Source organism: Pan paniscus, chromosome 18, assembly GCF_029289425.2.
Source record: "Pan paniscus chromosome 18, NHGRI_mPanPan1-v2.0_pri, whole genome shotgun sequence".
Classification (NCBI taxonomy): Eukaryota; Metazoa; Chordata; class Mammalia; order Primates; family Hominidae; genus Pan; species Pan paniscus.
Genome location: NC_073267.2, coordinates 38,482,790 through 38,554,527, shown reverse-complemented (window position 1 = coordinate 38,554,527; position 71,738 = coordinate 38,482,790). Strand labels below are relative to the sequence as shown.

Sequence of the window (71,738 nt, the reverse complement as noted above, 5' to 3'; positions counted from 1 at the left end):
TTAATGAAAATTTGTCTATGGTAAATATATTAAGAAAAAGAGCATAAAGACTTTTTAACATAATTTTCTAAGGCTGAAAATACGTACAAACAGTAAAATACCCAAATCTTAACTGTACAGCCCAATACTTTTTTTGTTTTTAAACAAACTTAGCCCTTCTGCCTATCCAGTACTCAAATCATGAAATTTTATATTATTACTTCTTCTAGACACTATTTCATAGGGTAGCTCCTATGGTAATTTGGAACATAACTGATTAGTTTTACAATTTTTAGTGAATTAGATCATAGAATATGTTCTGTATCTTGCTTCTTTCATTCAATGTTTAGTTTATAAGATTTGTCAATCTTTTTGCATATAGTTGTAATTTGTTAGTTCTCATTGCTATATACTACACCATTATACAAATATAATGTTCAATTCGTGGTTATTTTGAACGGTGCTTCTCTGAGCATTCATGTATTTGTCTTTTGGTAAATATTGCTGGGTATATGCTCAGGGTCATAGAATATGGTTAGATTTAGCACACATGGGAAATGGTGGTGTCCGTCCGTTTACATTTTCATCCACAATGGGAGAGAGTTCCAGTTGCTCCACATCTTTGCCAACACTTGGTATCATTTCTCTTTTTCATTTGAACTGTTCTGATGTGTATGTATCACTATTTCAATTGTGGTTATTTTGAACATTACAAAATTGGCAAAGAATAACTGATTTTATTAAATCACATTTCATTTGAAGTAATGTGTGTCTACTTTGCAGTATTTTCCCTTATTTACATGATTCATAAGAAGAGTGATTGTAAGATAGTCAACAATATAACAGCTTGGAATGAGATTTTTGATCAGCTATAATTCTAATGTATTTTATCTAAATATTATTTTACTGTATTAGTAACTGTGATCATTAAGAACAGAAACAAAAGGTAAGCAAGTCTTAGATTAACATGAAACAACATTCCTGCCTTTTGAAAGAAACTTTTCTGGCCTGTAAGTAAATGATGTAAATCAATTAATAGCTTAACTGAAATTAAGAGATGAGTCTCAGTTTTCATTGCCTATATTATATCTGTGTTTCTGCAGAAACAAAAAAACAGTATGACAAACCTACAGTCTGCTAGTTTCTTCTCACCCTGCCAACAACTGTTATATTACTGTTTAGCTGGTTATATGCAACCATTTGTTGAGGAGGATTGTTTTGTTTTGCTTAGTTTTACTTTTTAAGGCAGAGTCTTGCTCTGTTGCCCAGGCTTGAGGTCTATGAGTTTTATACTCATAGTCACATGGTCAATGAGATGTAATCACAGCTCACTGCAGCCTTAATCTCCTGGGCTCACATGATCCCCCTGCCTCTGCTTCCTGAGTAGCTGGGACTACAGGTGCATGCCACCAAACCCAGCTTGTTGAGGAGAGTTTTGATGAAAATCATTCATCCCTTCTTAACTACAACCAGTGAAGCCTTAGAAAATGTAATTAGAGAAAAAAATAACATTTTTGCACCAAGCTCATTGTATCTTTACCTTTTATTAGTTGGTTTCAGGATTGACACTTATTGATGGTTCTATTTTGGAGTGCGCTTTCCCTGGGTTTAACTCCTTGCAGCACACTTTATATACACTGTGTGGCCTTACTTGAGTAACTTATGTTACTTAACTTCTCCAGATCCCAGATTCTCAACCTGTAGAATGGAAGTAATTATAATACAGATATTATATGGTGGGTTAGTCCAGGTCCTCCAAGAGGTAGATGTTGAAAACGAGTTATACACAAGAGGATTTTATTAAGGGAAATCCCTGTGAGAGAAAATGGAGAGGAAGCTGAGTAAGCCTGGAAGAGCTCTCAACTATGAGGCAAGTCTGACCTAGAATGAAGGAAAGAGGAAAGGAAGGTTGAGTGGAAGCATTGGAGCGTAATGTGCAGTCTAAGGAAGGATACGAAAAGGCTTCAGGAATCCTGAGCCAAGACTGGTCCTCAGAGAAGCCCTGTGTCTCCTAAAGAGGGATGTGCATTAGCCACCTTGTGGCCCTCAGTCATTGACTGAGGGGCAGATGCAGAAACAGATTTTAGAGTGAAGCAGCAAGTGGCCGTAGGCAGTTAGGCTTCCCATACTTTGAGGTCTATGAGTTTATTTATTTATTTATTTATTTATTTAAATTATACTTTAAGCTCTGGGTTACATGTGCAGAACTTGCAGTTTTGTTACATAGGTATACACGTGCCATGGTGGTTTGCTGCACCCATCAACCCGACACCTACATTAGGTATTTCTCCTAATGTTATCCCTCCCCTACCCCCCACCCCCCACCCCCCACAGGCCCCAGTGTGTGATGATCCCCTCCCTGTGTCCATGTGTTCTCATTGTTCAACTCCCAATTATGAGTGAGAACATGCAGCCTTTAATTTTCTGATCTTGTGATAGTTTGCTGAAAATGATGGTTTCCAGCTTCATCCATGTCCCTGCAAAGGACATGAACTCATCCTTTTTATGGCTGCATAGTATTGCATGGTGTATATGTGCCACATTTTCTTAGTCCAGTCTATCACTGATGGGCATTTGGGTTGGTTCCAAGTCTTTGCTATTGTGAATAGTGCCACAATAAACATACGTGAGAATGTGTAGAATGATTTATAATCCTTTGGGTATATGCCCAGTAATGGGATTGCTGGGTCAAATGCTATTTCTAGTTCTAGATCCTTGAGGAATTGCCACACTGTCTTCCATACAATGGTTGAACTAATTTACACTCCCACCAGCAGTGTAAAAGCATTCCTATTTTACCACAACCTCTCCAGCATCTGTTGTTCCCTGACTTTTTAAGGATTGTCATTCTAACTGGAGTGAGATGGTATCTCATTGTGGTTTAGATTTGCATTTCTCTAATGAAGTTCTATGAGTTTCTTACTCACGGTCACTAAAAGATGTTTATCATGAATTGAAATCTCCAGATAGAGTAAAGCAATGCCTAAATCATAGTTATGCACTTATCAATTTATTTATTCATATTATTCATTATCATTATGAATATTCAACACATTAATAAAAGAGCCACATATGCAATCTACTTGGGGTATTGGGAGAGTAAAGAATAACATAGCAGTGCTACAGATAATTTAAGAAATGGTTTCTCTCTCTCTCTCTCTCTATATATATATATGTATATATATATATATGAGACACAGGTATAATTATTTTCCTTCTACTATTTGTTATTGATGTATACTGCCAAATCCCTAATGGAAACTGGAATAGTTAACTCTAAGCTCCCCCCATGCCTACAAAAAGAAGTGGGTTCAAAGTTATTTTTTAAATCGAAAGATTTATTAATATTATTTTTATCATGTCCAATTGATATTATGATTATCAAAAAGTTTAATCACTTATTATTACTTGAAGGACCTAGTTAGGAAATGTTCAATCCACTTTTTTTCTTTTTTTTTTTTTGAGACAGAGTCTCACTCTGTCACCCAGGCTGGAGTGCAGTGACGCGATCTCGGCTCACTGCAAGCTCCGCCTCCTGGGTTCACACCATTCTCCTGTCTCAGCCTCCCGAGTAGCTGGGACTACAGGCGCCTGCCACCACGCCCGGCTAAGTTTTTGTATTTTTAGTAGAGATGGGGTTTCACCATGTTAGCCAGGATGGTCTCGATCTCCTGACCTCGTGACCTGCCCGCCTCGGCCTCCCAAAGTGCTGGGATTATGGGCGTGAGCCACGGCTGCCGGCCTGTTCCACTTCTTAAAACTGGTCACTGGAAGTACATCGTCTTGGGAAGAACTGGATATTTCTTGAAACCCCTTTCATATAGCCATATTCTCAAACATAGAACCTTCTTTTATGTTTTTCAAAGATTTTTTCCATTACTGTAGAAAATTCAGAGGGTGTTTATGGATAGTGCAGTACTCTGTTCAAATATAGGGAATGAAAGTTACATTAAAATGATAATTTTTTGCTGAAAAGTATTATGATATTTAATGTAAGCAAACAAATTACTCAGATGATAGTGTTTTGTTTTAACTTTTTAAATGTCTTATTTCAATAGCTTTTGAAACACAAGTGGTTTAGGTAACGTGGATAATTTGTATAGTGGTGAAGTCTGAGATTTTATTGCACCTGTCACCTGAGTAGTGTGCATTGTACCAAACATGTAGCTTTTTTATCCCTCACCCGCCTGCCAACTTCCCCCTTACGAATCTCCAGAGCCCATTATACCACTCAGTGGAGAGTCTTCAACATTCACGGTGGAATCTTCAGGATGTGGCCCTCTATCCATTGCTTTCCACCGTTTGTACTCTCTGCTTTGTAAATAGAGGTCCGTTCTCCCTGTCTGCCTTGTTCACGTACCTTTGCCGTTTTCCTTGCTGGGATGACATCCTTTGCCCTGAAGTTCTCATTAACCATACCATAGATGTCCTCTTCTTACCTCAATACATCCAAGGCTACCTCAAGTTATAACTTCTCCTTTAGTTTTTCCCTAGTGTCTGAGTCCAAATGGACTTCTCTATATCCAGAATATCTACTACTTGTCTTATTTTTCCTCACACTTGGCACGTGCAGTTCCTTCCAGCTACTTTCATAATGTTGTATTTTAACGGTTCAGTTGTGTTTATATTTCACTATTCTGTCAGGCAAACAAGGGTATTCGCATGGCTGAAATCTATGGTATTTTTTAAATGTAATAAAGTGTAATGAATAAACATACAAATGAATGAGTTAATTAATATATTACATTCTTGGTTAAGTAATGAGCATTATGAGGACAAAAATTGAGTCTTACACCTTCTTATAATCCTAAAGACCTCGTACAGGACTTGGAATATAGCATGCACTTAAGACATCTTTGTGACTAATGAATTTAAATATTTTTATTAATTCTAAGTTGACATATGATTGTAATTTGGGGAAAGTAGTGAAATTTCAAATGGCTTTCACCACCTGTGAAATGACCCTTTTACATACCACATGATTTACCAGATCTTTGTTTAGGTGAACCTAGGTGAAAGCGGATTGTTTCCTCTACTTAGGAAATACTTTGCGTATTTTAGTTGCTTATAAATTTGATGATTTTAATTTGTACAGTTATAGTTTATGATATTGACTTGTACAGTTATATATATGTTTACATATTATATATTGCATATGGTTATACTATGTATAATTTTATTTTTCTAAAATAAAGAATATTATTACACATTAACAAAATAGATATAACTGTTTTCCTTCTACTATTTGTTATTGGTGTATACTGCCAAATCCCTGATGGATACTGAAATTCTTATCTCTAAGCCCCTCTATGCCTACAAAAAATGGGTTCAAGGTTATTTTAAAAATCAAAGAGTTTATTAATAATATTATTTTTTATCATGTCCAATTGATACTATCATTATTAAAAAGTTTAATCACTTATTTCTTGAAGGACTTAATTAGGAAATATATATAATGTGTGTGTATATATATATTCTCTCTCTATATATTCCATATATATATATACTCTCTCTATATATCCTATATATATATTCTCTCTATATGTATCCTATATATTCTCTCTATATATTCTATATATATATTCTCTATATATTCTATTTATGTATTCTCTATATATTCTATATATATTCTCTCTATATATTCTCTATGTATTCTCTATATATTCTCTCTATATATTCAATATATAATTCTATATATATTCTATATATGTATTCTATATATAATTCTATATATATTCTATATATGTATTCTATATCAATACACACACACACATATATAGTAGCCTAATATTTAAAAAATAAGATTGGGACTGCCTAAAATAAGCTGACCCAGACCACAGGGGTACAGACATAGGTATACTTCAGCAAGAACTGGTAACAAAGTGAGATATATGTTAACTCTTTGTAGCATATTGTTAAGTAGTATTAAAAAACAAGTAATTTTTGGTTGGGTCCATTGAGAGAATAACATTATTTTTAGAATGATCTAATGGCACGATAAGCATTTTAGCATTTTACCTGGAAAAACATTATAGCTGTGCCAGTTTCTGTTCCAAGAAAAAAATACATTGGTGTATTCTCTAAAGGAGGAAATTCTGACCTCAACTATGTTCAGATAGCTGTGGCAGATAATACTCTGATCAGGTACTAAGTCATATATCTTTCACATTTCCCTTTGCTAGTTATACTCAGCAAATGTGTGGTTGGAAATGGAATCAAAGCCCAGTCTGGAACTCCTGAAGTCAAAGTCAAAGGAACTGATCCTGTGATAAATCAGATTATTGATAAACTGAAGCATGTTATTCAGGTAAGTCCTGATCCTATATTTTTTGGTATAGCCAATAATAAATAATAAGTGGTTACTTTCTGTTATACTTGATAAATTTGTTAATCCTATCAGATAATCCTACCTAAAATATTGTAGCACATTATTTGCATCAGGACTTTTGGAAAGATTTAGTTTAATGATTTTTGTATGCAGTCAATATGCAGCGGTAATTTAATGTTGGACAATCTGTATATGTGAAAAGCAAGCCGCAGCCTCGGCCTTTCAATGATGAGAATCTCAGGACATGCGTTGTCCTCAGTGAATAACTTTGAACATGGGAATCACTGTGACCATTAAAGAAAACACATATAAGGCCATGGAAGATGCCAGAGTTATCTTTCAGGTAATTCTCTGAATGTTGCTCTAAGGTTTTTGCAGCATTTCAATACAAGTTAGGTCATAGATGAAGAATATGTGTTTCTAATATTGATTTACAATATCACCTTTCATATGTTATCTTATAATCTACCTAATGGTTGTTTATGAAATACTTCTGTCTTATCTTCAATAATATTTTTCATCAAGTGAATGTGTATTGCTGTTTTTAATACATGGCAAGTGAAGCATGAACATATTTATCAAAATAATATTTCATTGAAATAGTCTATTAATTAGAACCAAACATTATGTTGCATGTTGTAAATATTATCCTCCACTCTGCATCTATTGATGTTTGGGGAAAGGAAGGCTTTTCTTTTTAGTTAATGGTCATTTTATAAAAATTTATATTTGAATATACTTTCATTTTTCCTAAGCAAAACTTTGTATGGGTAGTTGATGCTTATTTCTAGTATCGTGGGTCAGAAACAACACCTAAATAGTACAGAGTTTTTATTGCATACAACATATTTCAGAGTCAGTGGTAGGCTTCTCATAATTGTCCTGCAAAGACGAAGCTTAAGTTTATGCAGAGCCAGTTCCTGGGTTTCCATTTTTCACAAGAGTCCCTATATCTCAAAGAGAGGATGTGTAAGAAGGACTTGGGGGTTGGTGTCGAATACCATAGACTTCTCCCTTCTGCGAGGTAACAATGCTTATTCTACCATTGATACCTATAGAGAACAGAGTTGTCACTCTGGCTGTCAAAACCAAAAATAAATTCTACTGGAAAAGTCTAAGAGAGAAGTGGTGTCATGACTACTGATGAGTCAAACCTCCCAGCCTCTGCTGAGCTGGTCCAGTTGGTACCTCAGAGTATCCTCCACTGTAGTATAGTATGTACAGCTAGATTATTTGAAAATTCAAGTGCATAATTGATAATAAAACCAAAAGAGCTTTAACATTAATCAGCTCCTCTCATTGAGGAGTGAGTACAATCTCACTGTGAGGACACGGTGAAATCTTAGGGGTTTCTTAAGTGGGGTAAGCACTCCACAGAGGGTGGAGGAAGAAAACCTATACCTTAAGTATATATTTATTCCATCTCATTCTTTTATATTTCTTTGGTTGTAGTAAGGTATATAAAATATGTAATATACTAGTGCAATAGCACATACATATAATTTATAAATACATAAATATACATATTAACTGGACATCTGTTCAGGTTGTTTTGCTAAGATATATACAAGATGAAAGCAGAACAGAAACCCTGTTGTGGATAATAAGGATGGAGCTGTTCCATAAGAAGTGCAGTTATAAGAAAACACATTCACAGAGGAACACGTAGATACCCAAGATAGAAAGGATTATAAAAACCCTTAGGAGGAGGGTTCACATATTTATTACCCATTCAGCAACTCCCCTCCCCATTTCTTGTTTTGTAGGTTTCAAAGCCTTTTCAAGGTGGCAGAGGGAAGTCATCCTGCCTTTCTTTTTTAGTTTCTGTGTGAACTTGAGTCCCATTCTTTCTTCTTTATGGAAGTGTGCAGATCTCCAATTATTCATGCTTAAGTTTCATTCTGGGGTTGCAAGAGAATATCAAATGCAACGCTGCCTTTGAGGTCTATCCTTTTAAGGTCTGCTAGAATTATATGATAGAAATTTAGATTTTTATAGAGGAGAGCAGAAAGTCCTATCTTGCACAGGTGTCACTGAAACATTCACCTTTAATGTGTAAGAGTATGCTCTTTCATAAACTGCTCTCCTGGAGATGAAGAGAAGTGTTTTACTTTGCCATTTTTTTTTTTTTTTTTTTTTTGAGATGGAGTTTCGCTCTTGTTGCCCAGGCTGGAGTGCAATGGCGCTATCTCAGCTCACTGCAACCTCTGCCTCCTGGATTCAAGCGATTCTCCTGCCTCAGCCTACAGAGCAGCTGGGATTACAGGCGTGTGCCACCATGGCCTGGCTAATTTTTTTTTTGTATTTTTAGTAGAGACGGGGTTTCTCCACATTCCTTAGGCTGGTCTCGAGCTCCCGACCTCAGGTGATCCACCTGCCTCGGCCTCCCCAAAATGCTGGGATTACAGGCGTGAGCCACCATGCCCGGCCTACTTTGCCAAACTTTTGACTACTGATAATGTACGCGTACCCTGGCAGGGATGGCCATTGTACTGTCAGTATCAAGGGATGGGTGACAGCACCCACCACAATGTCAGCTATGAAAGGATTCAGAAAATAGCCTTCTGTAAGTCAGAATTTATTAATTTAGGAGTAGGGCCATGGAAGATGTCAACATAGGAATAGGTTTCAGATTCTAAACTGTAGATTTAGATGATCACTTCTTAGTGTTTGTATAAAATTTACTTTATTTTTTATTATAATATTAAGTTCACTGTCCACCTTTATACTATGAAAAATGCCATCTCTCTCAATAGGGACATACCTGTATTGAAGTATATGGAAGGAAATCAGCCATAAAAGCAAAAATTGCCTGCATAGACTCACCCAAAAATGCCTTTCTCGGCCTGCCATTAATATGAACCTCATTTCTACCTAGAATTGTCGGCAATTAGAGTCATTAAGGAAGTAGAAAAAGATTTTTACTTGGAAAATGGCACTTTTTAATGTTTTAATAATTAATTCATTCAAAATACTCAACAAATGTTCATTGAGTTTCTAGTATGGTCCTGGTTCTGTACTGGCACTGAGGTTAAAGTTGTGAATAAAGCAGACACAACCCTGCTCTCATGGGCTTTCCATTGTAAGAAAAAGTAAATAAACAAACAAAACCAGTATTGTAGCTGACACCTGTTATAAACAAAACCAAACAGGATGAGGTAAGGAAAGATATTTAAGAAGAATGTCCTGGCGAAGGCCACTCAGGGGGAGATGTTTGGGTTGATGCTGAATAAGGAGAAGAAAAGAGTCATGGGAAAACCTGTGAGAACTGTTTCTGGGGCAGAAGGCAAAGTAGGTGTAAAGGTCCCGTTGCAGGAATAAGTTTGTTTTACTCAGAGAACAGAAGGTCAGTCGGCTAAAACAGAGTGAGCTAAAGGGAAGAGATAAACATACATCATGTTTTGGGAAGTCCAGTAGGCTCTGGTAAAGAGTTTATATTTTCTCCTAAGTAGACTAAGAAGTCATTTAAAAACTGTAAGCAGAGCTAGCTGGGCGCAGTGGCTCATGCCTATACTCTCCGCACTTTGGGAGGCTGAGGTGGGCAGATCACCTGAAGTCAGGGGTTTGAGACCAGCCTGGCCAACATGGTGAAACCTCGTCTCTACTAAAAATACAAAAATTAGCCGAGCTTGGTGGCACATGCCTGTAATCCCAGCTACTCGGGAGGCTGAGGAAGAAGAATCGCTTGAACCTAGGAGTCAGAGCTTGCAGTGAGCCAAGATCGCGCCACTGCACTCCAGCCTGGGTGACAGAGCAAGACTCTGTCTCAAAATAAATAAATAAATACAAATACATCACAAATTTAATAAATAAATGAAAACTGTAAGCAGAAGCTGATACAATTTAATCTATGTTTTATGAGGACTTCACTATGAAAAATGGTCCCTGCATGAAAGAATGAAAAAAGAAAGTAATACAGACAGAAGACCACATAATTGGAACTAGAATAATAAGAGTGGATAAGCTGAGAAGTGCATAGATTTAGACAAATATTGGAAGCAGGGTTATTGGGATTTGTTAATGGATTGGAAATTTGGGAGACAGAAGAAAGATGATAGCGAGGTTTGGTGGGATGATAGTGTCACTAAGTGAGAAAAGGAACTCTGAGAGAGGAGCAGGCCTGGCGGAGGGTCCCTGGGATTGATTAGAAATCAGTGGTTTTGTTAACTGTGAGATGCTTATTAGATACCCAAGAGGGATGGCAGAACTCAGGGAGACCACACAACTGAAAGTGTATGTTTGTAAGCACTAGCATGTGGATAGTACTTAAGCTCTGAGATTGTATAAGGCTGTCACCTTTCCTTTAGAGTATAAATTCACACCAAAACTATTAGTGGAGACTATAAGACAATGGAATCATAAAAAAAATTGTACTGCAAAAACCTATGAATGGATAAAACATTTTATTAACTGTATTTGGCACCTTGTATATACTTAGTTGATCTAGGACAGAGAAGATACTTAGTAACACTCATTTTTTCTTACTGTAAGAATAATGACCCAGGAGGCGGAGGCTGCAGTGAGCTGAGATCAGGTCACTGCACTCTAGCTCCAGGAGATAGAGCAAGACTCCGTCTCAAAAAATAAAAGAATAATGAATGCTCATCAGAGGGAATTGAATTTTATTATTCTAGGAAATCTGATGGAAAAAGTGAAAAGTAAATATTGATACATTTATAAAACAATGAAAAGACTTATAAGAGAAGCCATCTAGGCTCTTTTCTATACTTAATTATACATATAAATACATCAATACTTAAAAAAATGAGACCATAGGGCACGTTTGATTTTATGATCTGAACTGCTCACCTGACCACACAAAACAAATACTTTACCATGGCATTAAATATCCTGCTATCTGGTTGTTAGTGCTGGCATATTTTTCTATCATATGGAAAGATTACAGTTTTACTTCATCCAGTCACCTAAAGTTGGATATTTAGGTTGTGACCAGATTTTCATGATAATAAAGACTAATAGGAATATCAGCAGACATAAAATGTTTTTGGCATCTTTCTTTTTTCTTGTAATACATTCTACATATTGAAACTAATAATTGTATTTTGATACATATTGCCACGTTTTTCTCAAGGAAAATTATAGATAACAGAAAGTGTCAGCTTTCTCTGTGTTAAGGTTGTGGGTGGAAGCTTGGCAGTGACTCTCAGACATATTGGTATGGAACATCATTGGACTCTCTAGAGATCAAGGCAGCAGTCCTGTAGAAATGTTAGCCTGAGCTGTGTGTCACCTGGGAGTACTCCAAGGACGACCAAAAGAAATATTTTAGTAAGAAGACAATTTATAAGAAAAGTTTAGAGGCTTCCTAGAGAGGTCATAGCATATACAATTTTATTTCATCCTTTAGGACAAGCCCTATATGTATGTTCTGCGCACATCCCCTCCCGCACCCTCCTCAAAAAACAAACAACAACAACAAAAAAAAAGCTGAGATCTGATGTAAATAGATAACTGGATTATAGCTTTGTCCTTAAGGAATATCTCAGAAACTTCAATATTCCTTCACCCCCTCTGCAAATCCTTCTGAATTGAGAATGGGAACCTTGGCAACAGAGGGGAGTCATGCACCTCCCTTTTCCATCTGTGACTCTGACATCTTCCTCCGGGTCAGCCATTGTGCAAACTCTCACTTAATTTCTGGCAGTTTCCTGCATTCCAGACCTGTTTGTGAAATAGGCAATATTTGTCCCTTTGAAAATCACCTGTTTTAAATGTGGTATAGCCCATGGCCAGTGAAGATTTTCCTATGGGGAGACATATTCCTAAGTGTTAACATTAACGTTTCCAGATGTTTGAGTCAGACTCAATTGCCCTTTAATATTATAGATTGAAAACAACATTTGGTTGATCTTAGTATATTTGATTGAGGAAATATGAGACCCTTTTTAATTTAGATTTGCTCACCTAGCAAACTTACTTTGAAATTTCTTGGTCATATTATGTTTGCTTACGGCAAAGTTATCAGCAAAAAAGTCACAGTTATGCAGCAATTTATCTTTAAACACTAAATGACATCTGTCATTTTTCGAAGAAAATAATGTCAGCAGTTAAAATCCTAACTGCTTGAGCACTGTTAGTTGACAATTATATTGCCCCATTGCTTAGAAATTAATTGACCTACTTTCAATAAGAAACATAAAAAGTAATATCACAGCAATTTTCTGGATTTATTTTATTGCAAAACCAATAAATGTTACAGTGTCGTTAAAAGTAATAGATTTAAAAAACATTTTATTTTCTTAAACCTAACAATTCAAATAACAAAATAATATTACATTTCTATTAAGCATTCATTTTTATAGAGACCAAAACTTCTTTACAAAATGTCTTCATATATAATATAAATTAGATTTTTAGATGTGAGAAAAGCAATAATCATAATCATTGCCTAAATCCACAAAATAAGTAGATATTATATAATATGTATTTCAGTAATCACAATGTAGTGGATTCAGGCAGAGATGAGAGACACTCTGATTTTAGTAGAAAAAGACTGTGCTAAATTACCTCTTTGCCTTTTTTCACTCTGTTCCTAGGATACCAATATAATAAATAGTACCTTTAGAACTGTGATACACTGAGAAAAGTTCTAATTTAAATCTCAATAGATGATTACACAGGTAGTGTTTACACACACACACACACACACACACACAAATGACAGGAGTTTTTAAAGATATTAGTATCTCGGAATTTTTGTATTCTGAAAACTGTCCAAGCTTTTATCATTAAATCACTTGTTATGAAACACACTTTAGAAACACCCTTTCCTAGTTTTAATAGCCTATGATAGTCATACAGAATGAGTTAATCATAATTGATTGGTCAATTGCTAATTGCGAATTCTTTGACCATAGCACGTCAGCTGATTCTATGAACTTCTACAGACTCTTTCCTTTGGTCGGGGAATTGCCACAGCACTCTGACTCCTTTCCCCACAACTCCATTACATGACATTGTCACCTCCCCAGGCTTATGATACTAATATTCCAGAGAGATGAACAGTTCTTGATTTTGAATAGCAATGCAGTACTGACCAAAACAGATTTAGTTTTGGTTCAGAAGGAAGCGCTGGATATGCCCTCAATAACTTTCCATGGTCATCTAATTCAGCATTTAGTTTGTCTGAGTAAATTCAATGGAAGGCTGCTTTCTCGAATGGGTAGTGTAATGCACTGACTTCCCTATTAGACATTTCATTTAAAAACATCAATTGTCTGCATAAAACAACCATTTCCATCAGTGTACATTCAACTGGAAAGGAAAGCTTGAGGACTTTTTTTTGAAAGTAGTGGGATTGGGGTTGGCCATTGGTAATTTCTTTTTGATTAAAGCGTATGTAATTGTTTTGTGTTGGATACAAATTTATTTATGCGGATGCCTCTGATCTTATATGTTATCATTTCCCATTAAGACCTGAGCTGTTTATCTGCTGGGTTTTCTGGTCATAAAATGTTGAAAGGACGTTAAAATGTAGAACTTTTATATTTTTTATTTAGGTGACTAGGATAAAATCTGGTAATTTATAGGCTAAAACTTAAATGTATTTCTGCTTAAAATATTTTGAAATGTGGTTTATTTCACAAATGAGGTTCCAAACTATAACCAGCTCTCACTAAATTCATATTTATGTGTTTATGTATTTATTTATTTATTTTTGAGACAGAATCTCGCTCTGTCGCCCAGGCTGGAGTGCAGTGGCGTGATCTCAGCTCACTGCAAGCTCCGCCTCCCGTGTTCACGCCATTCTCCTGCCGCAGCCTCCCGAGTAGCTGGGACTACGGGCGCCGGCCACCACGCCCAGCTAATTTTTTGTATTTTTAGTAGAGATGGGGTTTCGCCATGTTAACCAGGATGGTTTCGATCTCCTGACCTCGTGATCCGCTCCCCTCGGCCTCCCAAAGTGCTGGGATTACAGGCTTGAGCCACGGCACTCGGCCAAAAGATCATTTTTAAATTATGCATCTGGGAATATATTATCAAACCAGGCCTGAAACTTATTAAAAAGATGGTAAAATCTAATTTAACTTCATTTAATACTCCTTTCCTCTTAGTCTTATCAAAGCAAATGAGCTTGGCTTTTAATTATGAAAATGTAATTTTAATTTATAAGACATATAACAAAGCAAGATAGCTGCTAAATTCACTTTATCCTAGTAACTTCCTATTGTATACATTCATTTTTAATGTAATAAGAAATCCTTCCAAAATTTTTAAAAGAATCACATTACCCAAGAAGAGGCTCAACATTTCTAGAAAATAAATATGTTCTTAAGACACTTAACAATTCTTGAAATGAAGACCTAACTCTCAGGGTTTTAAAATATTTGATGTGCACTCTTTACATATATAGTTTAAATTTAATAATTACCCTTCTCAAAAAATAAGTGAAACATACCACAAACATATCAAAGCAAGTTATTCATACTTCTCATTTAAGTAACTGTATTGTCATAGCAAAATTATTTTGTATCATCAAAAAGCACAAAAGCCTTATTAGAATACTAATTTCAACATCTGTTTCACAGATTTGCTCATAATAGATTTTTTTCATGCTTCTGCACTAATTCATTGAAGGACAATGTTTTACCGATTCTTGAAAAACTATCATTATCTGCCCCACAGTGGTGGCTCATGCCTGTAATCCTAACACTTTGGGTGGCCAAGGCTGCCGTTTTGCTTGAGCCCAGGAGTTCAAGACCAGCCTGGGCAACATGGTGAAAACTCATCTCTACCAAAAAAAAAAAAAAAAGTAAAAAGTTAGCCGGGCAAGGTGGCGGGCACCTTTAGTCCTAGCAACTCAGGAGGCTGAGGTAGGAGGATCACCTGGGCCTGGGAGGTTAAGGTTGTGGTGAGCCATGATTATGCCACTGCATTCCAGTGTGGGTGACACAGTGAGACCTTGTATCAAAAATAATAATAATATAAAATAGAAAATAAAAATATCATTATCTGACATTTTAAAAAGTATATTTCCTAACCTATAAATATACTTTGTAGATTAACAAGAGAAAAATTTCAAGATATTGTAAATTTAAAACAAATCTTTATGTATAATATCATTGTAATGTCTTTGACCAGTATCAATCTATCATGTGAGATAAAAAATATTAAACATTCATTTATTGAATAAATGAATGAAAATCATAATTACCTTGATCACTATATTTAAAATTTAAATGAAGCAGGAAAGTAAATCTTCCTAATTATCATATGCTTAGCTGTTTAAAATCACTCTAATGACAAGTAATATGCTTTCAATCTTGAATTATACTTTTAAAATGCCTGTATTGTTTCATTCACTCATGCTTCCATTAGTTCAGTGAACAAATATTGATTACTTACCCACTATGTGCCAGGTATTATGATAGATTCAGGGAGTACAAAAATGATTAAATGAGGGGATCAGTTGGAGTGACTGTTTTCTAGAAACAATGCCTATTTCAGTTATGAACTAGTCTGTTTTGAAGAAAATGGTGAGGGAAAGCTAAAATTAATATTTTCACTTTATTCAACAAATCTTATTGAGGTCTTATTATGAATCAGGGGCTCTCCTAGGTACGGGCATACAAAATTGATTAAGACCATGCTTGCTTGCAGAAAACAAACAGAAAAGCATCTCTATAATAAAAAGGAAAAAGAGGAATCCCCTTTGTAGGTTTCATAGTTTATACTGACATTTCTGATGTCGTCTCAGAGAATTAGTCACAATTATAGGAACTCAGAAGGCATTCCGTGGAGATGAACTAGAGACTAAACTAGCAGAGATTACTTAGTGAAATATTGTGATACCATTTATTTCAATTAGAAAATAGTTATAATTCATTTTAGAAGATATTATGGCTTACACATAGTAGATGTGATGACTGAATAACAGGATTGTTGAACGATGGCACCTTGGTAGCCATTAGCCATTGCCACCATGATTCTGCATTAAAAAATCTATGCAAAACGGCCGGGCATGGTGGCTCACGCCTGTAATTCCAGCACTTTGGGAGGCCGAGGCGGGCGGATCACGAGGTTGGGAGATTGAGACCATCCTGGCTAACACGGTGAGACCCCGTAACTACTAAAAATACAAAAAATTAGCTGGGCATGCTGGCACGCGCCTGTAGTCCCAGCTACTCCGGAGGCTGAGGCAGGAGAATCGCTTGAACCTGGCAGGCGGAGGTTGCAGTAAGCTGAGATCGCGCCACTGCACTCCGGCCTGGGCGACAGAGTGAGACTCCGTCTCAAAAAAAAAAAAAAAGAAAAACTTTGGAGTATATTAATAAACATTGTGTTTTTTTAAAAAAAATTTAAATCTTTAATTTCCGTTTTCACGATTTTTCTTCTTGCTTCCAAAAGGAAAGGAGTGTGTAGCTCTGTTGCCTGTACATCGTCCACGGCCCCTGGGTCGGGGCGGCGTCCCCCGGGCCGCCCGGGGGTCCACATGCAGTCCCTGGGGGGGCCGGCGCGGGGTGAGGTCCGGGGGCCGCCTTATTGCTGAGGTCCGGCCGGTTGGGGCCCCGGCGGCCGCTAGCCGCTCTGGCTGCGCAGCTCCTGGGAGATGAAGCGGCGCAGTCGCTCCAGGTACTGGCTGTAGAGCTGGATGTCTTTGTTACCGGCGCCCTCCACTCACAGCGGCTCCACGGCGTTGGGGCAGCGCTGGTAGAGCGCCAGCGCGTGCGAGAAGTCCATCACCTCGTCTTTCGTGTCCTGGATGATGAGCACGGGCGGCGTGATCTTGGACACCTTCTGGATTCTGCAGGAGAGGCGTGGGGCAGGTGAGACCTCGCCCGGCCCGGGCCCCGCCCCGCTCAGCCCCCGCCCCCGCCCCCGTCCCCGCCCCGGCCTGCTCACTTGGGGAAGGCGTCGAAGCAGTAGGTCTTGGTGTCGGGAAGGCGACGCTCAGGTCCAAGGTGAGCGGCGAGTGCAGCACCACCGTGGCGGACTCGTAGCGCGAGGCCAGGTCCACGGTGGGCACCGTGCCGATGCTCTGCCAGTACAGGATGATGCCGTCCGGGCTGATGCGGTACCTGGCGGCACCTGAGCAGGGTCAGCCTAGGCCTCCAACGCGCGCGCACCCCTCCTCCCAGCGGGCGTCCCCGGGCCCAGCTCCGGATGCGACTCTCCAGTCTCCCCGCTCAGCCAAGTCAGTTGGTCAGGCCCAGGCTCCACACCAGTCTCAAGGGCCACCCCCAGCCCCCCAACACCGCAGCGGTGGGCGGAGCCGGCGGCCTGGTCCTGTTCCCTGCCACTATGGTTCACTGGCGTTTCCTAGCCAGGATCTGCTGGATCCTGGCTAGGGAGTCCCCCTCGGGCTAGGGTAGGGGAAGCCCTGGCACCTCTCCTCCTCTTGGTCACCCCTAGGCGCACACTGGGAACTGTGTGCCCTCCCACATCCTGAATGCTTCACGCCTTCCTGCCCAGGTTAGAAAGCCGTTCCTGGTGCACTGGCCGGGACAGGGTACACTCTTCCTCCCTGCAGCCCTTGCCTACCCCCTTGGCCATGAGGAATTCAGGCAGCTGTGTCCCCAGATGTCTCCACCCAATTTTGGACTCTCAGCGTCCCATGCCCAATGAGGTGCCAGCCCAACCCAGGTCAACATCAAGGATGGTGGCTGCGGGGACAGCATCTCCTCCCACCAGCGCCTTCCCTTGGGAGTGGACAAGTCCTCTGCCACCTCAGCACCACCAGCTCCCACCCAGGGCCACCCCCACTCCCAGGTCACTGGTGTGCGGCTCCTGGCCCAGCTGATCCAGCACCAGTCCCAAGGCCTCCTCATGCCCAGTCCCAACCACGCGGGACCCACCTGCCACCCTGTCGACGCCAAGACCCCAGAACTCTCCTCCCACAAGCTCCAGGCTCTGATGCCAGGCAGATGCCCTCCTGCGAGGCAGGAGCATGGGCAGGTGTGCGTCCCGTCTGGCTGGCATTCGGACTCCACCAGCAGGGCTGTCTCCCTCCCTGGCCTGGAATCCCAGCCTCCTGGCAGCACTCCACAGCTCACTGCTCATCCATGCCCCAAAGGATGCTGCCTGGCTTGTGCCTGTGGCTGCAGCTCTGCCTCAGCCTCCCTGGCCTGCTCCCTGGCAGCCAAGGCCAGTAGTGTGCTGAGCCAGCCCAGCCCTGTCACCTGCTCCAGGCAGGAGCCCCCAGCTGCCACCTAGATGTCACCACTCAGACAATCAAACAAGACACATCCTCCATAGAGGCCCTGAGCACGATCTGGCCTCCCCCTCACGGCTCTGGGCCGAGGATCCTGCAGGACAAAGCGACAGCAGGACAGATGGCGGAGTAGACAGAGCTCAGAGCTGGCCATGGGTGGTGTGACTCTGCCAGTGCCCCGGGCAGTAGACACAGGAGGGGGCCCAGGAAGCTGCATGAAGTGGTGCTTGGTTTCGGCGCCCCACACTGCCGGGAGGCCCCCAGAGCCAGGGTGGTGCCAGGGGACCCAGCTCCCACGCCCACAGCAGGGACTGCCTGGGATATCGCCAAGGCAACGAGGACCCCACCTCCCCAGGGCCTCTGACTTCTCAGAGCTGCGCCTGGCCCCTGCAGGAGCGGGTCAGACCACTGGGCTGGGCAGGGCAGGGCCAGGACGAGACAGCCCCAGCGGGTGGCGAGCAGGAAAGGCCTCCAGAGGCCCACGCCGGTCTTCTGGTCCAGAGCAGCTCTGGCCCGGGCGGTGCTCAAACACCAGTGAAGGGCCCAGGCAAGCGCAGGGCTGGGGACCTGGATGGTTAGGAGGGCTGGATCTGGAATCGAAGCTGGCCGAGACCTCAGGTGTGTGCTGGGGGTCTGCACCTGACCCTGCAGTCCCTGCCCCGGGATGGCTGAGCTCCACAGCCACGGGGCCTCATGGGCCAGGCCTTGGGACCTCGATGCAGCAGCCTCGCCTCACCTGGCCCCAAGTGCGGCCTCGGCCCGTGGGCTCCCAGCCACACATGCACAGACCCCCTGACACCACCCACCCCCTCCCGCCGGGTGGCGTCCACGCCCCTGTGACAAGCTCAGCCCCTTCCTGTCCTCAGGCCAGGGGATCCCAGGGAGCCTGGCTCCACAGGCCAGGGTGTGGGCGGACCTCCTGGCCACACCTCAGCCATGTGGAGGCGGCACCCGCACGCCTGAGCTCACCTGTCCGGCTCTCTGGCAGCATGCGTCCACTGTGGCTCCCCTCCTGCAGGGCCGCCCACCTTCCTCCCAGGGAAGCCCGCCCCTCCCCCCGGCCCCTGGCCCCTGGCCTGGTCCCCTCTCGGGTGTGCCCAGGCTGAGCTGCCCCCGGAGTCGCCCTCACCTGGTGCGCAGGGCCTGCCAGGTGGCGTTGATGTCGGCGTAGAGGTTCGTCTCGGAGGGCCTGCCCGAGCTGGCACCGTAGCCGGAGTAGTGGTAGGAGAAAATGTTGCAGTGGAGGCGGGAACACAGGCCAATGTAGAAGCTGCTCATCTGGCCCAGGTCCACTGCGTTGCCTTCCTTGTTCATGCACCTCTGGTCAGACGCAGTTCAGCTGATCTAGGCTGGGCTTGGCTAGCATTGGCTTGAAGCTGCAGCTGGTGTCCAGATCTGTTCTATGTATTTGTGATTCTCCTCAGCCCTCCCGGGTACTTGAAGCATGTTATTGTTATGGCAAAAGTCAGGAGTGCAACCTGCCTGTGCAAAAACATGCCAGGCTTCTGTTGCCTGAAATCCTCTAAGATACCCCTTTGGCTTAAGCAAAATCACATAGCAAGGATCAAAGTCAAGGAGTGGGGAATTATATCTGTCCCTTAGAGATGGAGATAGGAGAGAGTGTGAACAAATGCAGGAAAATGATCTCATCTACCAGAGTGTCCTTAAATATTTTAACATAATAAATTCAGTATTGTTTTTGTTTGATTGAATGAAGCTTTGCATGGACACAGTACAGTACAAAAGTACTATTTGAACTCTTTCTCCACATTCATAAAATTGCTAGTTTCTACCATGATTATATTTTTATGATCCGTTTTTGTGTACAGATCTGAAAACTTTATACTAGAATTTATTAGCTGAGGAAAGGAACATCCACTGACATCATCATATACAAATATTTCTCAACATTTTAATGCTTGTGGTATTGTTAATGTTTCTGTGGAAAAAAATCACAGAAGTGATTTCTAAGTCAGTTATTGATTTATTCTAATGAATTATAAAAATCAGACTAAATTACTAATAGAGAAATTACATTTGAAATACTAGTCTGAGCTACAGATGAGATGGATTTTTGTGCTCATCATTTGTACTCTAGCTATGTTTGTTGAGATTGGGTTATTAAAACATAATTATAACATTATCAGCAGAAAAGCCTGTTGTGCTATAATTAAATCATCTAAACAATCATTTTTGTGGTCTTAATATCCTGGATTTCTCAATTCATTGTAGTAGATAAGATTTCTCTTTAAATACTACTTACTATCAGTAGCTTGCTTTTCTGTGAATGCTAGAAAATTTAGAATTCTGCATTAACATTTAACAAAATATATGCTATCCTAATATTGATGCATTATATTTATCTATACAACATGCAACAAGAGAGAAATACTGGATGAATCAGAATATTTGCAGCCTATAGCAATTATCTGTAGCAACATTTTTTTGTCTTCAGAAAAATATAGATGATTTTGGAAATGGATTAGTTCTAGTTTCAATCTAGGAAGAACTACTTATGGAAGTTTTGTGTACAGGATACTGATGTTTTCAAATATAATGCATTATTATTTTAGTTTAGTTTCTTTTACCACATACTTAGAAATTGTTCAAGTGAACAGGCTATTAAAACTAATGGTATAGATAAATGGTATAGATAGGCATTGTAAACATCCCACTTTTCCAAAGCCATGAATTTTAACACTGGATTAAGGAGATGAAAATAGAGCCATTGGGAATGTGAATTCTTTGCTAATAATTATTTTTCTTCCTTTAAAAAGATTCTTCAAAAGGCAAGAATGTGGAAGTATTTCAGGAGATACTCTTGAGGTATCTAAAATACATACTCTTCCTGTCAAAATCAGTAAATAGATTGATGTAAGTAAGATAAAGTCAGGGCAACTGATTTTGCATGTGAGTGTACACACAGACACATATCCATGTATTCTCCATCTGTTCTCAGTTACTGAATTATTAGACCCAACTGACCACTTGACTGTGTTTAACCTGATAAACAGACTCTTAACAAGAACAATATTTTAAAAACCGGATTGTTCCTCCTACTTCTCGGCATGCATCAGCCACTCTCTTTCCCCATCCTATCTCCTGCCAAATGGTTTCTAAATATCTGTTCCACTTGGAGACACTATTGGATGTTGTTGTAAATGACTTTAATGAATATTCACTCTACCTGCTTTCATATTAATTCAGTTTTCCTAGGATGGTCTCTATGGGATCAAGCAAAAGGACTTAGTGGAATATCTCTATCTGACTCCATAAAGTAAAGAATGTGGTGAGTTTAGCAGAGTGCCCCTTCCTTTACTAAATGTGAATGATGTTTCAGTATAGGAGGCCAGAGTGAAAAGTCCTAACGTATGTTTGTTTGGGCAGCCAACAATTGGTCACATTGTACATTTCATGTTACAAAGGAGCCTCATGGTAGTATAAATGAGGGTCGGGAAAAGACACTTAACTGCTCAGGGCTTTAAAATGGAGCCAGAGCAAGAATTGTAGAAGTTGACAATATCAGGAAGGAAACCTCTGTAAGCAGGCATGCAGGGGACTCCAGAAATCTCTTCTTTGCCCCTACAACTCTGGACTTTCAGAAATGCACACCCCATTCTCCTGTATTAATACAAAATTCATGTTCACAACAACATCAAAAATCAATTTTAAAATAGTAAACCTAAGGTAGACGGAAAGACATTATAGCCTCAGCATGCCTGAGATCTGAGGAGCAAATCAGAAAGATGTTGAGTGTGAAGAGAAAGGGATATCGTGATAACCAATCATTTAAAATTTTTACTCCAGAGAAATGGCAATATTTCACAGATTGTTTCTCATCACCAATCTCACAAGTATAAGTATTTTTTGAAAATTTTCCTCTCAATTTTTTCCTTGACAGTGAAGTCCAGAATAGGTTGGTTTAGATCTTGCTCTTTTCAGCCTCAATACTCCATAATCACCTTGGCTTTTTTGATTATGACTGGATGGCATGTACTATTATTTTAGTATTAAAGATTTAGTAAATAATTTTAAATGTTATCCTTAAATAACTGTGGGCTTTATTCATTTACTGTACATATTTTGAAAACATTCATAAGAACTTAAGGATTTTAATTCAAATGGTCTCTAAAGTAGAAAATGCACTCACAGATTATGCGTATGTCTTTTAAGAAACATTTGTTTTTAAATTGAGTAGACTTTGTATCCTTTAGAATTTGGGCAGAGTTTTCTTGCTATATTGTAGAGAACCTATCAACCATATCTTAATTTTCTTCTTCTTGAGGTTTTCAAAATTAACATTGGCATTGGTCCACTAATTCCTTGTTTTCTATTTTTGGATGAGTGTGCATAATTACCTCCATCTTAATTTTCAACATAAATGTTTAGCAGAATCTTTCATGTTTCATTGCCATGTAAGCAGATGTGATTTTTATTCTTTTTCCTTTTCGTTGAACAGTTACTTCATTTGAAATTTTTCACTTGATTTAACTTTTTTTTTTTGGTGGTAGATACATCTGTTGCCACCTGTGTCTGGTTGGCATTTTAATGTGTTGCCTCGAAGCTGTAACCACAATAGTGGCACATTTTCCTGCTGTTTCTTTATTCTTTGTTTCATGTGTATCTATTTTCAAGAAATTGCATTGGTATACTATCATAGTTTTTTTTGTCTCTCAGATTTTCTATTGTAATTATTTATATTTATGCATTTGGAAATATTTCATGATTGTTACATAAAACAGCAGAGCTCTTTTAGAAAGTTTTCATGGTTTCCCAAATGTACAGTCATATAGATTATTTAGTAGTTATTACATAATGATCTTTGGAGCAATAAATGCTGTTATATAAGAACAATTCCCAAATGTAATTTGAAAATTATAAGCTAGGCTTTGACGGCCTAGAATTAATGTACCTTTATAATTCTAATCTGCATGCAAATTTAAGAAGACCACGGATTGAGGACTGGGTGCATAATTTTCAGGGCCCAGTAAAAAGTGAAAATGTAGAACCCTTTGATAAAAAATTACAAAGAATTTCAAGATGACCATAATAGGCCATGCACAAGGCCTTTCTAAATGGGTAGAGTGATCATGAAGCCATGGGCATTGTTTTGCTTTGTTTAATCTTACTGTTTGGTTGTAAAGCAGATCTTTAAATCAAGAGAAAAAAGAACACCAAAGAACATCTCAATCAAAATGTTTTAAACATTATAGAAGATTAGATCCATATAAATGAAAGGGATAAAGAAAAAGCACATATCCAACCTCAAATATAAAGCATGGAATTCTTATATGAACTCCATTATAGCACTTGATATTTCAGCTCTATTTTCATTTTTGAACAACTCTAGATATATCTATATATTTTAGTCTAAAATTTAATTTTTATAAATTCTAAGTTCTTCCCCAAATTCTACCTTAGATAAACAATTCAGAGATACCTGTGTTTCCTATTCTATTAGGTGGAACCATATGAAATTGTCAGTGTTCAGCCTTTTCTGTCCTACAAAAAAATGACAGTTTTGTGTTTCCACCTAACACATGGCAGCCCAATAAATATGTGACAGTCAGGACCATAGAGGTACCACACTAAACAATACTAAATGCATACACATACCCTTTCCAAAACCCTGGCAGGTCTTCTTTTCCCCAAAAGAATCATTCTTTGACTCTTCACCCATTATTCATGTGAGAAATTTTCCAGGCCCGTCACCATGTCAGTTGAGTGACTGTAACAATTAGATCTATTGATTCTCCTCTCACAATTTGACATTCTTTATTGAAAAGCATGATCTAAATGTTGACTAATAGTCTGCATAGTGAAACATGTTTACTAGTTCCCATGACCTGCAACAGTGTAAACTATGATTCAAAAATTTCTTTTCTTAAAAACTTCTAAACAATATGTCTGCCGGGATAAACTGGTGCAATTTCTATGTGAAACCTAAAGAATTTCAATGACACATTTTCATCCTTATTGCTGTTAAATAATCCCTTCAATAGTGCCCCATCTTCTGTACTCCTTCATATGATTTTCTATCTTATTATTTTCCATCATTCTTTCTGTTAAAACTATAATAGTTTCTTTGGAGAAATTATAGATTTTCCCACTTCAGAGGCATTTCTGCATTGAGCTCTCATAAACCTCTCTAACATGGTGGGCAATAGACTCAATAACATTTGTGTATGAATTCAGTTGTGAATTACTTAAGGCTCATCTATAACATCAAAAAGCAACTTGGTAAAAACAATTCTATTGAAGATTATATGATCTAAATATATATAACTTTAGGATGGCTTCAACTGAGACAAAAATAGTATGGATACAGTGTGGAGCAATGAATTTCTAAAATTTTTATCTGCTTAACATTTTTCAACAGCACAATTTATACAGAAGCCCAACATGAGACATTCTTGTTCACATGGAATTTCTCTGCCCGCTTGAGCCCTGTAGAAATACCACAGTGTTGGTAAACAGCAACAGCAACAAGAAGATACTAAGCTTGAATTCTCAGTGGCTCAACCACACCAAAGTTTGTGGGTTGCTCCCATAAAGTTCAATGTCAGTCAGAATAAACTCCTCTATCATTAACCTATGACACACATTGCATGTAACCTTCAAAGTACTGGAAGTGGAAAAGGAGAGAACTTGGGAAGGAGGCAGGGGCTTTTTACTGCCTCAGCCCCAGAGTGATTCATGGCACTTCACCTCAGAGTCTCTTAGATCTTTCCACATGATCCCAACATAACTGGATGTCTCTGAAATATCTGGGAGTGCATGAATATTCATTACATGTCTTAGTATTCATTATATGTCTGTTTACAGACTCCATTTTGCTTTCTAAGATGCTCCCTGACTCTTCTCAGAAGCTTTACATAACATGCTATAAAACACTGATCTAATCAAAATATTACCCTATACCCTATAAATATGTACAATGATGTGTCAATTTAAAAATTAAAGCAAAAAATCCACTGATCTAAAGGTATGATTTCCTCATGCTTCAGGTAATTCTTCATGGAATATTAGTCTCCAATACCAAACTTTTCTTAAGAATTTGGCTGCAAAGAATCCAATAATGTATTTTCAGAAAGAGATTGGAATGCCACAATCTTGTGCATCAACAAAAGAGTGTGTCCCTTTTTGACATTTGGGTCTCTGCGTGACTTCTGACAGAAAGGACAGGCTCAGAGGACACATGGGCATGTCCAAAATTTAATTTCTAAAAGGCTTCTGGATCTGCCCTAATGAAGACATGAGTCTAGAAAGTTTCTGACCTCCAGAGCACAGACAGTGCTTCTTCAGAGAAATTATAGATTTTCCCACTTCAGAGGCATTTCTGCATTGAGCTCTCATAAACCTAACATGGTGGGCAAGTTCGTATTTCAGTCCTTCACATTTAGCTCTGAGTTTAGTACTTGCTGGATTTTAAATTAAGTTTCTTTGACATGAAATGAAATCTTCAGCTGCCTGTTAGTTCCAAAGCAGGCCCTCAAGCTCAACACATTAAAAAATTAGTCGTTTCCTCAGAATCTTGTTCTTCCTTCAGAGTTTCCAATTTTTGTTACAGATACCACCTATCAGACAGTCATTTGGGCTTAACATTTTAAAGTCTGTTCTGGGTCTTCCACATTCATTATTCTCTACAGTCAATCACATTCCAAGGATTGTTGCCTCCAATGCATGCCTTTTTCTCAGTTTTATTTTCTCCCATCAGAGTCATGCACAGATTAGCTCTCAAGTGAGCTATTATAATGGCCTCCTAGCATCTAAACTCTCTTTTTCCAATTGATAGTTCTGCCAGAGTTGTCTTCTTAAAGCAGAGGTTAGACCGCATTTCTCTAAGTAAATTCCAACGACACCAAAATAGTGATTCTTAATAAGTATTACAAGTAGGGAAATACAGATGGGAGAGTTTCCTTGGTAAATAAGTTCATAAAATCTAGGTTAAACAATGTTAAATGGGGTTTGCTTTTTGCTGTTGCTTTGTTAATGTGCATTTGAAATTTCTAAAGTGGCATTACATATCCATAATTTCCCTTATCTATTTGACAAAGGAATCTGGTTGTTTAGAAGCATTTTTTCAGAACTTCTATAGGTCAACCTTTCAGAAATTCCTCATTATCAACAGTCAAATACAGATGTATTTTCTTTGGCTCTCGCAACAGGCTTAGAGGAATTTCTAGTCTGTTCTTGTGACGTTTCATTATATGCATCTTTTGCTCAGGCCTGTTAAACCTACTCAACGTGTGTATCTTCTGCTCCATGTCTTTATTCTTACTGTTGTCTTAACATGAAATACTTGCAACCCAATTCATAGTTTTTGTTCTTTGGAAAAATCCAGATTATGTATCATCAATACATATTTTTTCTCTATTGAGATTTTCCTGTTTTTATGTATCACAGCCAGAAGTCATCACTGCATAGAGTATTTCTGTAGAAAGATAGAAGAGTTCTATTTTAACACAATATTTACTATACACCCAGCAAAGGTCTACGTATTTATGGATACTATTTTATATATTCATCCCATCAATGCTATGAAGAAATATTAATAAACCCATTATATATGCTAAAAGGTAGCAACACATATATGCCACATGTGCAGGTTTTCTCAGGTATTATTAGCTAGGGAAGCTGTGTTGTAACAATCTTCAAAAACTTCCTTCTTTTGTTTACATGCTATTCCACATCATTTTGTTTTCATTTCTTTTGTAGTATCTAATGTATTCTACTAAAAAAAGTACAGTAGTTGGAAAACTCTTGTGAAAAAACATATATTACATATATACTATTCTTCATGATGCTCAAAATTTTCATCATTAACATTTTGTATATATATGTGTGTGTGTGTGTGTGTGTGTGTATGTATGCGTGTTAGATATATAATTTAAAAGAAAACAATAAGTTGGTGGCTTATGGCAAATTGTTCCTTAAGTCCTGCATTTGAAACACACTGAGTGAATCAGCACATTTGATCATCTTTTAACTACAATAGATGATTATACATTAAAAATGCATTAACCATCCAAATACATCTTTTTAAATTATTTATTTATTTATTTTTATTTATTTATTTTGAGACGGAGTCTCATTCTGTTGCCCAGGCTGGAGTGCAGTGGCGTGATCTCGGCTCATTGCAAGCTCCGCCGTGACCTTGGACATATCCCTAATATTTTCAAGCCTCAGTTTCTCGTCTTTAAAATTAGAATAAAGATACCAAACTCCTGGGGTTTTGTGAGAGTAAAATGAGACGATGTTTGTAAGAGACTCAGCGCAGTGTCAGTATCTACCATGTGCTATGTACTCTGCGTTTTCTTTCTTTCTTTTTTTTTTTTTTGAGACGAAGTCTCGCTCTGTCACCCAGGCTGGAGTGCAGTGGTGCTATCTCCGGTCACTGTAAGCTCCGCTTCCCAGGTTCACGCTATTCTCCTGCTTCAGCCTCCTGAGTAGCTGGGGCTACAGGCACCCTCCACCACGCCCGGCTAATTTTTTTTTTTTTTTTTTTGTATTTTTAGTAGGGACGAGGTTTCGCCGCGTTAGCCAGGATGGTCTCGATCTCCTGACCTCATGATCCACCTGTCTCGGCCTCCCAAAGTGCTAGGATTACAGGCGTGTGCCACCGCGCCCGGCCCTGCGTTTTCTACTGTGGATGCTACTGAATGTTTTTAGTATTTGCTGTATGTCAAGAGCTCTTCTAATTAAACTCTATGCGTAATGACTCACTTAAAGGTTACTATTATTATCCCTATTGTAAGAAATGGACATTGGGGCACAAAGAGGCTTAGAAACTTGCTCAAGATCACATACCTGGCTGAGCGCGGTGGCTCACACCTGTAATCCCAGGACTTTGGGAGGCCGAGGCAGGCGGATCATGAGGTCAGGAGATCGACACCATCCTGGCTAACACAGTGAAACCCCGTCTCTGTCTGTCTGTCTTTCTCTCATCTCACTCTGTCACCCAGGCTGGAATGCAGTGGCACAATCTCAGCTCACTGTAATGTCTGCCTCCTGGGTTCAAGCGATTCTTCTGCCTCAGCCTCCGGAGTAGCTGGGAGTAGAGGCATGTGCCACCATGCCTGGCTAATTTTTGTATTTTTAGTAGAGATGGGGTTTCACCATGTTGGCCCAGCTGGTCTCAATCCCCTGACCTCTGGTGATCTGCCAGCGTTGGCCTCCCAAATTGCTAGGATTGCCGGTGTGAGCCACCACACCTGGCCTTTATTTCTTTATTTTCTATTGTTTGTTTGCAGTGATAGGATCCCTAATCCAGAAATCAAATAAAGGAAGTACGCCTCCAAGAGGTATTGGAGTAGATAAACTAGATATTACAAAGCCTACAGATTCAGTCTATTAATTTTTAAAAATAAATTATTAAGATAATTTATTTATAAACAATGTGTGTGTGTGTGTGTGTGTGATGGAGTCTCGCTCTGTCGCCCAGGCTTGAGGGCAGTGGTGCAGTGGCCCGATCTTGGTTCACTGCAACCTCCCCCTACCGGGTTCAAGTGATTCCCCTGCCTCAGCTTCCTAAGTAGCTGGGATTACAGGCACCTGCCACCAGGCCCGGTTAATTTTGTATGTTTAGTGGAGAGGGTTTCACCATATTAGCCAGGATGGTCTCGATCGCCTGACCTCGTGATTCACCCACCTTGGCCTCCCAAAGTGCTGGGATTATAGGTGTGAGCCACCACGCCCGGCCTATTTAAACAAGTTTTTAAAATAAATTATTTTATTTTAACTTATCATATTCCTTTATTCAGGGAGATAAGTTACTGAGACAACTGGTAGTAGGCAAAGAGAAGAAACAGGGTGAAGTCAGGTTTGTTGGTGGAGGAAAAATGATACTAAAGACTGCCCAACAAATATTCAGAATCCAGAAATGTTCATATTTCTCCATGGTTCAATTTCTCATGGGTCACTTTTCATTACAAGGATTCTGGAGAGCAAATAAGAAAGGATTCTCTCAGATATCAACCCAGTCTTTTTTTTTTTTTTTTTTGAGACAGAGTCTCGCTCTGTGGCCCAGGCTGGAGTGCAGTGGCGCCATCTTGGCTTACTGCAACCTCTGCCTCCCGGGTTCAAGAGATTGTCCTGCTTCAGCCTCCCGAGTAGCTGGGATTACAGGCCCACGCCACCATGCCTGGCTAATTTTTGTATTTTTGGTAAAGACAGCGTTTCACCATATTGGTCAGGCTGGTCTCGAACTCCTGACCTCAGGTGATCCACCCGCCTCGGCCTCCCAGAGTGCTGGGATTACAGGCGTGAGCTACCGTGCCCGGGCCAACCCATAGTCTTTTGGTCTTCTCTCAGCCAAGGCATCCAGTGAAAATACAATTTATTTTTCAGATTCCTCTGGAGAATTAAAAAGTCTCTTTTGCGGCTGGACACAGCGGCTCACACCTGTAATCTCAGCACTTTGGGAGGCTGAGGTGGGCAGATCACAAGGTCAGGAGATCGAGACCATCCTGGCCATAGCCAACATGGTGAAATCCTGTCTCTACTAAAAATACAAAAATTAGCTGGGTGTGGTGGCACACACCTGTAGTCCCAGCTATGTGGGAGGCTGAGGCAGAAGAATTGCTTGAACCCAGGAGGCGGAGGTTGCAATGAGCCAAGATCGAGCCACTGCACTTGCTCTGGTGACAGAGCAAGACTCCGTCTCAAAAAAAAAAAAAAAAAAAAAAAAGTCTCTTGCATCAAATTGCCATGGTCTCTGCTCTTGGTCCTCTTTTCCATGTACTCATTCTTCAAGGATTTATTTTCTCATTGCCTGATCAAGATCATTGCAATGACCAAAAAATTTTCGGATGCTGTGATTTTTGTAATATTCCTTTAAAAAGTTAATCATGATGTTGCATTCTTCAGTGTGCAAGTGTGGAGATGTCAGGATGCCTCTTTAAGACAAGATGATGGGTCACAGCAGTGCCATACCACTCACGGCCACACCAGGAGAGCTGAAGGGGCAGTCACCAACGAAGATGCCTGACCCAGAAGTTGGCTGCCAGGGAGCCAAAAGCCAGGTCACTCCACAGGTGGCCAATGCCTGGGGGAGCCCTCCACCGCCCAAGCTTATTATTATTATTATTATTTTGAGACAGAGTCTGGCTCTGTCTCCCAGGCTGGAGTGCAGTAGCACGATCTTGGTTCACTGCAACCTCCACCTCCCGGGTTCAAGCAATTCTCCTGCCTCAGCCTCCCGAGTAGCTGGGACCACAGGCACGTGCCACCTCACCTGGCTAATTTTATTTTTTGAACAGACAGGGTATTGTTATGTTGTCCAGGCTGGTCTTGAACTCCTGGGCTCAAACGATCCTCCCACTTCAGCCTCCTAAAGTGCTGGGACTACAGGTGTGAGCCACACCTGGCCAGGTTCTACTTTTTAATATTTAAAATATTTGAAATAGGCCGGGCACCGCGGCTCACACCTGTAATCCCAGAACTTTGGTAGGCTGAGGCGGGCGGATCACCAGAGGTCAGCAGTTTGTGACGAAACTCCGTTCCTACTGAAAATACAAAAATTAGCCGGGTGGGTGGCAGATGCCTGTAATCCCAGCTACTCGGAAAGCTGAGGCACCTAAACCCGGGAGGTGGAGGTTGCAGTGAGCCGATATCACGCCACTGCAGTCCAGCCTCCGCGACGCAATGAGACTGTCTCAAAAAAAAAAAAAAAAAAAAAAAAGATGGTGTCAGTGATTTCTACTACATCAGCTCTGGAGGCACTCCGTACCTGATTGCTCCACTTTTAGTGGTGCTAAGTTCAAATAATTCAGCTGCTGAGAAACTGACTCCCGTGGGAGTGCGGGCGGGCGTGCGTGCCGCGGAAATCCCGCCTTCCGGCGCCGGCGGTTGGCCCTGGCTGCAGTCGGTGAGCTCCAAGTAGGAAGATAAACGGGATTGCAGGAAGCGGGAGAGTCGGGAGGAGCAGAGAAGGGCTCCTCTTCCCCATTGGCTGCGCCCGCGGAGCCGCCTTGCGATTGGCGGTAAGCACGGGTCGGTGGAGGGGGCGGCAGTCCCGCGCGGGCACGCCCCTCGGGTAGCGAGAGGCGTCGGGATCGCGAGCGCCGCCTGAGTCAGCGGCTGCTGGGAGGCTGTGTCCGCACGCCTGCGGGGCGAGGAGGCCGGGCCCTGCGCCTCAGGTCCTGGCCTGGGGCACCGGGGCGGCCGGCGTCGGAGGCGGTGCGGGGTTGGCGGGCGGCACAAGGGGTGGGGGGGCGGGGGAGGGGGGGGTTGCTGCACGGACCGCCCGCTGCGCAGCCTCCTGCCTCTCTCTATCTCTAAGTGGTGGTGGCTGTGGGTTTTTCTGCAGGTGAGCCTTTTGAGTAATTTGTTTCACGCAGGCGCCCTGCTGTTGGGTAAAGCGGCAGATTCACGCTGCTGTCATTTGTGGTTCAAACGATGGGCTTCCTGGCAGGGCGCGGTGGTTCAAGCCCGTAATCCCAGCACTTTGGGAGGCCGAGGCGGGCGGATCACGAAGTCAGGAGATCGAGATCATCCTGGCTAACATGGTGAAACCCCGTCTCTACTGAAAATACAAAAAAAAAAAAAAAAAAATTAGTCGGGCTGGTGGCGGGCGCCGGTACTCCAGGCTACTCGGGAGGCTGAGGCAGGAGAATGGCATGAACCCGGGAGGCGGAGCTTGCAGTGAACTGAGATCCCGCCACTGTACTCCAGCCTGGGCGACAGAGGGAGACTCCATCTCAAAACAAAACAAAAAATGATGGGCTCCCTGTCATGTGTGTGTGTACCTTTTGGATTTGAGGGCAGGGGTATGACATTGTGATTTGGCCTCCTGTGACAGTCCATTCTCAAGGTCTCGCCAGCGTGGTGCAGAAACCCGGCATACCCTGCCTATCTAGGAAGGAGGCTTTCCCTTCCCCACCTCCCTCTCCCTCCATCTCTTCCCTCTATCTCTCTTTCCTCTTCACTCCCCTCCCCGAGCTCTTCTCTCCCATCTTTCTGTTCTTTTTTTTCTGCATTAAACTTTTCGGGAGTGTCTTTGTAAAATATTAAAAAGCGTTAGGTCTTCAACATGTATGTTTACTTGCAGTCCTGAGAACTGGGAGGAAGCTGGAGAAAAGATGCCCTCTGAATATTTGTGTTTGGCTGCCCAGGCTCGCCTTGACTCTAAATGGTTGAAAACAGATATACAGGTGGGGTTTGACATGTCTCTTTCTTGGTGCATTTCTGCTTCCATGTTTAAATTTCTCGTGTAAGTCTTTTCTTTTTTAGGGTATGTAAGGGGAAGTCAGTTGTTTCTTGCTATAGTAGAGGAGCAGGTTTGTTTCCTGTAACTTAAAATATAACAGTCTTTATGGCTGTTTTTGTAGATCGTGCTCGGCTGCCTTTTAATTAGTTTCTTGCAAGTGCACGAAACTTGAGATCTATGAATAGGCAAAATTTTTTTCCTATTTTTTATTACTGGTTAAGAAATCTGCCACACTCCTAACCATATGATGGTGACTGTTATTTGTTACTGATAGTTTTTGAACTGTTTAGTTAACTGTGCAGGGGAAAATTGGAGAAGTAAGTTGCAGTAATTATGGCCAATAGAAACTCACTCATTTTATGAGGTCTTGTGTTTGTGTTTTTGGAGAGACAAGAGTTAGTTCAGTCGAGGTGTTTGTTTTGTATTTGTATGCAATACAAGGCCAAGGACAATTGTGTTGAAACTGAGGTCATGATGTTGGAATCTTAAGGGCTGAAGGTTCCAAATAAATGGTATATATAGAATTCTCTCTGACTCGAAATTGTCCCTTTCTGGACCTCCGGATGCTGAGGCTAAGAATGTCCATATGATAGGGCCTTCCATGACAGGAGTCAGCAACCTTTTTTTTTTTTTTTCTTTCACGTATCTGTAATTCATTCTGTATATTTTAAAAAGTTTTAAGCTCTCTTCCTAGCCCTAGTATTTGTTAATAAATTAAAACATTTCCCAAAGTGTTTTTTTGTGAAACAATAATTCTAAAAGATGCTCTAAGAAAAGCTAAGAACATGGAAAAATCCAAAGTATATGTTTTATTTATTACATTTGATGAATTTGTTGTTTGCTTCTTTTTCCTCTCGAGAGGTAGCCTTGCTCTGTTGCTCAGGCTGGAGTGCAGTGGCATGATCTTGGCTCACTGCAACCTCCGCCTCCCGGGTTCAAGCAGTTCTCTGCCTTAGCCTCCTGAGTAGCTAGAATTACATGTACCCTCCACCACGCCCAGCTAATTTTTGTATTTTTAGTAGAGACGGAGTTTTGCCATATTGGCCAGGCTGGTCTTGAACTCATGACCTCGTGATCCACCTGCCATGGCCTCCCAAAATGTTAGGATTATAGGCGTGAGCCTCCGCACCCGGCCCACATTTGATGAATATTTTTGTCCTTTGTTCTTTTAAAAATTGTGGTTAGAAAGCAGAGCATAATTGTTCTTTATGTAGATCCCAACTGATTGGGGTTTTTAGGGAGATTTTTTGGCATTCAGTAAATGTTTTTATTTTCCATTATTAAGACTATGAATATTTTATTTTATTTTCTGAGACAGGGTCTTGCTCTGTTGCCCAGGCTGGAGTACTGTGGCATTATCTTGGCTCACTGCAACCTTTGCCTCCTGGGTTCAAGCAATTCTCCTGCCTCAGCCTCTCAAGCTGCTGGGATTACAGGTGGCTGCCACCATGCTGGGCCAATTTTTGTATTTTTAGTAGAGTTGGAGTTTCACCATGTTGGCCAAGCTTGTCTGAAACTCCTGACCTCAAGTGATCCGCCTACCTCAGCCTCCCAGCGTGCTGGGATTGTAGGTGAGAGCCACTGCACTGGCCCATTTTCACTTTTCATTAGCTGCTATTTTCCCCCATTTATTTCCTACCTTTCTGTGTATGATTTCTGAATTAAATGTATTTCATGTCTTAACCTTCTGAATTGTTTGTTCTCTCATTTTCCATGTTGTTAAGGAAAATAAGAGGCTAAGTGAGATGTATTAAATTTGCATATAGTTTCTCAGATCAGGATAAAGGCTCATCTGTTGCAGAACGGGACTCTGCTCTTGCTTCACCCAGGATGCATTTCCTAGTTCCTTCCTAGAGTGGGGCCACGCCCTGCTCCAGCCTTCCAGACCCGGCTCCCTGCTCTGACATGATTCCACCAGACTGTATTCCAGCTGTCCTACCCGGACCTAGATATTTTCTTTGTGTTTGTTTGTTTGTTTGTTTGTTTGTTTTTTGTTTTTGAGATGACGTTTTACTTGGCAGTCCAGGCTGGAGTGCAGTGGTGATCTTGGCTCACTGCAACCTCCGCCTTCCAGGTTTAAGCAATTCTCCTGCCTCAGGCTCCCAAGTAGCTGGGATTACAGGTGCATGCCACCACACCTGGCTAATTTTTGCATTTTTAGTAGAGACGGGGTTTCACCATGTTGGCCAGGCTGGTCTCGAAATCCTGACCTTGTGATCTGCTCGCCTCGGCCTCCCAAAGTGCTGGGATTATAGGTGTGAGCCACCGCACCCAGCCAACTTTTTTTTATTAAAAAAACTTATATGAAATTTATTTTATTGTGGTATCTAGTTCAGTAAATTTTGACCCCTTAGATTCATTTAACCCCCGCCATCATCAGGATGGAGAAGTTTCATCACCCCAAAAGCTCCCTTAAGGTGCTGCTTTTTATCACATATCCCCTGGCCTCATACCCTGGCAACCACTGATCTGTTCTCCATCAGTATAGGGTATTCTTTTTGAGAATGTCATGTAAGTGGAACCATATTTTAAGTAACGTTTTGAAACCATCTTCATTTACTCCTAGTTATATGTTTGAGATTTATTGTTGTTCTGTGTATTAATAGTTCTTTTTATTGATGAATGGTGTTTCATCATTTGGATGTACCACATTGTGTTTATCCATTCTGCTATTGTAGGACCTTGTGGTTTTTTCTGTTTTTCTTTCACAATTGTAATCCTGCTGTGAGCATTTCTGTACAGATTTTGTGTGAATATAGTTTCCATTTCCCTAGGATAAAGACCTAGTAGTGTGAAAATTGGGTCATGTGCTGAACTGTTTTCCGAAGTGGCTGTTTTAGTTTGCATTCCTGCTGGCAATCTGTCACGTTTCTGTTGCTCTGTGTCTTTGTTAGCACTTGGTGTTATCAGTGTTTTTTAGTTGAGCCATTCTAACACGTCTAGTGGGATCTCATTGTGGTTTAAATTTGCATTTCCATAATGGCTAACAATGCTGAATATCATGTTCTTCTTTGCCACTCTTGTATCCTTTGTGAAGTTTCTGTTCAGATCTTTTGCACAGAAAAAGCTGTATCATGGAACCAGTAAAATAACCAAGGAGAGGTTGATTAAAGTTCTGTTTATAATCCTAGAAGATTCCTGCCTTAGGGATATGGGATGGCTGAACATAAGACACCAACACTGGACAGATGAAATAGCAGTTTATTAGTCACGCATGCTCACAGCCCTGGGGGTGGGGGACACCGCATGTCACACGGGGGCTGCACTTGGGAACAGAGTGAACCACGAGGGGTTGTGGGAGGCACATTTTGTAGTAAGAAGAGGGTGATATGACCTTGCTTCCATGGGAAGATGTGATTGGCTTGTTGGAATAACTCTGGACCGGCAGGGATGAGCAGGCTGGGGTCGGGTCTCCACGATAAGGAGGGTTGTTTGGCTCTGGGATCTTATCCGTGGGAGCAGAGCTTGGAGGAGACCTTGTGGTTAGGCTATTTGAGGCCTTCTTGATTTTACTGACATCAAGGCAGCACATAATATTTAGTCTTAATTTCAGGCCACACAAGACATTCTTCTGTATCTACTTTCTGTGGCACTTTTCAAAAGGTTTTGTCCTTAGTGTTTAGCAGTTGATTATGATGTGCCTCATCATGGCTTCCTTTGGATTTATCTTGTTTGGGCTTTGCACAGATTCTTCAATCTGCCTAGGTTTATGTCATTTGCTGAACCTAGGAAGTTTTCAGCTATTAGTTCTTTAGATTTTTTTTTCAGCATTGTACCTTTTCTCTCCTGTTATTAACCTGTGGGGTCTGTGCTAATTCTAGGTAGTTAGTTTCAGAATTGAATTGCATTGTGGGACACATAGCTGGGTGTCGCAAAGAACTGGAGAATTGCTTGGTGCAAAAGTCCATACATTTGGCGTCGGAAGTGTTGTAAACAGAGGAACTGTTTCCTTAGGGATTTTTAGATACTCATTATTTATAATCTGGATGGGATATCATGTCTTTCACTGATTGAGATACATTTTTCTAATTATGTTGTTTAGACGTTTAGTCATAGCCTTCTGTGATGGAATGTGTTTACACTTCAAGGTTAAGGTTAGTTCTCTCTTCTCTTCGCTTACTATGTCAGGAGTTTTATGACAGTTGTTTTTGACTGAAACGTTACATTGTCAGTGGCCTAAAGTCATTTTTCCCAGCTTTTCCTTTGTGTCCCAGTGCTCTTGAATTATGCTATCAGTGACAGCGCCCCTGCATAGCAGTGCTTGCCAGTTGGCAGTAGTAGGGCCTTGGAAAGAGTTAAAAGATTTTTGAATCATACTCCTTTTCTACACCCTCCCTTTTCCCATGGGTACGCAAGCATTGGGACTCAATGGATGGAAGCAATTCGTGTGAAATTGAAGTAGGTAAATATCAAATACTACGTTTCTCAGTTGTGAAATCTACTAGGAAGTTAATGAAATATCATATTGGAAGATATGCTTTAAATAATTTGATATATTGGTTTCTTTTCTTTTCTTTTCTTTTCTTTTTTTTCAGATGGAGTCTTGCTCTGTTGCCCAGGCTAGAGTGCAGTGGTGCCATCTCGGCTTACTGCAAGCTCCACCTCCCGGGTTCACGCCATTGTCCTGCCTCAGCGTCCCAAGTACCTGGAACTATAGGTGTCCACCATCATACCTGGCCAATTTTTTGTATTTTCAGTAGAGACGGGGTTTCACTGTGTCAGCCAAGATGGTCTCCATCTTCTGACCTCGTGATCCACCGGCCTTGGCCTCTTAGAGTGCTGGGATTACAGGCATAAGCCACCACTCCCGGCCGATATATTGTTTGTTTATGAAAATTATACTGGATCTATTACAGGTATGATTGATATATTTTATTTTTGAGTTGTCAAACATTCAGTTAATGATGTGTGTTGTAACTTTTCGGGGAGGGACATTTGCAGAGACTGACTAATGGTATGGCATTCTGAAAAGCGGTTACAGATTTAAAAAATTTTAATTCTGCAGATGATAGTGTCAAACCAAGTGGAACAAAGAAAGAAGATCTGGATGACAAAGAGAAAAAAGATGCACCTGTATATAGGGCCAAGTCAATTCTGGAGAGCTGGGTATGGGAGTAAGCAACCAGGTAATCTTTGATCAGAGATAGAAATTAGTATAGACATTTTGCCTCCAGATCCTCAGGTGGTTTTAGAAATTGGTTCTCTAATTCTGTAGGAGAAGGTTGATACTGGTATAGGCTTACACGTCATTGAAACTGGAAAAGGTAGCTAGATATTCTTTTACTCATGTTTTGGATAATGAGATATTTTATGCTTCACACACTTGGAGTATGTCATCTACTGTAATACAGTATCTGAATGAATACTTTAAATAAAATACATTTCTGTAAGTTAATTGTATACTTTAAAAATCTCTGAAAAATTTGAGTAGCAAGTCTCAGAAACTTGGTTCTAAATATTAAGAATATATCCTTCCTTGGGAGGGAGCATGTAGTAAACATGTTAGTGTGATTGTAAGCATACTGTCTTTCTGGAGGTCGCTGTGTTCCTGCATCCACTGTTTTCATTTCAGGGATGTTGACAGAACGCCAGGCACCAAAAGGCTAGAAGCATGCCCCTGCAGGACCAGCACTTGGCCCTGGCCATCCTGCTGGAGCTGGATGTGCAGAGAGGAACGCTGAGGTGAGGGCTTGTGCAGACTGGGAACGCTTTGGGGAAGCGCCTCTGTATCCAAATACCTGTTGCATTGTGTGCATTTCACTGAATCGTGTTTGACTGCAGCAGATGTGGTACTCTGTAACCAGAGCACCATGTCCCAGAGCTCGCTCTCTCTTTACCTTTTCTTCACTTCCTTTTTTATGCTCAGTTTTCTAGCCTGAAAACTGTTCTTTTTTTTTTTCTTTCAGTTTTCCTCATTTAATTATTTTTATTCCATGAATTTAAGATCCTAGAACTTCCACGTGAATGTGCTCTTTGAGCTTCTTAACTGGTCTTTCCTATCAGCAGAAGGCGATGACTTGTGCTAAAATCTTAGTGTCAATTCAGTGATTTAATTACCATGGCTTTAACTTTCATTTCCTTTCATATCCCAAGTATTGCTTCATCTCTATCTAGCTGTTTGCTTTTATTTTTGGTCAACCATGAAAAAAAAAGTTAATCTGTTTTTACTAGGAATAAATGTGTTTTCTCCTTTAGCCAAATGTTGTCTGCCATCCTGTTGTTGCTTCAGCTGTGGGACAGCAGGGCACAGGAAACTGACAATGAGCGTTCTGCCCAGGGCACCAGCACCTTGCTTTTGCCCTTGCTGCAAAGGTTCCAGAGCATCATTTGCAGTAAGGATACGCCCCCCTCCGAGGGCGACATGCACGTGAGTGTCATGATGGAACTTTGTGTTTAGGTGGTACTCAAGTCTAGTTATTTTTTACGCAAGACCAGTGTGTGTGTCCATGGCAGTGTTTTTCTCTGGCGTGTGTGTGTTTGGTGGTAACAGCAGCGAGTCAGATGAGACAGGTGTGGGAGGCCACTTGTTTGTGGAGAAGACTTGGATCAGTGAGTACCAACTTCCTTGTCAGCACAGAACCAAACTTGAAACACGCACTTTTAAATCAATACTAGAAAAGAACAACGAAAATAGTGGCTTTCTTTGTTGGCCCTTCCTATGTACTGGGCTCTGTGCAGGGCATGTCATCTGAGCTGTCACTCTGTTTAGTACCAGCTCCCCGCTTAACAGGTGTGGACAGGAGCTGGGGGAGGAGCAGGCATGTGGGGCCCTGGGCGTAAACCTGCAGGACTGCTGGTCTTTACAGGTCAAGTACAAGTTGAATTTTGCATCTTTTTGGGAAAGTCTTAGGCATTTCAATATCATGCTTTGGTTTAATTTTTCTATTATTTGTTAGTCTTTAAATTAATGATAATAGGGCTCTTCTGCCTTTAGAAGAATTAGAACTATGATTTAATTTGCAAATTAAAGTAGGTGTTCTCCAGAGTGGGCAATGTTTAGATTAAAATAAAGGTTTTGGTTTTAGATTTCAAGGCCAGCTTGAGATGCTGTTCTGGGTTCCCACAGAGGTGGTTCTGCCTTTCTCCAGGGGTCCTAGGCCTGTAGGGTGGTTTGGTCATGTTAGTAATCTGTGTGGATTCAACTTACCTGTGGTGTCATAAATGTATACATGCACAGTCAATGTTGTGTACACGTGTACAGCACATTTAGACATTTGTACAGTTTGTATGCTACATAAATATATAGATGTATAGTATAACTGTATCATCGACATTGTCATTTGATGGGTCAAATGAGTCAATACCAAAATATAAAGAGTGGGTAAAGCCTAACTGTATTACTTTAATTTTTCCCACCATTTCTGAATGTTTGTTTACCTTTCCTTTCTAGCTTTTGTCTGGCCCTCTGAGCCCCAGTGAGAGTTTCCTGAGGTACCTCACCCTCCACAAGACAACGAGCTTGCCATTGATCTGCAACAAATGGCGGTTGTTGTCATGGCCCATTTAGACCATCTGGCTACACCCTGTAGATGCCTCCGCCGTGTAGCTGTCCGACGTCTCATAAGGTGTGTGTGCAAGAACCGTGTTCTCCATGGGTTTTGTAGCTAGTACCACTTGTAGGTTCTCATCCTGGGCCCGTGTGGAGACTTGCTTTTTCTGGTATTGGTAGGGGGAGCTGGCCTGTGGTTTTTAAACGTGTTTGCAGTTGAAGGAGTTATCCGTGTTGAGAGTGAATGATGAGCAAGCTGAGGCGCACAGGCCTGGGGACCCAACCTGGGGGCCCAGGTTCCAGGTTCAGGTGGCACAGCCCCAGAGAGCTCCCCTTTATCCACAGCCCCAGGCCCTCCCACCTTCTACAGAGGGTTCCACAGCCTTCTTTATACTCTGAACGTGGGCTGTCTTAGTATGTAATGCTGGTTATAGTAGTGACAGTATAATTATATATTATATCTGTTATGTAATAGTAATGGTAATAGTAGTGATTTGCATGTGTGGAGCACCTGTAGGGTGCAGGCCCACTGAGGACCTCATGCACGCTGTTGTATCTCATTATGTCAATGAGAAAACTGCCTTTGGGAATGTTAGTGAACTTTGCCAGTGTATAACAGTAATCCTAGTTTTGAATCCAGATTTTTCTAACATTTTATTTCTAGTATGAAGAGTATTTATTTTGTTTTACAGTCGTTAAAAAAAAAAAAAGGAATACAGTCACATGGTTCAAAAATCAAACCTAGGCAGAGACACACTGTCACTTCCCCTGCCCACCCCTTCCACCCATTTTCCTACCTGCTCTCTCTGGCTTTTCAGTCTCCTCTGTAACCTCCTTGTTCTCTGGAATGAGTATGCTAGTGGTAGCATGTTGCATTAGTTGTGTTGCTTGTTTTTTTTTTACTAACCATATATACTGGAGTACTTTATCAGAGTGTCGCTCTTTGTTTTTATAAAGCAGCTTAGTCTTCAGTGTGTAGATATGTCTTTTATGTATCTTTCTTCAGTGAGTCTCTTACTGGTGGACACTTGGGCTTATTGCCACAGTGTTGCTATACAAATAGTGCTGAGGGTCGGTTGTGGTGGCTCATGCCTGTAATCCCAGCACTTTGGGAGGCCAGGGTAGGTGGATCACCTGAGGTTTGGAGTTTGAGATCAGCCTGGCCAACTTGGAGAAACCCCGTCTCTACTAAAAAATACAAAAGTTAGTGGGGCATGGTGGCACATGCCTGTAATCCCAGCTACTTGGGAGGCTGAGGCAGGAGAATCGCTTAAACCTGGGAGGCAGAGGTTGCAGTGAGCCGAGATTGCGCCACTGCACCTTAGCCTGGGCAACAAGAGTGAAACTGTCTCAAAAAATAACAACAACAATAACAAAAAACACAAATAGTGCTGCAAGGCCTGACCTGGAACATGTGTCCTCCATGTGTGCACGCGTGTGTGCCTGTGCACATGCACAGGTGGGGATGCACCTAGTGTGGGCTGGTTGTCACCAGATCGCTCCTGTACATCTTGATTTCTCTCACCACCAATAGGGATGCTGGTCTCCCAGCCTTGTGTGTGGGCTTTTGGGATTTTGCCTGCTAAAGCACAAAATGGTGACCCTGATATAGTTTGAGCATTTTAAAATATATTAGTATTTAAGGGCCATTTATACTGCTTTTTAATGGGCTCTGTTGAAATGCAATGGAAATGGAAAAATAGCCTGTTCATCATACCTGTTAAATGCGGTAATACGGCGTGGTAGGAGATGGGGTTTCACCATGTTAGCCAGGATGGTCTTGATCTCCTGACTTCGTGATCTGCCTGCCTCGGCCTCCAAAAGTGCTGGGATTACAGGCATGAGCCACTGTGCCCGGCCAATTGGATTATTTTAAAGCATAACTCTGTTTTTAAAACATTTTAAGGCATTTTACCTCTTAATGATAAGGATTTAAGAAAAACCCTACAATATCATTATCCTGTCTATAAGATTAACAGTGATTCCTTAATCTAACATGTAGTCCATGTTACATTTTCCTGGACTATCTCAAAAATGCCTTTTTTAGGTGGTAATTTTGAATTAGGACCTGAATATGTTCTGTGTATTGGCATTGGTTGACATATGCTTCTAGTCTCTTTCCCCAAACAACATGGCTCCAGGCCCTCCTCTCCCTGTCTCTGATCATACCATTTTCTTTTTCAAAGAAGCAAGTTGGTTATTTTGGAGAACTTCACATTTTCTGAACTTGGTTGATTGCATTCTCTTATTCTAGACCAACATGTTCTTCTGTTAGTTACATTAATCTGCTGGTTAGATCTAGAGGTTTGGTTGGATTTGAATTCAGTCTCGTTGGGGTGGTGTTATGTCTGGAGTCATGCTGCATGCTTTCTGTTGGCTCAGGAGGCCTGTAATGCTCAGTGGCTCCCCGCTTTAGTTCTGTGAAGCTAGACCAGGGAATTCATGTGTTGCGTGTCCTCTATAAAATCCCCTACCAACCTTGCCCTCTGCTGTCTGGTTAGCAGGAGGTACAATTTGTACAGGAAGGACATAATCTAAGCTTGACTTCTTGAACTGCCACCTCCCTTTAACTATTTTTCATAATATTGAGTTGGTATCCTAGCACTTGCATAGGTGACCACCACTCAGGTTTTCTTTTTTTGAGTATTTTTATGAATTAATAGACTTCTATTGATTTGGTGTTTCTTTTCTTTTTTAGCTTTTTCCCCCTAATATACACATTTAAAGGCGTAAATGCCCTCAAGCATGCATTTAGTTGTATGTCACCAATTTTGATCTGCAGTATTTTGATTATTAATTGAACTCATTTTCTAATTTTCATAGTCATTTTTTCTTAGAATTTTGGGTTACTTATAAGTGTATTTTGTAATTTTCAAATATGTGGATGAATATTTTCATTTTCTGTATATACAGAGTCATTTTTATTTTATTTTGAATGAACTTTTGAAAACCTATTTCCAATTTAACTGCATTGTAGTCAGCACACATGCTGTGTAACTTTATTTCTTTGAAATCTGTTGAGATTTGCTCTATGGCCTGGCATGGCCTGATTTGATATTCATGCTGCCTAGATTTTTTTTAAAGCATTCTATATTTAATAGAATTTGTATGTGTGGTATTAGTTTCAGAGCTAGGTATGTATTTCTCCCATTGTGATTGTGGATTTGTTTATTTCTGCTTGTAGTTCTTTCACACAGTTTGTTCTTTTCATTTTACCTGTTGATTGATCGATGGACTGATTCTGGTTTCTGTATACACAGAGTCATTTTTTACAGGTCAGAACTGTAGAAATAATGAGGAAGTGACACTTATACACAAAGCTGATTTGGAGAACCATAATAAAGATGGAGGCTTCTGGACTGTGATTGATGAGAAAGTGTATGATATAAAGGACTTCCAGACACAGTCGTTAACAGGAAATAGTATTCTTGGTAAGATTACCCTTCTTATTTCCTGGTTAAAAGTTACAGCCTGTATCATTTTAAGCAGAGTATTTGGCTTATAAATGATTTCTTTAGTTTTGTGCCTGCCCCCGCATATTTTAATGTATCTGTGGCTTTGGTGTCTGTCTTATCAACAAACTCAGCACATTTGAAGAATTTCCTTTCATTGTGCATTTTTTGTTTTAATACTTGGAACTCATTTCAAGTTCTGAGTCGGCTCAGGCAACCCTGGGAGACAGTGGGAGGTCATTATACTCTGGTAACCCTCACTTTTGAGTTAAGCGCCTAACTTATTTCCTACTCACTGTTTCTCCTATAGCTCTTCAGGCAAGCTGAATTGAACTCCTGTTGCTTTTTCCCTTTTTCTTTCAGCTCAGTTTGCAGGGGAAAACCCAGTGGTAGCTTTGGAAGCTGCTTTCGAGTTTGAAGTCACCCGGGAATCCATGCACGCATTTTGTGTTGGCCAATATTTGGAGGTGAGGCTGTATGCCTTGAGTGATGCAGAGGATGGCAGGGGACACCCTCTGTGTGTTTGTGATAGGAATATTTGGATCTAGAAGTACTGATATCTGGGTCTTTTCGGGGGCATTAGGGATAATATAAAGATCCTTTAGAAGTTTTGTCATAAATGAATTTACATTTATTCGTGTTAGGATCTGTGATGTACTGGTCTTGAAAGATTGTTTTTTAAATGATCAATTTGTGAGAAATATAGACAGTGTTCCACAAGAAAAGAGGTTAAACTTTGGTCTTATGTAGAAATTTGGAATGGCTTATTATCTTGAGGTATGTATTTTTTGGGAAGAACTATGTAGAAGTATAATTCTTTACAATAGAAATATGTCTTTCCTATGTATTCACGAACACATAGAATTTATATACTGGGATTAGCTTTCCAGCTATCCACAAGTAATAAAATGTATTAAATGCCATTAGGGCAGGGCTTAAAGCATTTTATGAAGGGGAGAATTAACTTTGCTGTAAATATCTTCTGTGACTGGAAAAGTTGAACTCTTGCTTTTTTCAGAGTTTGATTTTTGTTAGAATAAATTTCATTTCCTCTACCTGTGTGGTCACAGTCCACTAATACTTGTCATCGAATACTTGTCATAGTTTTGTTGCCCAGTGGGTTCTTTATGCATGTAACAATTCATTATACTTTCTGAAGCATGGTGTACAGTCACTTTGGAAACTGATTCCTAAGGAATATTCTAGCCAAATCATGTATCTGTGCTTTAGTTTTTCTACGTGTACGGTTGCTGCCAGCTTTATAGGGCATGTGGGTTTATGTGGTATCTGCTGTTACTTGGGCACAGCAGCATCAACTCATTACAGGATGGAGGGGCAGAACACCCAGGGCACCCCTGGGCTCACATGGCGGTACAGCTGCAGGACAGAACTGTCCTTTCGGTTTTATGTTTTTAATTAATTCTGTTTCCTCAGATTGATGATGAAGTTTATTTTTCCAGCCTGACCAAGAAGTTGTCACCATACCAGATCTGGGAAGTCTCTCTTCACCTCTGATAGACACAGAGAGGAATCTGGGCCTGCTTCTCGGATTACACACTTCCTGTTTAGCAATGAGCACACCGCTGTCGCTGTCTCCTGTTGAGAATGAATGTGCCAGTAAGAAAATCTTTGCTTTTTGCTGATTAGCAGATTATTTTTTTTTGAACTGTAAGTGCCATTAAGAGTGGGAGAGGGCCAGGCACAGTGGTTCATGCCTGTGATCCCAGCACTTTGGGAGGTTGAGGCATGTGGATTGTTTGAGGTCAAGAGTTTGAGACCAGCCTGGGCAACATGGCAAAACCCCATCTCTACAAAAAACACAAAAATTAGCCAGGCATGGTGGCATGTACTTGTAGTCCCAGATACTCAGGAGCCTGAGGTAGGAGGATCACTTGAGCCTGGGAGGTTGAGGTTGCAGTGAGTTATGATCATACCACTGCACTCCAGCCTGGGTGACAGAGCAAGACTCTTTCTTTAAAAAAGTAGGAGATGGCCAGGCGGTGGCTCATGCCTGTAATCCCAGCACTTTGGGAGGCTGAGGCGGGTGGATTACCTGAGGTCAGGAGTTCGAGACCAGCCTGGCCAGTGTGGTGAAACCCCATGTCTACTAAAAATGCAAAAATTAGCTGGGCGTGGTGACAGGTGCTTGTAATCCCGGTTACTCGGGAGGCTGAGGTAGGAGAATTGCTTGAACCCAGGAGACAGAGGTTGCAGTGAGCCAAGATCGCACCACTGCGCTCCAGTCTGGGTGACAAGAGCGAGACTCCGTCTCAAAAAAAAAGAGGAGGATTCAACACAGTTGATGATGATACAAAAAATAATAATAAGGATAGTGAGACTCAATCAGGTAGAAACAGCTGTGAGTGGCTGTCATTTGCCCTCATGGTCTGTTGCTGCAGAGGAAGCTAAAAAGTGTGCAGGAGTGTCTACCCGTCTACCCTGTGGTGGTCTCACGTATTGCAGCCTCTGCCTGATGGGCCCAGCATGGCTTTTGTCTCCCTGCATGCCCAGAAATTGCACAGAATGTGGATCAGCTGTTCTCTCAGGAAACAGCGTTCTATTTGAGGACTGCGTTTTTACCAGACCAGGCTCAAGTCAGTTATATTTCAGGATGTCAGCCTTTGTAACCACCTAAAATAATAAGCTTTTTCCTGTCTCCTAAGATGGGTTTACATTTTCCTTCATGTAGTCGTGCATTTCCCATCTGTCTATCTGTCCGTCCGTGTGAGCAGCTTCTGTTGAGCACTTGCCTGGTGCCGTTACCATGCGAGGTATTCAGGATGCAGTGATGGATAGGACACGCCTCTGCTTTCAGCTGCTGCTTGTTGATGAGCCAGCATTCTAAGCAGGTCACGTTACAAGGTGGTGAATGGTGAAATGGAGACGTTCATACGTGGTTCTGGGAGAAGAAAGGCTTCACACTGGCAGCAGTCCTGAAATTGCGTGAGGGAGCATTCTGGGCAGAAAACACAGGAGTGTCAAGGGCAATGCTGAGAGGAGCAGGGCTTTCCTGCTGCTTGCGAGAGTGGGTGTGGGAGAGGCTTGCGGGAAAGGAGGATCTTGGCGTCCACACAGCCCCCCGTTGGGTGGACCTTTGTGCAGTGCTGGGTGCTGGACTGCCTGTGGTGCCCTCTGAGGTGTCTGCTTCCCTCCCTCCTCCTCAAGGCTCATTGCTTGCCAGAAGATGGGCTTTGTTTAAATTGACAAGGAGGGCAGGGCTGGCGAGCTCCAGAGCAGAGGGTGCCATGAGCCCTGGCAGGTGGGTCCGAGCCACAGGAGGATCAGAGGCTTATCTTGGTGCAGTAAGGAGGGGCTGCCCTGTGCTTAAAGAAAGGGGGCCAGAGAGAGTTGGCATTGGATTAGTGTTTCAGAAGAACGAATGTGGTGGGTTGGGGAATGCTCCTGAGTGCTCTAAAATCTAAATGTCCAGTAAAAGAACACTAAGTGCATCCCCGCTTTGATTGCTTGGATTTGGAGCAGTATTTGATAACACAGATCGTTAATAGAGATCTGTAGTGGTGCACATCCTAATTTTGTGTGTATGTGCCGCTCCCTCAAGTGACCATAAGCAGTTGTAATTAACATTTGCACTGGCTGATCCCATGCCTTGCACCATGCACAGGTCTCCTTTCCAGTCCATCAGCCCTCCTGTCTCCAAGGATCTATCCTTCATTAAAGATTGTGTGTTTGTTAAATATTTTCTCCTTTTCATTCCTTTATAAGTGCTCTAGGAATACATAGCCTACCCTGAGGATGTAATTCTTTGTAGAAACCCTTCAGATATGCTGTTCCCTGCCTGGATACTCAGCGTCTGGGTCTTATTCCTCATCTTAGCTCAGTTGTTGCTTCCACAAGTCCCTTACTGACCCTCAGAATAGCGGTGGTCTGTCTTCCAGTCTCCCTGGTACCCCCATAGTCATCCGTTGCACAGTTTTGGACTTGAAATCCTGTGATTAGTTGTGTCAGTGGTGCCCTTTGCTGCCTTCCTTGTTAGAATGTGCAACTCAGTCTTCACACGGTATCTGTGGAACCAGGCAGCTGCAGGCAGAGCACAGGTATCCAGAGAATGTTGGACTGGAACTACAATCCTGAGTTCTGATGCCGTGCCTGAGGTGTGTGGAATCACCAGAAAGTGTATTCACGTAGATAGAGGAATTACAAGTCAACCTGTGTAAACATGTTAGGTGGAGCTCTTTCATATGAATGATGCTGAATTTTACCTTCTAAATTGAGTGTTCAGTTGAGCGTCTTTTTTTTTTTTTAGTATTTATTTTGAGTTGTGCACTTGAGTTTCTCTTTCATGTTTGCGTGTGCATTTTCTAGAATGGCTTCAGTCATCCATCTTCTCTGGAGGCTGCAGACCAGCCAGATCCACTACAGCTACAACGAGGAGAAAGATGAGGACCACTGCGGCTCCCAGTGGGCACACCTGCCAGCAAATCGCGACTGCTCCCACAGACGGGCCCTGGGGGACCATTCTCAGGCATTTCTGCAAGCCATTGCAGACAGTAACATTCAGGATCACAACGTGAAGGTGAGCTAGGCCTGCCCCCACTGCCACCTCAGTGCTCTGTTTATCTGAGGACTTTGACATAGGAATACTTATGTGCTCTTTGGTTAACATAGCACAGACTTTGTTTCATGTATTATTTGGAGGGTTTTGAGGTGAGAACCTGATTGTGTTAACATGCTAGCAAGGCTTCAGAAGCATTACTGATTGCAAGTGCATCAGAAGCTGTGGCATGTTTAAGATTTGTGAAGACTCACTGGGCGGCCCTGAAGTTACCTCCAGCTGTTTCTGTTGCAGGACTTTTTGTGTCAAATAGAAAGGTACTGTAGGCAGTGCCATTTGACCACACCGATCATGTTTCCCCCCGAGCACCCCGTGGAAGAGGTCGGTCGCTTGCTGTTATGTTGCTTCTTAAAACATGAAGATTTAGGTAAGGAGCTCAATATCTGTGTACTTTAGCTAGACTGCAGATTCCTCGACTAACCTGTGGTACATATTCATCCCTTCCCTGTCCTTCTTTTAAATGTCTTTTTGCAGGTCATGTGGCATTATCTTTAGTTCATGCAGGTGCACTTGATACTGAGCAAATAAAGCACAGAACGTTGCCTAAGTCAGTGGTGGATGTTTGTAGAGTTGTCTACCAAGCAAAATGTTCGCTCATTAAGGTGATATATTTTAATTCTTTTTATTCTGTGCTTTGCAGACAGTTGCAGAAATATTTGTTGTTAAAGTTGTCTTTTCCTGGTTAACTTTGCAGACTCATCAAGAACAGGGCCGTTCTTACAAGGAGGTCTGCACTCCTGTCATCGAACGTTTGAGATTCCTCTTTAATGAATTGAGACCTGCTGTTTGTAATGACCTCTCTATAATCTCTAAGTTTAAATTGTTAAGTTCTTTGCCCCGTTGGAGGAGGATAGCTCAGAAGATAATTCGGGAACGGAGGAAAAAGAGAAGTAAGAATGTAAAAGGACAGAAGATACTATTAAAGCATGTGCTTCACCCTGCCTCGCTGGACCTGTGATTTCAGAGTGAAGTTTCTCTACTGTTGATTCCATGTGACATTTCTACCTGCTGCCATCATTTTTATGTATAGTTATGATTAAATACGGAAATCTCGCTTATTTTTTCAACCGATCAGACAATGAGGCAGTTTAGGAATTGAGTGTGGTATGATTTGATTACTAGTAAATTGATGTTGAAAATGTAAATAATCTTTGCTAAATTGATGGGAACAAGGTCGTATTTTTATTTTATTAGTTATCCTGGTAATGAGATATAATGGGAACATTTAAACTTATTGCCATTCTTCTAAAGAAATGTTTTTTGTTTGGAAATATTGAGTATTCTGATACATGGAGAATTATAAAGGGAAGCTGAAAGAGTTACTGACATTTTCCTGGAAGTAGCTGTGTAAGAGTACAGAAAAGTCTTTTTGCATTAAATCCAAATTTGAATAAAAATGCTTAGAAATTATAAAATAGTTTAGAATTTAGTCACTTGTGATTATAAATAAACTACAGAAATTTCTGATTATATCCTTTTTTTTTTCTTTGAGACGGGGTCTTGCTCTGTTGCCAGGCTGGAGTGCAGTGGTACAATCTCAGCTCACTGCAACCTCCGCCTCCCAGGTTCAAATGATTCCCCTGCCTCAGCCTTCCAAGTAGCTGGGATTACAGGCATGCGCCACCACGCCTGACTAATTTTTGTAATTTAGTAGAGACGGAGTTTCACCATGTTGGCCAGGATGATCTCCATCTCCTGACCTTGTTATCTGCCTGCCTCGGCCTCCCAAAGTGCTGGGATTACAGGCATGAGCCACCCCGCCTGGCCTCTGATCATGTTCTTATGACTTATACTGATTTACTCACAAACCTGCTTATTGAACAGTATTCATTACTCAGTTTCTGATGGGCATTTTGAACAATAAGCTTATGAAAGACTAAAGCGTTTTAGAAGCCATCCTAATTTGATTGTTCCTGAACAAACCCTACACCATAACAGCCTGTCGGAATCCGATGGGTGCTCTGGATCAGGAAGTCACAGCAGTCACACTGCTGCAATTCCTTTAACCCAGGCATGCAGGAACTCAGCCCGGGCCCAGGAGACAGGCCTGCCTCAGCATGAGGGAGAGAGACTCCACCACTTGCCATTTCATATCCGTGGGTTCTGAGCCCACACTGTCACTTTTAGAGTTTCTTGTGGGTTTATAGATTTATTGTGTGTTGTTTCAAGCTGGTTTTCTTTTTTTTTTGGAAATTAAGTAACTTAAAAAGATTAAGTGATTAATATTCCTGTTGCTGTGTCAGGGATCGCCAAGCCTTCTCTCAGGCTTGATGATTCACCAAAAGGACTCAGAAGAGCTGTTATACTCACAGCTGTGTTTTTTTTTTTGTTTTTTGTTTTTTTTTACCGCAAAAAGGATACAGATTAAAATCAGCAAAGGGAAGGGTGCATGGAGGGAAGTCCAGAGGAAACTAGGCACGAGCTTTGGTGTCTCTCCCTAGTGGCGTCACGTGGATGTGCTTAGCTCTCCCAGCAACAGTGGGTCACATCATGTGTGAAGAATTGTTAACCAGGCCAGCGCACCTGAACCTCGAGTCTAGAGATTTTGTTGGGGGCCAGTCACATACGCAGGCAGTGCCCATGTGACTGACCTCAATTACTTACACTCCAGTGCCCCAGTGCAAAAACAAGTGGTCCCTCGCAAGCCACATCATTAGCATAAACTGCCTGGCCAGACCACTGCCACAGGGTCCTGGGTGTCAGGTATACCAAAAAACTTATCAGGCAGGATGTTCCAAGGCCTCAGAGCTCAGCTCCTAGAAGAAGGACCAATCCTGAAGGGACAGACCTTCCTTGGGAATTTGCAGTGTTTGAGCAACCCCGGCCTGCTATGTTAGCTCTTTACTGCCCAGGTGTATTATCATGTTGCTTATTTTTTATATTACATGCTGAGGAGATTTAGACCAAAAATTTTAAAAGAAATAAAATATAGGGAGGAAATTCCACATATCACAATGAATTCAATTAATTCAGTTACACACTAACAGAACCACTGAACTGGACCATGGTGGACAAGCCAGGAACTGTGGGCCAAATTCCACCTCTTGCTTGCTTTGTGTTGCCCGTGGACTAAGACCTTTTTTTTTTTTTTTGCAGTTTGAAATTGTTTTTTAAAAATTAAAAGAAGTATATTATTTTTGACACATGAAAATTACATGAAGCTAAAATTGTAGCACCATAAAGTTTTACGGGAGCACAGCCACACCTGTTGCTTTATCTGTGGTTACTTTTTGTGCTACAGCAGCAGAGTTGAGTATTTCCAACAGACTGCGTGGCCTGAAAGACTCAAATGTTCACTCTCTGGCACTTGAGGAAGAGCTTGCTGGCTGCTGGGCTTCCCCTACTTCAGGGCTTCTCCCCTTGTCGCACTCTCACTTTGTCTTTTTGTTCTGCCATGGTGATCATTTCACTCTTGTTGTTTGAGCATTGCAATTTATAATGTTGTTCAGATGTTTATTTGAATGAAATATTTGTCTTTCATGTAAATCTAAGTATTTCTTAATTTAAAATTAATATTTAAGTGTATGATTTTTTATAGTGAATGATGTTTTAAAACACAGTTCATAAGAAGCCAGAATCTACGGCTGATGAAGAAAAAATTGGAAAGGAAGAGAGTGATTTAGAAGAAGCCTGCATTTTGCCTCATAGTCCAATAAATGTGGACAAGAGACCCATTGCAATTAAATCACCCAAGTTGCAGTGTTTTCTGTGATTCTGAGGTTAGCTGAATAGAATCATAGCATGTAGCAAAGGAATCCACAGTCTTGTACCTCTGTACCTGAGCATCCGGAGGGAGGGACGGGCGGTTGTTAGAAATACGGCCCCAGTGATGCTTCATGAACTTGACTTATGATGTCCTGGTCAGAGCTGTAGCTGGAGAAGGGTTTCCTTTTATTTTTGGTACTAGATTGTATCATTAATTATTCACCATTCGTTCCTTAAATATATTCTTTGTTCCAGAAACAGTGCTGGGCCCTGTGGCTATTAATATGAACCACAACTTAACTTCGTATGCCAAGCTAGCCTGTTCCAACATATATTAGTATAGAGATAAATTCACTTATATTTATAGCATAGTTTTAAAACCATGTATTAATTACTAAATTTAACATATTTTAACCAATTTAAACCTATGAGCATTATTTATATTTTACTTAAATAACTTTTAGAGCACAGTTTAATATTAAATAGGGTAGACTAATGATGAAAATTGTTTTCCTTTGTTAGGACAAATGGCAGCCGCTGTTGAGTACTGTTACAGGGGTTCACAAATACAAGTGGTTGAAGCAGAATGTTCAGGATCTTTATCCGCAGTCTCCACTCCTCAGTACAATTGCTGAATTTGCCCTTAAAGAAGAGCCAGTGGATGTGGAAAAAATGAGATAGTGCCTACTAAAACAGATAACATTTGATGAGAAATGCTTCTCTGCAGTGGGTAATATACATAACACTTAACTGTATATGCATTGATATTTTGCAGTTGGAGAGAGCAGAGGTTCACCTGGAAGGGATAGATACAATTTTAAAATTGTATCTGGCGAGCAAGAATTTCTTACTTCCATCTGTGCAGTAAGCGATGTTTTGTGGATGGCAAAGACTTATTCCTGAAGGAATCGATATAGGGTAAAACGTTAGCATATTTTTTTCTTAACTAAGGAAGCTATGGCAACAGAATGTTGTTCTGTAACAGTTAGAAGTCTGGCAGTGTCCCGAGTCAAATTCTTTATCTTTATTTGAAAGGGAACCTCTTACTGATTGTTTAAAGGATGTTGATTTGATCCCACCTTTTAATCGGATGCTGTTGGAAGTCACCTTTGGCAAGCTGTATGCTTGGACTGTTCAGAACATTCGAAATGTTCTGATGGATGCCAGTGCCAAATTTAAAGAACTTGGTGAGTCAACAATTGCATCAATGTTATTTTATAGTTTGCCTTTAATTATGTGTTGTGGAAACTTGCAAATGCCAATTTTTGCTTTTGAGAAGACTTTAATAAGTTTGTACTTTGTACTTGTATAATCTATGCTGCTGTCAGCTTTCTCAGATTTTAAACAAAACTTTAAAATTTAGCAGGAGATACAATGTTGAAGTACTCTAGTATAACATTTTTACATTTTGACATTTATATGTGTATCACCACATATCCTAAGTGTCTGTGTCCTATATTAATATTTATTTCCTGGATAGTTTGAGCATCTACAGAGAGTTGATTGGATTGGTTTTGTGGAGGAAAAGTGAGACATAACTTTTATATTTGAAATGGAAGGAATGGAATAGGGCACCAGTGTATTCAGAGAGCAACATGCTAAGTCCTGTAGACAGATGGAACGACCTGTGCATAGAATACAGGGGGTAGGCCCATCGTGCAGCATGACAGAGCTGCCCACTCTGTGGAAACCACTGAAAAATAGTCAGATGTTTAGAGTAATTGCCCGTGCTTTCTGTGTTACTTTTATTCTTGTATCCACGCACAACAAATGTCAGTGGGTGTCAATGCTTATTAGTCAGATGTTTAAAGTAATAGCCCGTGCTTTCTGCGTTATGTTTATTCTTGTATCCATCACAAGAAATGTAAGTGGGTATCAATGCTTATTAGGTATCCAGCCGGTTCCCCTGCAGACCATCACCAGTGAGAACCCATTGGGACCGAGCCTGGGGAGCATCCCGCAAGCCCGCTTCCTCCTGATGATGCTCAACATGCTCACCCTGCAGCACAGCGCAAACAACCTCGACCTCCTGCTCAATTCCGGCACGCTGGCCCTCACTCAGACGGCACTGCGCCTGATTGGTAGGTCTGCACCGGCTTGAGAGCCTTTGGGTAAACGTCAAGATTTTGCTTTGATTTCTTTTTTTTTTTTAAAGCTTTTTGTAAATTATGGTAAGACACAAATAGCAGAAAGTGTAGCATTTTAACGTCGCAATTCAGAGGTATTAAATACATTCACAATTTTCTAGAGTCATCACCACTGTCTAGTTGTAGAACTTTTTCATCACTATAAATGCACCCCATTTAGCCATCAGTCCTGACTCCCCTGCTCTCCAGCCCCTGGTAGTCACAAATCTGCTTTCTCTGTCTATGGATTTGCATATCCTGGATATTTCATATAAATGGAATCATACCATTTGTGGCCTTTGTGTCTGGGTTATTTCATTTGGTATATATCAGTACTTTATTTTTATGGCTGAAAAAGATTTCCATTGTATGAATATATAACATTTTGTTTATTCATTTATCTGTTGATGGACATGTGGGTTGGTTTTGCCTTTTGACTTTTGTGAATAGTGCTGCTAGCAACATTTATATACAAATACTTGTTTGAACACTTGTTTCTAGTTCTTTTGATTATACACCTAGGACTGGAATTACAGGGTCGTATGGTACAACTATGTGTAACTTACTAAGAAACTACCAAACTTTTCCACAGTGCCATATCATTTTTACATTCCCACCACCAGGGGGCAGGATTCCAGGGTTCCAGTTTCTCTACTTCCCTGCCAACACTATTTTTAGTGGTTTTCTTTTTTTTTTTTTTGGATTAAGGCCATCCTAGTGGGTGTGAAGTGCTATCTCATTGTGATTTTGATTTGCATTTCACTAATGATGAATGCCACTGAGCTTCTTTACATGTTTGTGCTTGTTGGCCATTTGTATATCTTCTTTGGAGAAATGTCTATTCAAGTCCCTTTCTCTTTATTTTTTATTTTATTTTTTTGAGACGGAATCTCACTCTGTCACTCAGGCTGGAGCGCAGTGGCACAATCTCGGCTCACTGCAACCTCCGCCTCCCGGGTTCAAGCGCTTCTCGTGCCTCAGCCTCCCGAGTAGCTGGGATTACAGTCACACACCACCACACCTGGCTAATTTTTGTATTTTTAGTAGAGATGGGGCTTCGCCATGTTGGCCAGGCTGGTCTGGAACTCGTGACCTCAGGTGATCTGCCTGCCTTGGCCTCCCAAAGTGCTGGGATAACAGGCGTGAGCCACTGCACCCAGCCCCTTTCTCCTTTTTAAATAGGGTTATTTGTCGTCATCTTGTTGTTGTACCGGTAAATGCACTATGTAAGTGTACCAAACATTTAAAGAATTAACACCAGTCCTCAGACTCTTTAAAAATTTCGTGTATACTAGACCTTCACAGATCTGTAGACCTTTATCAGATATATCATTTGTGGGTATTTTCTCCTGTTCTCTGGATTGTATTTCCTTTCATAGAGAAGTTTTTTATTTTGATGAAGTTCAGTTTATCTGTTTCTCTTTTGTCGTCTATGCTTTTGATATCATATCCAAAAAGCCATTTCCAAATACAAGACTGATGAAGATTATCCTCATCTCATGTTTTCTTCTGTAAGTTTTATAGTTTTAGCTCTTATATTTAGATCTTTGGTCCATTTTTAGGTAATTTCTTTTACACAGTGTGTGGTAAGAGTCCAGCCTTTTTCTTTTGATTATCTGATTGTTTCAATACCACTTGTTGAGGACTATTCTTTCCCTGAAGTTCTTGGTACCCTTGGCAAAGATCAGTTGGCTGTAGATATTTAGGTTTATTTCTGGACTCTCAATTACATTATTACATTCTATATGTTGATACACACTGTTTTGAACATTGTAGTTTTGTACTGTTTTAAAATTGAGAAGTGTGTCTTCTTTCTCAAGATTATTTTGGCTGCTTTGGTTCCGTTGAATTTTCATATGAACTTCAAGGCTGGCTTTTCCATATCTGCAAAAAAGACCATTGGGATTTTTGCTAGGGATTGAATCTGTAGATTGTTCTGGGGGAATAGTGCCATCTTAACAATGTTAACATCCATTCTCTGAATGTGGAATGTCTTTCCATTTATTTCCGTCCTCTTTCATTTCTTTCAGCAATATTTTATTGTTTTACAGTTATCAGGGTAATAATGGCCTCATAGAATGAACTAGGTAGTGTTCCCATATATTCTATTTTTAGAAGAGTTTGAGGATTGGTGTCAATTCTGCTTTAAATGTTTGGAAGAGTTAACCAGCTAAGCTTTTCTTTGTTGAAAGATTTTTTTTTTTTTGAGACGTAGTATCACTCTGTTGCCCAGGCTGGACTGCAGTGGCACGATCTCGGCTCACTACAAGCTCCGCCTCCCAGGTTCACGTCATTCTCCTGCCTCAGCCTCCCGAGTAGCTGGGACTATAGGTGCCTGCCACCACGCCTGGCTAATTATTTGTATTTTTAGTAGAGACAGGGTTTCACCATGTTGGCCAGGATGGTCTCGATCTCCTGACCTTGTGATCCACCCGCCTTGGCCTCCCAAAGTGCTGGGATTACAGGCGTGAGCCACCGCGCCCGGCCTGAAAGATTTTTAATTACCGATTCAATCTCTTTATTTGTTATGGGTCTATTCAGATTTTCTATTTCTTCTTTGAGTCAGGTTGGGTAATTTATGTTTCTAGGAATGTGTCCATTTTATCTAGGCTATTTTATTTGTTGGCATACAGTTGTTCACAGTGTTCTTTTATAATCTTTTTTATTTTTATGTTGCTAGTACTGTCTCCACTTACATTTCTGATGTTAGTTATTTGCATCTTTTCTCTTTTTTTCTTTTTTTTTTTTTTTGAGACAGAGTCTCACTCTGTTGCCAGGCTGGAGTGCAGTGGCACAGTCTCGGCTTACTGCAACCTCCGCCTCCCAGGTTCAAGTGATTCTCCTGCCTCAGCCTCCCGAGTAGCTGGAACTACAGGCGCCCGCGACCATGCCCGGCTAATCTTTTTGTATTTTTAGTGGAGATAGGGTTTCACCATGTTGACCAGGATGGTCTCGATCTCTTGACCTCGTGATCTGCCCACCTCAGCTTCCCAAAGTTCTGGGATTACAGGCGTGAGCCACCTTGCCTGGCCTCTTTTCTTCTTAATTTGCCAAAAGTTTATCAGATTTTTTGTTCTTGCCAGAAACCGAACTTTTGGTTTTGTAGATTATTTTTCTATTCCCTATTTAATTTATGGCTGCTCTAATCTCTATCGTTTCCTTCTTTCTGCTTTGTATTTTTTTGTTTTTGTTTTTGTCTTTGTTTTGAGACAGGGTCTTACTTTGTCCCTCAGGCCGAAGTACAGTGGAGCAGTCATGGCTTACTGCAGCCTCAACCTCCTTGGCTCAAGTTATCCACCTGCCTCAACCTCCCAAAGTGCTGGGATTACAGGTGTGAGGCACCACACCTGGCCTAACTTTGGTTTTTATTGTGTTCTTATTTTTTTAGTTCTTCCAGATGTAGAGTTATTGATTTGAGATCATCTTCTGTGAATGCAGACTTTTATAGTATAATTGCCCGTCTTAGCCCTGCTTTTGGCACAGCACAGAAGTTTTGGTATGTTGTGTTTTCATTCATCTCATAGTATTTTCTAATTTCCCTTGTGATTTCTTCTTTGACCCACTGATTGTTTACCGTGTGTTGTTTAATTTTCATATGCTTGTGAATTTTCCACTTTTCCTTTTGTTATTAATTTCTCATCATTTCATTTTGGTTGGAGAAGGTAATTTGTATGATTTTAGTCTGTTTAAATTTGAGACTTTGTGGCCTAACATATGGTCTGGTCAGTCTAAGAGAGTGTTCTGTGGTATACTTGAGAATAATGTTTATTCTGCTCTTTTTGGTGAAAAGTTCTGTATATGTCTATTAGATCTGATTGGTTTATGGTGGTGTTCTTTGGCTAAAACTGAGATGCTGCAGGGCCAGTTGTCAAAGTCACAGTGAAAAAGCAAGGTTTTCCCAAGCTCTTTTAATCACATCAGTCTTAGAGTTCACATTAATCCATTCAAAAATACGTATCAGGCCAGGCTGTAATCCTAGCACTTTGGGAGGCTGAGGCGGGTGGATTGCTTGAGCTCAGGAGTTTGAGACCAACTTGGGCAACATAGCGAAACCCTGTCTCTATAAAAAATATGAAAATTAGCTGGGCATAGTGTTGTGTGCCTGTGGTCCCAGCTACCTGGGAGGCTGAGGTGGGAGGATTGCTTGAGCCAGGGAGGCAGAGGTTGCAGTGAGCGGAGATCAAGCCACTGCACTCCAGCCTGGGCTCCAGCCTGGGTGACAGAGTGAAATCCTGTCTTGGGGGTGGGGGGAATCTTTCTATCTGTCTGTCTGTCAGTCTGTCTCTCTCTCTCTATATATATATGTATATAATTATTTTTTAATTAATATATTATATTTATATGTTGTATTATGTTAAATGTATATTTTAATATGTGTATTACAGCTGAAAAGAATCATCTAGTAAGAGTTATATCTGATTTCTTGAGGCCTCATGAGCAACCAAAAGTTGCATTTAAAAATTACAGAAGCATATCTCCATCGAGAAATGGCCTTTTTATGTTGTCTGCTTTTTCCCCAGAGGTTCCAATAAGTAAAAATCACAGCACAAATCATTAAGTATGGGGACTTGTTCTGTTGATAGTATTCATGTGTTTAAATTTCATCTGGCCCACTGGCTGCAAAAAGCAAGGTAGTTGTGTCTCATGAATATCCGTCTATATTTGCAGCTTGCCCTGATCAGGGTATCCTTCTTATCATTTAAGAAATTATAAGCATATAATATTTTATACCAGCTTAATGTATACATCCACATGTAACAGCCACAAAACATAAAGCTATGTAAAATAAAAAATTTCCCCCAGTTTTGGTTGCAAATTTATTCAAGCCCTTAGCAATAAATTCAGTCTTTACAGAGTTAACAGTATAGCTGCCCAGGGGATCCTGGGAGATCCACCTGGAATGCAACTCCTGTCCCTTCCTTGGGGCCCCTTCCTGGGAGCCCTAAAGTAGCGGCTAGGCTAAAGGAAAGGCTGTTTCCCCTGCTAGTTTATCTAAAGTTTTGCTCCAGCCCTGGGAATTGAATATCCTTTTTTGCTCTCTTGGAAGAGAGAGAAAGACAAACTTTTTACATTTTTTGGTTCACCCAAGCCCACCTTTGGGACCATTTGGATCTTTTTCCCTTCCACCTGGAGGAGAAAACTAAAATCAAGGGAGTTACCAGAACCGCACTCCTACCCGCTCTCAGTTTAGCAAGTGAGAAAAGGGGGGTTAAAAATCTAGCCTACTCTCCTAGGGTTAGCTCTCCTATTTTCAAATCCATTGGTAAGTTTTACCAGGTGTCTCTCAGGTGACAGCAGCTCAGCTTCTGTTTCATGCTATGGATGACTCTGTAGCCACCCAGGGCACCAATTGTCAGGGGTCTCCAGGTTTGATGGTTGGCCAGGAGGACTCACAAGACTCAGCATGTAGTTGTACTCAGGGCTATAGTTTATTACAGTGAAGGGACACAGAGCAAAATCATGAAAAAGGATGTGTGTAAAGTCCAGAGGAAAGCAGGTACAAGCTTCCACAGGATCCACACAGGACGAGCATAACTGCCCCGGCACCGAGCCATGTCAAGTGCTGTCTGCCGGGAAGCTGGGTAGAGACTCCAGGCCAGGGTTTCCATCAGGGCTGACCACATGGGCACCCCCTGCCTGGTGCATACCAAGTTCCAGAACAAGGAAAGCAGGTTTCAGCACAGACCACGTTGTTTGTACAGTCAATTCAGGCACAGCGAACCACAACTACCACCTAGGGAATTGGGGAGCCCTCCTGAAATCCAGACTCCAGCCGAGGGCTAGCCTGCAGCAATCCTGTCTGAGGTTGTATCTCGGGCCAGCTGTTGGCTGTCTTCTGCACAGAACCATGATTAAAGTTTGTCAGTTTCCCACTGTTAGATATTTAGGTAGTTATCTTTGTTTTTCTATTAATAAAAAATGTGATGAGTATCTTTCTAACTCAGTTATTTTGCTTTTTACGGGGGAGTAATTCCTAGAAGTAGAGAAAGTAGCTTTACTGAGCATTTTAATATCTTTTATATCTTCCTAGGATATTTATGTATTTTGTCCTTCCGTTTATCTTCTTTTTATTGTATATCAGTAAAATATTCATAGTATTATATTGATAAACATATAGTATGGATTCTTCAAAATTATGATCTTCATTTGTATTTTTTAAATGTTTTGTGTGTATTAAAGGGACATTGTAGCTACTTGTTGGCTCAGCTATTATTTTTGATGCTCTGTCAGGCCCCAGTTGTGACAATGTTGAGGAAGATATGAATGCTTCTGCTCAAGGTGCTTCTGCCACAGTTTTGGAAGCAACAAGGAAGGAAACGGCTCCTGTGCATCTCCCTGTTTCAGGGCCAGAACTGGCTGCCACGATGAAGATTGGAACGAGGGTCATGAGAGGTGTGGACTGGAAATGGGGCGATCAGGTACTCAGAGATTTGATGTGAACACATTAGCCACACATTAGTTATCTTCTGCACAGGTCTGTACGATATTGGTGGGTGGAAATTGGAATAATCCAGGATGTGTCGGTTGATAGATGACACAGGTGTTGGCTCCCGAGCTGCTGAAGGGAGTGAACACAAATAGGGAATCATAAGTAGGGCATCTGAGCAGAATCAAGTCTGGAAAGAGAGGCAGCTCTTTTCAGGAAACTCACTGGCATGAGGCTCAGTTTGATGGGTCACTGGAACAAGAGTGAAAGTGAGCAAGAGAGTAAATCTCATTCTGAAAGTTGGTGTAGTGAAGGCTCTGAGGCAGGAAGCCCAGATTCTGCCCCTGTGAGCTGATGGCCACGTGCTGCGAAGTGCCCTGAACCCAGTAGTTAGGGATATACTTCATGGGCCTGTGGCCATGTCTCCATTTTCCCTCATCGCAGGTCTCTTCTAAATCACTGCCAGGTGCCCCCAGGTGGAAGTCACTTACCACAGCCCTAGCTAAGTTAGGGCAGTGTTCACCTTCCCATGGTCTGTCTAGCTTTTCTCAGCCACGCTGGTAAGCCCCGGCTTTGTCACAGTCATCTTAGAAATAGCAGTGTCTGGAGACAGCAGCATCCATCCTAGAAACAGCTTTCTCCTACAGAAGTGAGAGCCAGAGCTTCCCCCTGGGGCCCGGAGGAAACTGAAGAAAAGGGAATGTGCAGGTGCTGGTACTTGTTTCAGGTTTCTGCTCTTGCAAGGCCAGTGAGGGATTGAGGGGTCAGGACTCGCTGCAAAGCCCTGTCTGTGCATGAACTCAGAGGATCCTCATTGAGATGAGATTTCCCCTACTTCCTTGGTAAAGCAGCATGAGCACGTTATTTTATGCCATTTAATTTAAAATGATGCAAGCACACATTTTGTAGGAGAGGTGAAATCTGTGTCTGGGGACAGCCCCTGACAGACAGGGTGGCATATGATGACATCTGTGTGGCAGGTCTGGTGGGAGCCATGGAAGGACCAGGGCAGGGCACGCACCCTCCTAACTGAGGTCTGGTGGGAGCCATGGAAGGACCAGGGCAGGGCACACACCCTCCTAACTGAGGTCTGCTGGGAGCCATGGAAGGACCAGGGCAAGGCACGCACCCTCCTAACTGATCTCTACTTTGGCTTTGTCAGCATGGGCCTCCTCCAGGCCTAGGCCGAGTGATTGGTGAGCTGGGAGAGGATGGGTGGATAAGAGTCCAGTGGGGCACGGGCAGCACCAACTCCTACAGGATGGGAAAAGAAGGAAAACACGACCTCAAGCTGGCAGAGCTGCTGGCCGCTGCACAGCCCTCAGCAGAGGATTCAGACACAGAGGACGACTCTGGTGGGTGACTCAGGAAGGCCTTTAGTCCAAGGCAGCCCACAAACTGTCCAGGTGCTGGCTGCCACCACTGCCATCTGGGCCTTAGAATGGGATGTCAGGACGCACCTGCGGCTGGCACTCTGTCCTCGGAACCTGCAATTTAAATAAGCTCCCAGGCACCTCCGATGCAGGTGCATGGAGTGGCTGTGGGATCCGGCGATCTGGCTGGAACTGACTTTCTGCATTTTCCTCTCACGTGTGCACCTGCCCCTCTTTGAGAATGTGGTGGCCAGGCTGGGGCAGCTGCACCACCAGTGAGTCTCATGTGGTTGGTGCTGAGCCTGCATCTGAGCGAGTGAGCCGAGGCCTGGTGGAATTGCCCTGCGGTCTCGGTCCATTGCCTCCTCCTCCAGTGAGAGCCCCCGCCTGAGCACACCCAACCTGCCACCTGCCTTTACCTTTCCTCTGCGGTCCCTGACTCTGAACTCTTCAAATAATGTGGAGTTAGTCAGCACTTTATTGCTTCTAGGGAAGCAGAGGTGAGGATTTAGGGGTGGACCAAGAAAGCTAGATCCTATCTGTGGAGATCCAGGTTGTGGGAGGAGGTTTCATGACATTTCTTAGCTGTTCCTAAAAGACATGTGAAGCTTCACATGGCTGGGCTTGGTAAGACCATCCAAGAGGCTGGGGCTGCCAATATAATTTGTTATTTTGATTATTTTTTTTAGAAGCTGAACAAACTGAAAGGAACATTCACCCCACTACAATGATGTTTACCAGCACTATTAACTTACTGCAGACTCTTTGTCTGCCTGCCAGAGTTCATGCTGAGATCATGCAGAGTGAAGCCACCAAGACTTTATGCGGACTGCTGCAAATATTAGTGGAAAGCAGAATGACGGAGAAGACACGCATGGAATGAGAGATTGAGGGCCCAGGGAGTCAGCGCTGGGGGCCGCACGCTTGTCGTGTCCGGGTGTGCATGTGGGTGGGTGTGGATGTGTGTGGATTCATTTCCTGTGGCTGCTGTAACAAAGTACTACAAACCTGGGGGCTTACGCAGTAGAAATTCTCATGATTCTGGTGGTTGGAAGACTGAGATCAAGGGTGGTTCCTTCTGGGGCTGTGAGGGAGAAGCTGCTTCAGGGCTCTGCCCCAGCTTCTGGAGTTTGCTGGTCTCTTTAGCGTTCCTCGGCTTGTAGAGGGGTCACCCTGATCTCTGCCATCATCTTCACATGGCATTCTCCCTGTGTGTGAGTCACCTCCAAATCTCCCCTTTTCATAAGGACATCATTCAAACTCATCAAACTGATTACATCTGCAGCGGCCCTATTTCCAAACAAGGTCACCTGCCGAGGTATGGTAGGGGTTAGGGCTTCAACATACGAATTTTGCAATTCTGAATTCAACCCATAACACTGGCTTCAAACAACAAATTTGTTCTCTCAGAGTTCTGGAGACCAGAAGTCCCAAATCCAGGTGCGGGCAGGGCCATGCTCCCTCCACAGGCTCTAGGGGAAGGTCCTTCCTTACCTTATCCAGCTTCTGGGAGCTCCAGGCTTCCCTGGTGTGGGGACGCATTGTGCCAGTCTCTGCCTGCGTCTTCACATGGCCCCTGCCCCTGTGTTCTGCATGTCTTTTTCTGTCTCTGAAAGGACTCTTTCATTGAGCTTCTTTGACTCTAATCCAACATGATGTCACCTAAATTCTTACCTTAAGGACGTCTACAGAGACCTCATTAAATAAGATCATATTCTGAGTTCCAAATGTATGTGAAGTTGGGGGACAGTCACAGTTTAATCCATAAAGTGTTTGTGTGTGTGGAGAATAAGTATGAGAAATGTGAGCTGAGGGAGTGGGGTGAGTGTGCATGCAACTGAGAGTGAGCACATGTGAGTGTGAGTGGGCATGTGGGTGTGCTCCAGTGTGTGTGAGAACATGCGTGTATTAGTGGTGTGCTGGAGCATCCGCACATATTGGTGAGAGTGTGTTAGCGGTCGATGGGCAAGTGGCTGAGCGTTTGTGTTGCAAGTGTGACAGTGTGTTTGTAGCATGTGGTTGTGTGGGTGTATGTATGCATGCATTTATGTGAGTGGTGTGTATGTCCATGAGAGCATGTGAGTGGGCAGGTGACTACAGTCAGGTGAAGTGGGAGTGAAAGCATCACTGCATTGAGCCAGTGTGTGTGTGAGGGTGAGCATGAGGGAGGCATGAGTGTGAGTGTGAGGGGATTACTGGGTGTGCCAATGAGATGAAGTGTAAGTCAGTGAGGCTTGAGTGTGAGGAAGTATGGGTGGCAGCACAAGTGTAAGTGTGCAATTGTGAGCATTTGTGTAAATGTGTATGAGTGCCTTGTATCATTGTGAGCACGAGTGACGTTATTGTGAAGGCGTGTCAGTGAATGTGAGCATTTTGCTTGTGTCAGTGGGAGGTAACAGTGTAGGTGTGAGTGTGAAGTGAGAAAGTGGGTAAAGGTGTGAGTGGGTGAGGAATCGGTTGTGACTAGTGTTGAGTGTGAGTGCATATGTGAGTTTTTGTATGCAGTGGGGGGGTAAGTGTATGTGAGAGTGCATAGGAGTGTGATTGCATCTTAGGTTGTGTGTGCATACGTGTGACTGGGATTGTGTGTGTGTTAGTGATTGCGACTGGTGTGAGTGCACCTGTGTGAGGGTGGGTGTGTGAGTGCCCATGAGTGTGTCTGAATAACTTAGTATGGGTGTGAGTGTGAGGATGCATATGAGGGTGTGAGAGTGTGTGTGTGTGAACGCATGTGAGTGTGCTGAAGGAAGGCAGGTGTCCTCAAAAGCTTGGATAGCTGAGGGCGGGGGAGGTGGGCGGGGGGGAGGTGGGAGGCGAAAGCAGGTCCTGTGGGGCTGTGGGCGGGGTCCCTTAGGGGGGCCCAGCCTCCAAGCCTCAGCCTCCATTCAGGGAGTAGTGGAGTCCTGGAGCCAGGCGGAGCAGAGGTGGGCCCACTGGTGCCAGAATCCAATGGTGTAAACCTAGTGAAAAACTCATTTTGTTAATGCAGATGTATTAAACTTGGATTGGAAACTGTCTCTACTAAAAATGCAAAAAAAGTATTTAAGTGGTGCAGATTAAATATAAGCAAGATTGTGGAGATATTTAAAACACGAAATTAAAAATATAGTAGATACACTGTTGCAAATTACTGCTATTTGAATTATAGATCATTTTCTTATTGCCTAGAAACAATACATAGCTAAAATTCCCTAACTACTTTTACTACACATACTTAGAATACTTAGAAGGTTTTAAAAATACCTGTAGTCTCAGCTATTTGGCAGGGCAAGGCAGGAGAATCACTTGAGTCCAGGAGTTTTAGACCAGCCTGGGCAACATAGTGAGGGCCCATCTCTGAAAAAAAAAAAAAAAAAAGAAAAAAGAAAAATGCGGAAATGTTTCTTGAACTACCTTAAAAGCCTTCTTGCACTTCTCACTTTGAATTAGTTTGAATTAATTTACAAACTGCAATGTATTTTAAAGGAGCTTATTGTAGAAAATAAAATAAGTTGATAAAAAAAATAAGGATTTATCTTTAGGGATTTGTCTTTAGAGACTTGTTACCAAGCATGTCTATTTTCCCTCCCGCAGCTTCTCCAAACAGGCTGGTGTACAGGGAGCAACACCGGAGCTGGTGCATGCTGGGTTTTTTGCGGAGCATCGCTCTCACGCCGCAGGTGTGCGGCGCCCTCAGCTCCCCGCAGTGGATCACGCTGCTCATGAAGGTCATGGAAGGGCACGCACCCTTCACTGCCGCCTCGCTGCAGAGGCAGGTAATGTGCTGCCAGGCAAAACCAGTTCCCTGAGAGAGGCATCCATGTACTGAAGTTCCCTGCCCTTAGAGTCAGGGGCCTTTATTCAGTAAGGAGTGCAGAAAGGGTCTAGAAGTAACAGGGTAGATTTTCTGGAGGCAAGGGGCAGTGGTCCTTGATAATTGGTAAGTTGCTAACCTTTAGTTTACCTGCTTTTAAGTGGTAAATCCTGCAACTACTCACTCATCTGCTTCACAGAATTTGTAGCATAATTGTCTTAAGAATTAAACTAAAAATAATTCTTTTTTAGTTAAACACGTGCATCTGTAATGTTGCTTTTTTCTAAAGTCTCTGACAATCCTAATCACTAATCAACTTGAGTGTAATTACCTGGCTGTAAAATAACGAATCTCAAAATTTTCACATGATTATTTGCATTATGAGAACAGAAAATAAAGAGAGGCTGGGCGCAGTGGCTCATGCCTGTAATCCCAGCACTTTGGGAGGCTGAGGCAGGTGGATCATGAGGTCAGGAGTTTGAGACCAGCCTGGCCAACATAGTGAAATCCTGTCTCTACTAAAAAATCCAAGAAAAATGAGCCGGGCTTGGTGGTGGGTGCCTGTAATCCCAGCTACTCAGGAAGCTAAGGCAAGGAGAATCGCTTGAACCTGGGAGGTGGAGGTTGTAGTGAGCCGAGACCGTGCCACTGCACTCCAGCCCGGGCGACAGTGCGAGACTCTGTCTCAAAAAAAAAAGAAAAGAGAAAATAACAATCTGTAGTTTCTTAATCAGATTTTTAATGCTTGTCGTTTTAAATTTTCTTTTATCAGATCTTAGCTGTGCATTTGTTGCAAGCAGTCCTTCCATCATGGGACAAGACCGAAAGGGCGAGGGACATGAAATGCCTGGTGGAGAAGCTGTTTGACTTCTTGGGGAGCTTGCTCACTACCTGCTCCTCTGACGTGCCGTTACTCAGAGGTGGGTGGCCGTCTCCCTTCCCTGTGCCCTGGTGAAGAGCGGCACAGTGCCATCACTCAGAGGTGGGTGGCCGTCTCCCTTCCCCATGCCCTGGTGAAGAGCGGCACAGTGCCATCACTCAGAGGTGGGTGGCTGTCTCCCTTCCCTGTGCCCTGGTGAATTGCAGCACAGTGCCATCACTCAGAGGTGGGTGGCCGTCTCCCTTCCCTGTGTCCTGGTGAAGAGCAGTGCAGCAGCTTCTCCCCTTGTTTCCTCCTCAGAGTCCATGCCGAGGTGGCGCAGGGTGCGCCCGCAGGCCTCGCTGACTGCCACCCATAGCAGCACACTGGTGGAGGAGGTGGTGGCACTGCTGTGCACGCTGCACTCCCTGACTCAGTGGAATGGGCTCATCAACAAGTACATCAACTCCCAGCTCCGCTCCATCACCCACAGCTTTGCGGGAAGGCTTTCTGAAGGGGTGAGTTTGTGTTCTCAGAATTAATTTAGTTGAACAGTAAACTTGTAGGGATTGGGCAGCTCCATGAGTGTCCCTGGTCGAGCTCACTGTTTGGTCTGCACTAGGCCTAGTTAGAGGACTACTTCCCCGACTCCGAGAACCCTGAAGTGGGGGGCCTCATGGCGGTCCTGGCTATGATTGGAGGCATCGATGGTCGCCTGTGCCTGGGCGGCCAAATTGCGCACGATGAGTTTGGAGAAGGCACCGTGACTGGCATCACCCCGAAGGGCAAAATCACCGTGCAGTTCTCTGACATGCGGACGTGTCACATTTGCCCATTGAATCAGCTGAAACCAGTAGGTGAACTTGTGCTCAGTTACTGTATGATAAGGGAAATTGGCTTTACACTAGGACCCAGCACCAACATTAGCACTTGAAAGAACTTGATTCTGGTACTTCAAGTTTGCCTTCCAGGAAGCTGTGTGAGCTTGCACTTCTGTGGTGAGCAGGGCCTGTCTCACAGGGCACCTAAAGCAGTGGTTCCTGTGTTTTTCAGCCTCAGAGACACGAAGAGGGCTTTAGCAACCTAGAAGGTACCGTGCGTCTGTGAGGTAGTTCTAATTATTTTAAAATGTGAATTTATGAAGTTTACTTTTTATTGAACAACTCAAGTTTTAAAAAAACTTTTTTTTTTAAGTTTTTTTTTTTCTTTTATTATTATACTTTAAGTTTTAGGGTACATGTGCACATTGTGCAGGTTAGTTACATATGTATACATGTGCCATGCTGGTGCGCTGCACCCACTAACTTGTCATCTAGCATTAGGTATATCTCCCAGCGCTATCCCTCCCCACTCCCCCCACCCCACAACAGTCCCCAGAGTGTGATGTTCCCCTCCCTGTGTCCATGTGATCTCATTGTTCAATTCCCACCTATGAGTGAGAATATGCGGTATTTGGTTTTTTGTTCTTGCGATAGTTTACTGAGAATGATGATTTCCAATTTCATCCATGTCCCTACAAAGGACATGAACTCATCATTTTTTATGGCTGCATAGTATTCCATGGTGTATATGTGCCACATTTTCTTAATCCAGTCTATCATTGTTGGACATTTGGGTTGGTGCCAAGTCTTTGCTATTGTGAATAGTGCCGCAATAAACATACGTGTGCATGTGTCTTTATAGCAGCATGATTTATAGTCCTTTGGGTATATACCCAGTAATGGGATGGCTGGGTCAAATGGTATTTCTAGTTCTAGATCCCTGAGGAATCGCCACACTGACTTCCACAATGGTTGAACTAGTTTACAGTCCCACCAACAGTGTAAAAGTGTTGCTATTTCTCCACATCCTCTCCAGCACCTGTTGTTTCCTGACTTTTTAATGATTGCCATTCTAACTGGTGTGAGATAGTATCTCATTGTGGTTTTGATTTGCATTTCTCTGATGGCCAGTGATGATGAGCATTTTTTCATGTGTTTTTTGGCTGCATAAATGTCTTCTTTTGAGAAGTGTCTGTTCATGTCCTTCGCCCACTTTTTGATGGGGTTGTTTGTTTTTTTCTTGTAAATGTGTTTGAGTTCACTGCCCTTTGTCAGATGAGTAGGTTGTGAAAATTTTCTCCCATTTTGTAGGTTGCCTGTTCACTGTGATGGTAGTTTCTTTTGCTGTGCAGAAGCTCTTTAGTTTAATTAGATCCCGTTTGTCAATTTTGTCTTTTGTTGCCATTGCTTTTGGTGTTTTAGACATGAAGTCCTTGCCCATGCCTATGTCCTGAATGGTAATGCCTAGGTTTTCTTCTAGGGTTTTTATGGTTTTAGGTCTAACATTTAAGTCTTTAATCCATCTTGAATTGATTTTTGTATAACGTGTAAGGAAGGGATCCAGTTTCAGCTTTCTACATATGGCTAGCCAGTTTTCCCACCACCATTTATTAAATAGGGAATCCTTTCCCCATTGCTTGTTTTTCTCAGGTTTGTCAAAGATCAGATAGTTGTAGATATGCAGCATTATTTCTGAGGGCTCTGTTCTGTTCCATTGATCTATATCTCTGTTTTGGTACCAGTACCATGCTGTTTTGGTTACTGTAGCCTTGTAGTATAGTTTGAAGTCAGGTAGTGTGATGCCTCCAGCTTTGTTCTTTTGGCTTAGGATTGACTTGGTGATGCGGGCTCTTTTTTGGTTCCATATGAACTTTAAAGTAGTTTTTTCCAATTCTGTGAAGAAAGGCATTGGTAGCTTGATGGGGATGGCATTGAATCTGTAAATTACCTTGGGCAGTATGGCCATTTTCACGACGTTGATTCTTCCTACCCATGAGCATGGAATGTTCTTCCATTTGTTTGTATCCTCTTTTATTTCCTTGAGCAGTGGTTTGTAGTTCTCCTTGAAGAGGTCCTTCACATTCCTTGTAAGTTGGATTCCTAGGTATTTTATTCTCTTTGAAGCAATTGTGAGTGGGAGTTCACTCATGATTTGGCTCTCTGTTTGTCTGTTGTTGGTGTATAAGAATGCTTGTGATTTTTGTACATTGATTTTGTATCCTGAGACTTTGCTGAAGTTGCTTATCAGCTTAAGGAGATTTTGGGCTGAGACAGTGGGGTTTTCTAGATATACAATCATGTCATCTGCAAACAGGGACAATTTGACTTCCTCTTTTCCTAATTGAATACCCTTTATTTCCTTCTCCTGCCTAATTGCCCTGGCCAGAACTTCCAACACTATGTTGAATAGGAGTGGTGAGAGAGGGCATCCCTGTCTTGTGCCAGTTTTCAAAGGGAACGCTTCCAGTTTTTGCCCATTCAGTGTGATATTGGCTGTGGGTTTGTCATAGATAGCTCTTATTATTTTGAAATACGTCCCATCAATACCTAATTTATTGAGAGTTTTTAGCATGAAGGGTTGTTGAATTTTGTCAAAGGCCTTTTCTGCATCTGTTGAGATAATCATGTGGTTTTTGTCTTTGGCTCTGTTTATATGCTGGATTACATTTATTGATTTGCATAGCGATTGCCCCACTGCACTCCAGCCTAGGCAACAAAGGAAGACCCCATCTCAAAAAATGTATATAATAAAAATAAAAATCAACTCTCATTGATTTCTATGTAAATATGCACAGGTGATGTCCATATAGACATAAAAAATAATATTTCTGACAATGGGTCCATATGATCTTCAAAATGTAAAATGCCTGTCTGTGTAATTGACTGGTTAGACTCATTAATGAATATAGATTCAATTCTACTTTCTTGTTGTAGATAAATTATATAATCTAGCTTTTCATTTCACTTTTTTACTGATAACAACAGGAAGAATGACAAGATATGTATTTTGGAAAATTACTCTGGTAGGAGTAAAGATGAAACAATGATAGAATTGCACGGACAACTAGAAAAAAGTATGGTCTTCTGATATTCTATCACATCACATACGAAAGGCCTCATAAAACTCAGATATTTTATCTAAAATTGTTATTTTCATCATAGGAATGATCAAACATGAGACTACAGTTGTATTAAAATGTGCTTGTATCACAAGCACAGGTGCTAAAAAGGAGGGGAAAACATCCTTACTGATATTTTCAACGTATGTTTTACTTTTCATCAACATGAACCTCAACTTGATATGATGCAGATTGAAGGAAATCACCCATAATTTCCAAAGGAAGAAGGCCTGTGATATTTTATGGGAAAATAAATAGAGAAAATGCTAACAGAAACTCTGTTAAGCATGAAGCTTTATGGAGCAAACACAAATCCAGTGGTGAAAGATACACACTCGAGTTCTGTTTGTTGTCTTGGAACAATACGGTTTAGAGGTGACTGGCGGGTGAGGAGAACATATGCGAGTTCACCAAAGAGAAAAGCTGAATGAGGCAATGCCTCTTCCTGACCATATCTCTTACTCAGATAACTATAGAATTTATTGTCCAGTAAAGGGTATATTAAAAAATCATATTAAAAGTCATGCAGTGAAGTTGTCCAGGGAAATCAAGACTTAACAGTCTCACTCTGACAATAATGAACAGGGGGATTCCCTCAAGATAGACTAGGACATGACCCCACACTGGCAGGTAGTAGTACCAGAAAAGAACGCATGGAAAATCTTTACCTTATGCTTGAGGTAGGGACCAGGCTAAAGTGAAAGCCAGACCTAAAATTCTATCTAAAATAAATCCACAATTGAAGAAAATATGTGGTGTACAGGCATAGAATGTCTTTACTGGATCATTGAAATAGTAAGATAAATTGAACTTTTTACATTGTTTTCTTTTCCTCCAGTTAGGGCTTGAGGTTTGTCTCTGGAGAGTGACTGACAATTGCAGCCCTCCCTTTCTGGGGTTCTGGTCAGGGGGTTGTGGATGCTTAACATGTGCCTTTCACAGGACACTTCCTTACCCCAGCAGTGGCCAGGTGTGCATCCCACGACGGGGCCTCCCTCTCACAGAATATCTGTTGAGACTAGGAGATGCCTGGTGACTGTTGCCTGACCTGTGTCCTGTGTATTTCTGACAAGAGCCACTCTCAGAGACCCTGGCCAGGAGGAGAGTTAGGTTCCAGTGTAGGTCAGCTCAGACACATGGAGGCCACAGAACCAAACATGGGAAATCACAGAAGTAGGTTTATTACTCACAGATCCAGAGAGAAGAGGGTAGCTGAGAAGAGGGTTTAGCTGTGGCCCCAGCCAAATCTCATCTTGAATTCCCACATGTTGTGGGAGGGAACAGCTGGGAGGTAATTGAATCACGAGGGCAGG

At 41.8% G+C, this 71,738-nt stretch overlaps 2 protein-coding genes and 1 pseudogene across 3 annotated transcripts; 2 read left to right on the top strand and 1 right to left on the bottom strand.

The window, feature by feature from the left end:
- Positions 1-16,180: 16,180 nt before the first annotated feature.
- LOC129394107 (alpha/beta hydrolase domain-containing protein 17A-like) lies at positions 16,181-19,793 on the bottom strand (annotated as a pseudogene).
- Positions 19,794-31,513: 11,720 nt separating this feature from the next.
- LOC117978616 (E3 ubiquitin-protein ligase HERC2-like) lies at positions 31,514-40,253 on the top strand. Of its 2 annotated transcripts, XR_010110359.1 has the most exons (6): positions 31,514-31,618; positions 37,224-37,544; positions 37,694-37,814; positions 38,261-38,370; positions 38,884-39,055; positions 40,079-40,247. XR_010110359.1 is itself a non-coding variant. In XM_063597975.1 (3 exons), exons 1-3 carry the CDS (start codon positions 38,300-38,302, stop codon positions 40,193-40,195), a joined length of 360 nt encoding a protein of 119 aa, XP_063454045.1. In that variant the 5' UTR covers positions 37,694-38,299; the 3' UTR covers positions 40,196-40,253. The 2 variants fall into 2 exon arrangements, 1 of the variants encoding a protein (XP_063454045.1); XM_063597975.1 differs by lacking the exons at positions 31,514-31,618; positions 37,224-37,544 and having other exon boundaries at positions 37,694-38,370; positions 40,079-40,253.
- A 3,182-nt stretch (positions 40,254-43,435) lies between these two features.
- Positions 43,436-69,525, top strand: LOC100971351 (putative HERC2-like protein 3). Its single transcript, XM_063597976.1, is given in 21 exon segments — positions 43,436-43,608; positions 43,993-44,096; positions 45,090-45,246; positions 47,953-47,982; positions 47,985-48,163; positions 48,437-48,569; positions 48,677-48,804; positions 48,897-49,092; positions 51,763-51,895; position 52,085; positions 52,430-52,599; positions 52,679-52,825; positions 52,943-53,094; positions 53,797-53,988; positions 60,265-60,452; positions 61,623-61,815; positions 62,523-62,705; positions 65,407-65,588; positions 66,399-66,546; positions 66,807-67,003; positions 67,108-69,525. Coding segments are annotated over 20 exon segments (3,054 nt in total). The 5' UTR covers positions 43,436-43,608; positions 43,993-44,063; the 3' UTR covers positions 67,420-69,525.
- The last annotated feature ends 2,213 nt before the right edge of the window (positions 69,526-71,738 follow it).

Coding starts and splice junctions, on each gene's coding strand:
- LOC117978616 (XM_063597975.1), top strand. CDS start 38,300: ATGCCCCTGCAGGACCAGCACTTGGCCCTGGCCATCCTGCTGGAGCTG. Junction 38,371..38,883: donor GTGCAGAGAGGAACGCTGAG/GTGAGGGCTTGT, acceptor TTTCTCCTTTAG/CCAAATGTTGTCTGCCATCC. Junction 39,056..40,078: donor CCTCCGAGGGCGACATGCAC/GTGAGTGTCATG, acceptor TTTCCTTTCTAG/CTTTTGTCTGGCCCTCTGAG.